Raw genomic sequence first — 72,089 nt, forward strand, 5'->3', positions numbered from 1 at the left:
TGATTTTTAAATGGAATTTTGTCCGCGGCATATCTAAAGAACGACTAAAGGTATGAATTCAAGACTTATTAGAGATTATATAACATGACTTTTAGATTCCCAGAATCATATTTTTGTGCATCGTCAATACTTCCGGTCGCTACCGGAAGCGAATTAAAAAAGTCGAATTTTTCAATTTTTATGTTTTTAAATATTTTTTAATGAAATTTTCAGGAATAATAGATATTTTTTTTAGTATGCTTAATAATTAATTTGTTTGAAAATTGATAAATATAAACTCGAGAAATTCGTCTGTTTTCAACACAGGATTGGAATGTTTTTGAAACGTAGAATTTCAATCCAAAGTTTTCAGATGTCCGCATCGAATTAATCGCGGATGTCCGAGAAAACATAAAATTGAATCGAATGTTTTCTCCGACGTCCGCCGCAGTGAGTTTATTGCGGACGCTTTAGTCAACATTGGATTGAAATTCTTCTTTGCAGTTAAATTTGAATCCACCTTGGCCATTCTCTTAGGCAAAGTATTAATTATTCATCAAAAGGATAAGAAATATTATTTTAGTTTCAGTATGATATTAAATTAATACAAATAAGACTTTTCTATCTAATTTCTAAAAAGAAATTAATGACTTTCATAGGGGTAATTTGACAATTAAGGACAGAGGAGCTGGTGTTTTTGGAAATGAATAACTCGTTTATGAAAATGTAAATACTCTGTCCTCCAAAGTCAATAAAATAAGTATTGAATTATAGGCCTTTAGTCATCTGTAAGGAATTCCAACTCTTTGCTAGCAAAGATGAAAAATCGCGTTCATGAATATCGGCAGTCCCACTCCTCCTTGTTTTGTTAAATCAATAAAATATCGCAGTATAGTTAAGGTGCGCAATGGAAATGTCGACAAATTTTTGTGATTAAAAATGTATTCATAATCAGGATGGCAATTATTTTTAGTACTTTATTAATATCGGACAAATGTGATTATGGTTTATACCTACATATTGAGGACGATTAGATTTCATATTTAGACTTGTAACGTGATGAGACAGTCACGTGATTTTAGCACATTTACTTGCAGTATTGAGATCACCTATAAATTTCACTAGTGCAATGGCATTACCAAGTTAAAATTCTAAGTTTAGTTTATAAATATTTTCAACATGCATTTTAGTTTCTGGAAAATGCTGCGATCCTATACAGATTCTGCTATTTCATTGTAAAAATCGTATTTGTATGACCGCATGCTGTATTTTTTGCTGGTCTATCGATTTAAATATAGATTTAATTTAATTATTTTCAAGATTTCACCAGGATCGCAGCACGTTTCAGATACCTTAATACTTATAGAGTTTATTTGTAAAAGCTTACTATGATCCATTGAGTGTATGCCCTTGCATAAGATCGATTTATTAAGACCCTTACATTACTCTCTGATGTACTTGCATAAAATATACGGCAGTATCAATTATATAGGAAATGTACGGAAAATATATGAATAAAATCATAAAGAAGACATTGAATCCAAGTTAATGGCCTATGAAATATCTGTAAATAATATTTTATCTAATTATAGAATACATTTTTCGTTGGGAAAATATTACTTGATCCGCCTCTCACTGCATACAAACTGCGTCAAGTTTTACGAAATGACATCGACAAGTGCATTGCGATCAGTGACTTGTTTATACCTTGTTATGTGGGAATTAACTAACGACAAAACAGCATGTTGTAGTAAGTTTTGATGTAGTTTGATGGTCTCGTACAGTTTAAAATAGCAAATCATTTCCTTTTGTGGTATTTTTAAGAATTGTTGGTTTTGTATGATATCATAGTTAATTTTTCCCGTACAAATTAGACTCCGTCCCATTTTTGTAGCCTTAACTGTGCTGCCATGTGCCTGGTCATCTCAGAAAAAAATAATCTGCCTGCAATGGCATTAAAAAAACCTTATTTCGGAAAAAATGGTTATAGCCAAAAGACATTTATTTATAACTGTAATTATAGTTGCATTTTTTTTTTATAAACATTCAATAGAAAATTCTGAAATAACTTGTCTATCATTTACATTGTGCGTATGAGAAAAGCTTTGGTGGACTAAAATGAACTTTGAACAATAATTTTGATCGAATGTTTTCTCAAACGTCTCCATTGAATTCTACCTACGTATTTCTTTGCGAAATTTTCCTCAATAAGTATTTCTTTAAAGTGCGTTTTTCCTGTGTGTGTCACTTTTATTAGCATATATAAATATGTTTACTTGCATACAATGATACAAGGATGAAGAATAGGACGGAAGACCTCTCGTTGCTCGCAACGAGTTTTTAGTACAAATTCATTTTGGTTGTAAGGAATATTAAAAATATTCAAAATTACACATAGTTTTGAAGAATTTCCTCCTTAAAATGTTAGCTATGGGTATAAGTTGGTTAACACTTGTAGAATTAAATCCCAGTTCCTCTAAAATACAATTTAAATATTGAGCCTTTAAAAGAGTTTGTAGGCATTACACATCTATAAAGATATAGGCTTTATGCATTTAGGTTTTTATAAAAGAATAATAATATGCCCCTATTCCATTGATTTACTTTAACATACAGTACTCAAGAAGTAAGATATTTTTTCGTAAAACACATTCATTTTCACGGTACACTTGTCACCTCTCTTCAGTCAATTATCTGCCGAATTCTTTTGCTATATCCTCTCCTCAGTCTTTATCTGACGATTTAATCTGTTGTCTCATCTTCTTGGTCATCTATCTGACAATTAATATTTATTCTGTTGTCTCCTCTCTTCAGTCATCTATCTGACGATTTCTTCTGTTGAATCCTCAGTAATCTATCTGACTTTTCTTTTGTTGTTTAAAAATATGTCTATATTCAAATTTCCCAAATGTTTATGAAGTATGTTAATGTCAATGTGTGCTGCAATACACTACCGATATCTAATTTTTCAACTTTTTCTAACATTTCTAGCTTTAATTCTCACACGGTAGCATAACATACTTACATACAAGTCATTACATAATCAATAAGCCAATTTGAAATCTATAAAATCTGTAATAAGCCTTGCCCAACAGAATGAGGAAAAGAAATTTGCGAGGTTAACTTAGCAATTAATTTGTAAAATCAGGAAGCAAAGGATTTTTGAATCTGCAATCTTACGGTTATATCGCACCCCATGTCTTGCATTTGGTACTGAATGTGTGTTCGCAAGTGAGTTAAGGCTAATCATATGCATTTTTATGCAAATAAACTAATTGAAATGCCTTTGGACTACATCCAGTATATAGAGAAAGTAAAACTTATTGTCTAATTTATACTTGGTACCCACGACATGATATAGCCAGTACACATTATGACGTCATATCATGACATCATTGTTCTATACTACACAAAATTATAAAGGATAAAGCAAAAATGCTTCGGCACAAATGCATGCTTTATTTTATTTAGCTAAAACAAGGTATATTTAGAAGCAAAACATTCCAAGGTTTGCTGATATTGCCGCAAAAATATCAACAGCTCAGTTGTTAAATTACTGTCTGTAAAGTTTTAAATTGAATCAGGGTAAAAATGTTCAGTCCGGTATACGTTTCCTGAAAGTCCGATCAAATGAATGAATGCCTAGGATTTGTGCAACGGTCTTATTAATCCATATAATGTTCCTCTTAGCATTCTACATTTTTATGTAAAATTAAAGAGAGTAATCCCTTGCGCCGAAGCTGTTTTGTTGATTTGTTTCATTACTTCCAGTGGTAGTGACACATTATATGACGTCATAATATGTACTGGCTATATCATATCGTGGGAACTAATTATGTATAAGAAAAAAAATCAGAACTTTCTCTGAATAATTAATATATTTCTTGTGCGTTTTCATTAGCTCATTTGCATAAAAACGCCTATGCCTAGCCTTAACTAACATGCGTTAAGATGAAAGATGTTTTTCTTTTGTAATTTTGATAAATAGCTCTTTTGAGGACTTTGTCAAAAGTATTCCGTTTTGATTATTAATTCTGAAATATGAATCAACTTAAGTTTGTACTGGAATCTAATTGGCTGTAGGATACAGGAAAGGATAGGATTATACAGGGCTGAATTAACGGTTTTTTGTCTGTACCGTGAATCCTCAATCCTGCATCCTATCGAAACCCATCCCATGTCAACTTGTAGGATAACAACATTGTAGCATGGTATATACCCTTTCATTATCATCAACAAGATTAAGATTTCATAAACTTCTACAATCTATGATGGAAAATCATTTACTTGGTATCATCAGCAGTCCTACACGTTGAACTTTTAAATCCTAAAAGCCAAGTCTTAGATAAATTCTTCATCGTGAACTGTTAATGCTTATTTACAAAGTCCAAGGATATTTCTTATATTAACATGATTAAATTGTTTCTGTTCATCCATCCGAATTAAAAAAAATAGAGTTTTCTTGTGTATATAAATATTCGACTTTTGTACAACTGATTGCCACAACTTGGAAAGTCGACGGTATATAGAATTAACAATGAAATATTTTCAAACAAATAAAAAATGAAAAAAGATCGATAGGCATCGTCATTGTTCAAACCACAGCAAACACAAAGTTCGGCATTTTTTCCAATGACTTTGCTTGACAAATATCTAAATGATGTTTGAATAATCTTACGTTTGTTTGTGATTTACAATGCTTTTGCAATAAGCAGAATGTCAAAAAGAAAATGGTATGTAATTTATAATATCACTGTATGATCTGAATTAGCGAAATGAGGGATTTTTAATTTTAAAAGAGTATGTCTAAATAAAACAATCCTTAAAGTAAATAAATAATCATGACAAGATCATCACAACTTTTGTAAAATTAATATGTTTAAGGGTTCCGTTCCGTTCAAAAAATCAGATGATTTTGCAAAAAATTGGTTTAGTACCCCGTTTAAGGCAGTCGCAGCTGAAAAGTCGAGTGAGCTATCTACACTTTTCTATCCACTTTAAAAATTATAATCATGAAATGTGTTATATTATGTGTTTTCCCAAAATCTAATTTTGAATTGTTTGCGAAGGATTTTCCCCTCTCAGATTAGTTCTTACTAACATTTATAATTTAAACTACGAGTGTGCAAAACATTTTGATACATAAGAATGGGGGGGGGGGCATTACTTTCTTGTTCTGAACAAAATATAGATCGAGTAACCAAAAGCGGATCCAGCTTTTACTGGCGCGGGTCGGCATGCCTTCCCCCTTTGAGTTTTTTCCGAGCTTTTTTTTTTTGACTTTCGTTAATTATGGTTGCTTTACTTGTTAAAGCTATAAATTTATCCACACGTAACAATAATGCACAGGGTGTCAAGGATCATTATGAACCTAGCCCCTCGAAATACGATTTTCCAGTTTCGAAATTTAAAAAAAAAAAAAAATTGTCAAAGAGAATCACTTGTAAACTCCCCCAATCCCTCTTTTCTAAAATGTTTGGATTTGCCACGGATAACTATACATTGTAAAATTCTATCCAAAATTCACCACTGATTCTGAGTTTATACAAGTAGGTCTATCATGCAATTTGAAAGACCCTTTTGTCTCTCTCACTTTTGATACCGATACAGCTTCCCATCATTGCTAATAATAAACCGTTCTGTATTATTGATTCTTTGCAGTTATTTTACAGTTTATGCTTATGTCGATAAGAAACACCCACGGAAGGTGTTCTGTATCGTAGTTATTGTAGGGTTGACTTTTTCCCGAGTATGACAAGGAACACGCGGCGGTTATAAATGGTCGGCAGGGGATGCTCACTCCTCCATGGCACCTGATCCCACTTCTGATGTTTCTGGGGGTCCGTGTTTGCACTGCTCCGATTTGTATTGTCGAAAAGGACTTTGAGGTTATCTCCATATTTCATTCGATAAAAAATTCGCCGAGTCATGTCACAAATTGGAATACTATGATTCCTAAAAAATTGATGTATCACAAAATTCGCAATAATTTTCATAATATAGAGGATAAAGTTTGAAAAAAAAACCCACACATCTTTTACCAATTTCAGGACTTGTTTAATATGTAAAAGATTCATTTAAATAAAACCTTTACTAAATGGATATGCAGTGTGATTTGGATTTGAAAACATTTAAAATGTTTTGAAAAAATAAACAAATTATCTTAAGCTTCAAACCTCTTCAGATGAAAATCTACATGTATCCAAGAATGTATGGATTATTCAAGATTTTTCACTCTTAATTGACATAAGCCCCAATTTCCTGATTGTTCTTCGTTTGACATAAATATGATTAGCTCGTTACATTCAGCATCACTTTTACAGTCACATCTGTATGTACAATGAGTTACATTTTCTTCCAAAGTTTCCCCTTCGTTCATCAAAGAACAGATCTTGAAAACTCCTTGAAAGCTTTCCATTACATTATTTGTCGGAAATGACACCTGCAAAAAATATAATAAATGCAATTGGTAACTTGATAACTTAATTTACTCTGCAATATATTAAGAAAACAACCACAGTATAAAATATGATTTAATTACCAGTAAATTCCTCTTTCCATATGAATCACAAGATATTCCTACGCCCTTTATCATCACATCGAAATTCTTTCTCTCAATACTAAGCCAAGTCGTTAATATCCTCATCAAGAACATTGGTGGCCTTTCTCCTTTCAGAGGTAACCTGAGACACGTTGTACTATTACCATCTAACATTTGACGAATGTTGGATAACGTAGTCTTGTTTCCATCATTTAAAATCTTAGGTCTATTGAGATCAACACCTCTCTCAGTTGTTTTATTCCCTGCTTGTACTGCAATCACATAGGAATCATCAAACTTCACTTTCTCATGGTTGAGCTTTATGTCAAATTGTATCTTCAGAGTTGATACTTTTTCACCATTCATATACGCTATGAATAAATATGCCGCACCCTGAGTAGACGAATGTTCTTTAGAAACAATTTCGGAATAGTTATCAAAGTGGATACAAACTAGATTCTTGTCCACGCTTGAAAGAACTATATTTTCCATTGAAAAAGGTGCTTCTCTTTCTCCCGAGATTTCTTTTGTAATAATTGTTAGATTTAAAGTTTCTGCTCTTCCACCAGGGATGGAGATTTCCAAATAAAGGCTACACGTTCTGAGGGAGATAAATCGTGAGAGGAATAGCTGTCTATGCTAACTTCACTTGAAACCTTGAGGAAAATAAATAATATTTTAAACAAGATCCATTTATGTTTATGTTTCATCTAATTTGAATTTCATATTATCGTTAATAACTGGAAAAAGTGTAAATATGGTAGAAATAAGCGTGGAATTTTCTAAATATTGCAAAATCTAAATCGTCTAGTATATGCCAAAGGAACTATTTAGTCTTTCAATTCAACATTACTGGGACATTGTTGAAGAAAACAATATAAACCTTGACACGTACGTCTGGATTTGACGCTAATGCAACAAGAGATATAGTTGAGGCCCAGACCTGTATATCATCTATAAATAGACTGATACTGATGTTGCTAACTGACCCAACAATAACCATATCCGATAGAGCCACTCTAGCTTCAAACACAATGACGTCATCGTCTGTGGTATTTTCATTGTCATAATATCCTGTGAATTTTTGCATTTATTTCTTATATCAGTATATTATGTGATATTCAACGTGAAAATAAATGAGTAGGTACATTTGGTATAAAGATACCAACCTCTATTTACCCAGTGCTGAGGGAATTGGAGAGTAGCGTTAGAAGATGTTCCGCCACATATCTTTAGAAATTGAATTTCTGCTCCCTGTCAAAACGGTAGTCAGAAGTGATGAAAACATGTATCACCGAGAAATACACACTGTGGATGAGACATTTCAAACGCATCGTGAGTTTAAAATTGGGTTTCATTTTAGAGAGAACACTTGCAAATTCAATTTTAAAAGTGCAACTTGATACCTATTTATTTTCTATATGTGAAAAACACACACACACACACACCCTTACGTGTATGACGTGCCGACTGAACACCTTAACTTCCCACATGCAAATGGACACTTCTTGTAAAAGGGAGTTAGAGGGAAGAAATGTTATCTGTTTGACTAAAAATAACAACTAAACACAGAATCAGACCTAATATGTATCGAAAAAGGTTTATTTCATTCCTTGATTTTTCACTTACCAAATGAACACTTAACTGATACACAACCAATTGAACACTTTCATTTACACACTATCAACTGAACACTTCTAAAGCACACAGTCAACTGAGCACGTCTGACACACACTGTTATCTAAACACGTATAATACACACAGCCAACTAAGCACATTTAGCACACACACAGTCAACTTATCACCACTGATACACACGATCAACTGAGCACGTCTGACACACACTGTCATCTAAACACATATAATACACACAGTCAACTAAGCACGTTCAACACACACAGCCTACTAATCACTTCTTAAAGACATGCATGGTTAGCTGTGCACCTCCAACACACAGTCAACTAACCACATGTGACACACACAATCAAATAACCATATCTGATACACGCGGTCAACTAATTAAAAATATCTTAAGTATACTATTAATAATACCATCTCCAGAGTCGCCGGCGCAGTGGTTAGAGCGTCTGCTCTAGAGTGGCGAAGTAAGGAGTTGATCCTTACGTCGCGGGTTCTAATCCCACTGTGGGACGTGGAGACCGGATCTTCGGATGAGACCGTATAAACCGAGGTCCCGTATCGCAGTAGGTGCTGGCACAAAAAGATCCCTCACTGCTCAATGACCGTAAGTGTCAAGTACAGGACAAAATTTGCAGCTCTCCACCGGCAAGTGGTGGCGTCTCCATATGAGTGAAAAAAATCTCGAGAGAGACGTTAAACAACATACAAACAAACAAACCATCTCCAGATAAAACAATTTAACAAGATAGAAATATAACGTCGATCTACCTCGTAAACATAGTCAGGTATACATATTCTTTATGGAAAAGATTTAACACATCCTGGAATTCATGATTACCGATCAACCGAATCGTACAAAAAAGTGCCCACTCATGTATTTTGGTTTCTCATGGTGAGAACACTTACAGTGGAAAACGTTTAATTTTGTCAATTGAAGCACAATGATATCAAAAGAAATAAATCTTTTTTGAGAATTTACTTTGAAAAAGTCCATTAATTTATTTTTTTCTGAATTTTAGCACAGCCAAGAAATATAAATAAACATATTTTGAAATATTTTAAGTATACAGATATATTAGGAACATTCTACTTTCCAATTTTTCCGTTTGCCACCTTTCATCATCGTGCGTTCAACGTCTGTTCACCATGAGCTCATAATGCGCTCATTGTTCACAGTTTTGCGTTCAGCGTTCACCAACCGCTCGCGTTAACTGTTCACAAAGCATTGTTTTGAATATATATTTTATTGAGTACATCAAAAGGATAGGAAACAAGTTCTTATAACTAACTAGTTCTTTTCCTTATATATTACAATATTTCATGCAAATTAAAGGAAAATAATACAATTGATACAAGTGAAAATGCTACTAAATAACATATCAACTAGAGAATCTATATGTTTCGTCAATAAATATATGAACGTTAACAGCAGCAAATATACTGCTATTTATCTGTAAAGGCAAATTAACATCATTAATAATAGATTTATATCAATAGTGACCAATTAAAGCATGAACAAGCGATTGAAAAGATTACTTCTTGCATTAGAACAATTTTTGTATGCAAAAAAGAAATGTTACACATCTTCATGTTTTTGAGCATAAAGGACTCTTAATAATTTCCTTTATTTGGATCATAGTTTAGTATACAGTAATGTCGTAGCTTAGTATGAATGATATTGGTATCTCGCTTTACCGAAAAAAAAGTAAGATGGATTTTTAATTTTTTGTTATCAAGTTTTTTTCTCGAAATGTATGTTGAAATGGCTTTTCTGACCTCTGTTTTTAATAAATACCATTGTTTTGCAACACTAGGTACGACGGAATTTCTAAATAATTCTAATCTACATCTTGGAATTAAATAATCTGGTTTGTCACGAGTATTGTATATGGATACATTATCACGCTTTTTGGGAACACTATTATGCAAATATTCAGGTACTCTTCCCCTGTGAATTTTGAAATATAGTAGTAATTTTTAAAGTTTCCCAACTATTTTCAGAATAAAGTGCTTCTCTAGACACAAAAATAGGTAGTCCTGTTACAATTCTAGCGGTGGAAAGTTGTACTTTTTCAAGGTTTAGAGTAGCCATCCCGAACAACTGAAGCACATTCAAGCATAGGTCTGATAAATTTAAATACAATTTGGTAAGATTTTCCTATCCATTTTGAACTTCAATTTTTTAGGGGCCATTTTTTTAAATTAGCACTGCATACCGTTACAACACCAATAAACATAATATTAGACCTAATATGTACAGTTTACTAATACACAACCAATTGAACACTTTCACATGAACACTTCTAGCGTACACAGTCGACTGAGCACGTCTGACACACACTGTTATCTAAACACGTATAATACACACAGTCAACTGAGCACATTTAGCATACACACAGTCAACTGAACACTACTGATACACACGATCAACTAAGCACGTCTGACACACACTGTCTTTTAAACACGTATAATACACACAGTCAACTAAGCACATTTAGCACACACACAGTCAACTTATCACTGCTGATACACACGATCAACTGAGCACGTCTGACACACACTGTCATCTAAACACATATAATAGATGTATTAGGAAACGTTTTATTTTCCCATTTTTCCGTTAGCCCACTATTCGTTCACCTTGTGTTCAACGTCCGCTCACCATGAGATCATCATGCGCTTAATATTCACAGTTTTGTGTTCAGCGTTTACCATCCGCTCGCGCTAACTGTTCACAAAGCACTGTTTTGAACATATTTTATTGAATATATCACAAGGATAGAAACAAGTTCTTATAACTTACTAGTCCCTCTCCTTATATATTACAATACAGTATGTCATGCAAATTAAGAAAAATAAAACAATTGATATAAGTGAAACTTCCAATATAACTTATTGTTATATTACTTGAATCTTCCAAGTAGGTTCTATTTTGTCGTAATAATTTGATATCGTATTCTTTTTCATATTGTTGACTAAATTTCGGACCTTTCTATATGCGGACCAATCGGAATCTTTTTTAGTTTATAGTGCTTTGTTACGAAGACGGTTTCCAATTCTTATTGTTTCACGTAGCACTGAATCAAACCATGGTTTTTAACGAGGACGAATGGTTACAGTTTGTTCATGTATACATTCATGAACACAGGAAAGGTATTCCAATGTAAAATGTTCAGCTGCAAGGTTTATTGTTTCATTTTCGTTGCTACTTTTTGTCCAATCACAATTTTCGATTAATAAGAGAATTTACTTTTTGAAATCTGAATTGTTATAAGCCCACACTTTATGCTTGTACGAACGATTATAATTTATACTGAAAGAAAGCGAAATATAAGTTGCTCTATAGTCACTGATAGAAGCGCCTATTGTTGGAGTGTCTGATTCGCATACTTGAATGTCAACAGATGTAGGAATTGGGTTAAGAAGCGTGCTCGACGTGTGTGAAGTTATAGTCGGTTCGAATTCAATGATATTGTTAACAAGTTTGTGTGTTGAAACAATTTCACGAATTATGTTCGTTTGTGGAGCATTAAGAAGATCTACATGTACATTCAAGTCACCTACTAATAATATTTGAAGTTCGCCTACTTTGTCAATTGACCATGTGAGTTTTGTCCAAAAACTTCTATCCCAGTTTAGAGGACGACATATACACTAGAGGTACTGTGGGAACTGAGCTCACAAAATTATAACACCCCCCCCCCCCCACCTCCCTCGCGACCAAGCCTCGCATATATAATAGAAAAGTCCTTTTTTAGCTGAGGGAAACCCCAAATATCTGTCAATCAGAATATGAAATAGGAGATGCACAATGGTACAGTGTAATAAAAAAGATTCTGTGAAAGTCTCATAAATTTTATTCAGTGGTATATGAGGAGTTGCAGAAAAGAGATGGGAGCCCCCAACTGATACTGACATAAAATAATACACCCCAATCACTATTAACTCTGCCCTTCAAGCGGGGGTGTAAAACTACATGTTTAATTGTTTTATCTAAATGGCAAACTTTGATATGCGCCAGATTAAATTATTGCCTAAATGCGTATTTATCTTTCTTATGAAAGGATGTGATGGAATTACTAATCAACCATTAACTGTAAGTTTTAAAGAAGATGGGCTAATAGGGCGAGCGATATTCCTTTAGTGAAACAAATATAAAGGTGAAAAATTAACCTCAATTATAACAAAATTTTCTTTGATATTTCTTCTGACATAAAAGTATACTTATAATATAAAATCTCAACAATTTGCAAAAATGTAACAAAGAGTGAAATCATTTGCCCATGGAATAGCATACATGAACACACAATGAAGAGGGCTAAAGGGATCATTTTCTCGTAATAAGGCCATTCCAAGTTTTTTCTTCCACGTTTTAGCGTCCACCCATATTTCAAAAACCTACCTACCTATTTGCAAAAAACACACAAGCCGAAAAATAAAAACACAGACTTTAAAGTCATACAAATTACATTGTCGAAGGATATAATTTCATTTAAGATTTTTTTTTTCTTGTAAAAGATTTATTCTTTTGCAAAACTAAGGTATAAATTGCTTAAAATATACCTAATACGACATATTGCAGACAAATATGTAGAAAAATTGAAAGAATTCAAAGATTTCGACCAGAATAATCAATTTTAGGACCCCTGATTTTGTTTGTTTTTCTGATATGGGGTGTCAGAAACCAAGGCGCACGCGGACGCTAAACATAGAAAAAACTTGGAATTGCCTAATTATAATTACCGATAAAACAGTCATAACCCCTCCAGTTTAATTTAAAATTTCGCCAATGACGTTTCATGTATCTACAGGTGAAATATCATAAATCTTTATAAGCTACAAATGTACAACAGTGAAATTTTAATTTAAAAAAATGACTATATACTGTAAACGAGTGAAAAAGCATCTTCGCTATCCAAGGGTTTACGATTCGCTCCACCCGAGTAGATTTCGGATCGGAAACCCTTGGCTAGCGAAGATGGCGAAAAAGTGACATTCTCCGTAAAGTATGTTTTATCTAATTATTATAGCTGTATATTTTTAAGGATCATTCGAAAACATAATCTTTGCATATTTATTGGAATATATGAAATAGTTTTTATCTGCAGAGTTTAACTGTTTTCATGCATGCAAATAGCGAGCTCACAATTAATAGAACCTGTCCGCAAACTTTTATAATAACCCTAATATATTTCTAATCAAGTGAGGAATAACGTCTATAATGAAAACACTAAATTTGAGTGACCAAAAAAGGTAGGTATACATGTTCTGTTAGAGCTCTTTATGGATATAAGGCCTCGACGGAGATTACGCAAGTTGGTAACTGGTTTGAGTTTAGAATGGGTTTTTCTGGGGCAGAATTGTCTGAATTAAAACTAATATCATTAATTACAAATTCTGATTTTATTTTTGTGAATTTTTTTTTAAATATTTTTGGCGAACAATAATTCCATCATGTACATTGTTGAGATCAACCATTGAACTGTTAAACTGATGTGCGCATCAAATAAGTTAACGAGAGCAAAAGTTAATTAAATTTGATTTTCGATTGCAAGAATGAAAATATTTTTGCAATAATTAAATTGATATCTTGAAATAATTCTTATGTATCATATTTTCATGTAAATTAGGTTAATTAGTTGAATTTGATTTGTTGAGTTACATTTGTTGAAAAACACAACAGAATTACCATCTGAATCATGAAACCACGCCCCCAGCATGGTGTAGAACAGCAACAGTCACCATTAGTTATGCACGTAGCATCGTCTTTGAAACTGGGGGACAGCCGGAGAAAAAATGACAACTTACCTGAAAATCTTTGACCAAAAAAAGGAAACTTGTCCAAACTCGATATCATCTTTCGCGCTGATGGTGGTGTGGTGGTGGGGGGGGGATTAGGGGGTAGTTTCCAAGAATTTTCTTTTAAATAACATTCGCATCGGAGGATTTGCAACAAAATGTGGGGAGTGGGCCGCTAAGTCGATGTACTTTTTTCATACTATATTAGCAGTTAAAAAAAAGCCCCCCCCCCCATGCATGCTACGTGCCTGTTACTTGACAACGGGTGATTCTATAAAAAAAATATTGAAATATTGAAATGCGTGGAATTACTACGCGTAAGGTTCACCGTTAATCGTTCACCGTTAGATGTATTTGTATAAAATATTTAGTATATAATAAATATTGTATGTAGTTGAAGGGTGACATTGAAAATTTTCACCCTACCCCCCAAGTTCAACCTCGATTGCGCCTCGGTTGACAGAGGTTTTCTTTGAGGTGAAAATTTTCAATGTTGCCCTCAGCTACATGCAATATTTATGCAATATTGCGCCAGAGACGGTTATAAGGGTTTGTACGGTTAACGCATTAGCTCGATTAGTGGAGGCCTGGACAGACAAGACATCCCAGGTTCAATCCCAAGCACAAACGGATTTCTATTACATTTGATGCCATACGTTGTGATTGGGTTTTCCTTATCGGATGAATGTGATTGCCCCCCCCCCCCCCTCCAGCCCCGACTCCGGAACTACCCTACATGTTTTAGCACTCCTTAAGAAATGAGGACACATCTATCTCTGGATGGGTACAGTTTTGTATTGTGTGATACACTGATTCCTTGGGCTAGTGGCTTAATTTCTTGGCTCGATTGATAGAGTATTGGACTGGCATGTTAGAGATTAATTCTGGGTCCAATCCCAAGTGGAGACACAAATCGTTTTGTTACAACATGTACAATATCTTCAATGAGCTCCATATTTCATCCCTGCAAACGTGCTTGGAACCTTCTATATTTCGGTGTTCAGTAAATTATAATACACGAGGAATCATCAGTACATGTCACTCTGGCAAGACTACAACGAGACTACCAATTAGATAGATTAAATAAGTCGATTAGATAAATTATTCACGGAAATAAACATGTAGCTAGAGAGTAATGTTTAATGACTAGCATGTTATGACTTGTAAACAGGAGATTATTTCGTTTCAGTTTTCACCATTTTGCAAAATCACCTGAGCATCTTTCTGGAGTACTCATGCAAACTTCTTCAATCAGTTCTTTATGTCCCAGGGGCCCGTTTCATCAAAGGTCGTAAGCCAAGTCCTAGCGCTACGCCGGCGTGAAGTCGGGACTAGCACAAAGATTTGCATTTGAACAGCGTATCCAACACCGGACTAAAGTTAGGCCAAATTTTTATGTCTACTCATGGGTAGGTGTAAGTTCGGGCGTAAACATAAAATAAAGCGACTTTACTGATCTGAAAAACAATTTAGCCGTTCCTTAAGAAGAATTACAGTAAATTCTAAGAAGTCTTTTTAATACAAACGATGCATTATTTAACTTCACAAACAATGAATATTTGGGGGAGCGGAAATTGGGGGGGGGGGGGCACCCATTTGAGGAAGTAGTTGACATGCAGTATTTACATAACTTTAATAAAGAGCCATAGCGCATTTGATAGGCATTTTCGCCTACTCTACTAGTGATTTCTTAAATTGATTGTTTAACCAAAATTTTGTCATACAATATTAGTTTATACATACGTAAAACCAAACCACACAATAATGATATTTCAATATTAATAGTTCCTTCATATGATAAATATGAAAATTATTCAGTTTGTATGGAGTGTATAGTAAATATTGAGATATCCACCTAAAGATGACAAACTGTTGCCAAAGACCACCCTCAACCAGAAAAACAACTTCTGAATAATTTTATTTGAATATGACTGCACTTCATTACATTTAGATAATTTTGGTTAAAGGTGGTCTTCGTATTGAAAATGATGAAAATATATATTCAAATTTTCTTCTCATATAATCGTAAGATTTAGCAACCTGTCTTAAATTTATATCGATTCGACGTCATTGACTTCGTTGGCGCAGTGGTATGATTGCTGGAATGTAAATATGGTGATTGCGAGTTCGACCCCCCCCCCCCATTTTTCTGTGTATCTTTTCTACGTTTTTCTTTATTACGTTTTATAATATGCATAATTTCAGAAAGTTATAATATACACATTACACTTTGAAAGTATCTCGGGAAAAGACAGTCCTAAACTATTTTATTAAAGTCATATATGGCGTATTTAACTAAAATTAAAAAGATCTTTCTATTTGTTTTATCACTTTATATAAAGATAGGACTTTCTTGTAAATTACACAAAAAATCAATCACTTTTCAAAGATATTAGAAATCTAATACAATATCCGATTTATTTAACGGCTCCGCATTGATTTAACAGACACAGTTTAAAATCAATCTAACTATGGAAACATTAGGTTATTCAAGGTAAAAATCGGTGAAAATTTTTATTTGAACGTAAAAAACATATTACGTTTTTATTACATTTTCAACAGTGAAATACTGTGATTTATTCATTGAATAAAAGTGATATTCTCTCACAGTGTGAAAGGATACCAAAAATGATATTCTCTCACAGTGTGAAAGGATATCAAAGTAAGTAAAAAAAATAATTTCTGGCCTGTCATAAGATAGAGATAGTAACTAAGCATCTTGATAGAGCTAAAACTGCAAATTTCTTCCTAAATATGTTGCTAAAATCCATGCTATGTGATGTTTTCAATCTGACACACAACTTCTAAGCTATGACGTCTCAACCGCTCAACTATCACGTCAGGCCTATGACACTGTGTTAAGAAAAGACAGAGGCAAAGGGAAAATCAAAGAAAATGTAATAAACAGACAAGAGGCCCAAGGGCCTTAACGGTCACCTGAGTACAATACAACAATTTAGAGGATCCATAGAGTATTAAAATGAAATGAAAGGTGAAGCTTTGTTGCCCAAAAGCATGAAAAATAGGGAGATCAGGATCAACAAAATAATTAGTCTACTATTCATTAACAGTTCATAAATTAGGTTCTAATCTGTTCCCCATTTATCACTATCACCATACAGTATATTAACAAACTATCAGTGCTTTTGTACTATTTTAATTCTTTGTTGACAGTTGCTATCTCTTACATTGGCCTCTCTTGGTCTTTGATGAACATTTAATAAGACAAGTTATTTTTGTCTCATTTTTATTTATCTATTACTTACAAGTCCACATGATCATTAAAACTACGAAAATACTTTTTGCATTATACAATAAAAATTCTTGCATAATTCTCTTATTCTATTAATTTTTCAAGTACATTATTTACAGTGATTAATTATCAAAAGTAAACAGCAAAGGGGAATAACTCCTCTCAGTAGAATGCAAATTAATTGAGCCCTGGCTAGGACCAGAACACTTGACCAAATGGTACAGATGTTCAAAAATCTGGTAAAAATACCCTTCCTTATTACAACTTTTACACTTTTTGCCTCTGATATGCCCAAGTGCAGAGAAAATTTTTAAAGAAATAATGCATTTTCACTACAGATTCACTATATTATCAATAGAGCCCCTCCCCCCCCCCCTCCCTTCACCACCGAGAAACACCAGAGCCTCTCACCCTGGGACCAGAAGTTTCAAGTTTGCTCATCATAAGTAATCACTTTCTTTAACTGCTTAACATTAAGGAGCAGACAGGATTATTTAATAGAATTAATGCATTTTCACTACATTATCAACAGCCCCACCCTTATACCAGCACATCTGACCCAGGGGTCATGCAATTCACTACTCCGGAAGAAGCACACTTGCTCATCATAACTATATACTTAGCTTCTTTGCTTTTTAACCAGAAGCAGAAAAGAATATTTTCAAAGAAATTTTGATTTTTCACTATATAATCAATAGAGCCCCCCCCCCCCCTTTTGACCAGAACCCTTGACCCTGGGGCCATGAAATTCACAATTTTAGAAGAGGCATCCTTGCATATCATAACAATGTACTTAGTTTGTTTAAATAGTACCCAGGGGCAGAGAAGAGAATTTTCAAAGAAATAATTCACCTTCACTGTAGGAGCTATATAGCCCCACCCTAGCAACAGAACCCCTGTCCCTGGGGCCATGAATTTCACAATTTTGGAAGAGGTGTCCTTGCTTATCATAACAATGTACTTAGTTTGTGTAAATAATACCCAGAAGCAGAGAAGAAGATTTTTAAAGCATTAATGCATTTTCACTATATAATCAATAGAGCCCTGCCCTAACATCAGAACCCCTGACCCAGGGGCCATGAAATTCACAATTTTGGTAGAGTCGCTCTTGCTTATCATAACTATGTATTTAATTTGTTTAAATAATAACCAGGAGTAGAGAAAAAGATTTTCAAAGAAATAATGTACTTTCACTATATGATCTATATAGCCCCACCCTAGCACCAGAACCCCTGACCCAGGGGCCATGAATTTCACAATTTTGGTAGAGTCACTCTTGCTTATCATAACTATGTATTCAATTTGTTTCAATAATACCAAGGAGTAGAGAAGAAGATTTTTAAAGAAATAATGCACTTTCACTATATGATCTATATACCCCCCCCCCCCCAGCACCAGAACCCCTGACCCTGGGGCCATGAATTTCACAATTTTGGTAGAGTCACCCTTGCTGATCATAACTCTGTATCTAATTTGTTTAAATAATACCCAGGAGTAGAGAAGAAGATTTTCAAAGAAATAATGCACTTTCACTATACGATCTATATAGCCCCACCCTAGCACCAGAACCCCTGACCCAGGGGCCATGAATTTCACAATTTTGGTAGAGTCACTCTTGCTTATCATAACTATGTATTCAATTTGTTTCAATAATACCAAGGAGTAGAGAAAAAGATTTTTAAAGAAATAATGCACTTTCACTATATGATCTATATACCCCCCCCCCCCCCCCCAGCACCAGAACCCCTGACCCCGGGGCCATGAATTTCACAATTTTGGTAGAGTCACCCTTGCTGATCATAACTCTGTATCTAATTTGTTTAAATAATACCCAGGAGTAGAGAAGAAGATTTTCAAAGAAATAATGCACTTTCACTATACGATCTATATAGCCCCACCCTAGCACCAGAACCCCTGACCCAGGGGCCATGAATTTCACAATTTTGGTAGAGTCACCCTTGCTGATCATAACTATGTATTCAATTTGTTTCAATAATACCCAGGAGTAGAGAAGAAGATTTTCAAAGAAATAATGCACTTTCACTATATGATCTATATAGCCCCGCCCTAGCACCAGAACCCCTGACCCTGGGGCCATGAATTTCACAATTTAGGTAGACGGCTCAATGCTTATTACAATCATTTCATCAGTTTGACTGCTTGATGTCCAGGAGTAAAGAAGAAGATTTTTAAAGATTGCATTAATTTTGATGGTTTTAGCCCCACCCTTCAGGCCCCAGGGGGGGCAGGGACCATGAAATTCACAAATTTTGTTCCCCTTTACACATAGATGCCATATGCAAAAATTGGCTGAAATTGGTTCAGCGGTTACAGAGAAGAAGCTGAAAATGTTCAAATGTTAACACACGACGCACGACGGACGACGGACGACGCACGACGACGGACGAAAACAGATAGCAATAGGTCACCTGAGTGACTCAGGTGACCTAAAAATTCAATGTTTTGTAGATGAATATGGAATTTATTTCACTCGTGAGACAGAATTTTTTATATTTTCACTCGTTCTTCGCACTCGTGAAAATATCAAAAAATCCTGTCCCACTCGTGAAATAAATTCCATATTCATCTACAAAACATTGAATATCCTCTATATCTTCACTCAATCTCGTATTTTTATTTTATTTTTTTTTTTAGCTCAGATACGCCATATATAGCTTTAAATTTTGTAAATTCATAGCTACTTGTTTTATTTTTATTGATTTTCTAAATCTTTTGTCTCAGAATTAGAATATTGAACATATTAAATGAATGTCATTTGACATACTCGCAACTATGAAAATATAATAATACTCGTCCTCAAACCATATTACATAGAACTTTTGATCTTGAATTGAAAAGGTATATCTATAAATAGAAACAGGTGACTTCCTTTTAAATTCTTGAGTCGGTTCACGGCCAGGAACACGTCCGGTGTCATGCAAAAGATACAAGAATTTATACATAATGCCTAAATTTTAACGTTTTGGACAAATTCTAAGAATAAATTTTAATTTTGGGAAACAGATACAACATTCAATATTCCATACAAAGATTTATGTATTTGATATCCTTAATACATTTTGAGGAGTTTTGGTTGGCGATCACATGCCCATGTGTGAGGGCATGGTCGTGAGCTGGAAAATTATATATTTCTTATATTTAATTCATCGAAATGGTACTTTTATTTTAAAATATGAAGAGAAACTTCATTTTAAATGTATTAGGCAACTGACAGCCTTTTGTAGCTAACATGTTTTAAGAAATCGCAATTTATAAGCAAAAAGTCCGTTGTCAGTACATGTTAAGTTTATCTGGTCCGGTGTCATTTTTCTTAATATGCAAGTAAATCAATAAAATGGAACAGAAATGATCAAATATATGCTTAATTTAAAAGAATACAAATCATATTACAGATAATATTGGATCTAGGGGTCGTATTAAAGCAGCTTTCACGAACGTGCTAACTATTCTTCGATGTTTTAATTTTCAATTCATTTTCTCTTAAGAAACCTGCATCCTAGCTAGTATGCCCGGTGCTAGGTCCGCCTTTGGTTATTGAGCAGATTTTTAAAGAATTTCTGTATACCGTATATTCCAAATGTTAAACTTTTATCATCAATTATGCCCCCACCCTACCCATGGGGGTCATGATTTGAACAAAATTGAATTTGTTTTTGTTTGTTTGTTGTTTTAATATCCCTCTAGGAAATTTTTCCTCATAAGAAGACATCACAACTTGCCGGTGGAGGGCCAAAAATTTAGACCTATTTTTGGAACTCAGGGCCATTGAGAAGTGTGGGATCTTTTTCGTGCCAGAATCTACAAAATTAAAAGTACACTATGTACTTTCACATAAGTATAATTTCTTCTGATCCAGAAGTTCTTGAGAAGAAAATTTTGAAAGAGTTATTCGTAAATATTCTATTTAAACTTTGATCACCTATTGTAGCCCCACCCTCTCCAGATATGTTCTGAATAAAAATGAATCTACACTTTATAATAAAGCTTTCACAAAAGTTTCAACTTTTCTGACACAATGATATTTGAGAATATTATTTAAAGATGTCACTAAATTTACATTAATTCTTAACTATACTTCCTTGAAAGAGGGCATGACCATAAATTGGAACAAACGTGACTCCCTCTATCCACGTTTGCTTTCTGGCAAGTTTGGTTGAAATTGGCCAGTAGTTCCTGAGAAGAAGCTGAAAATGTGAAAAGTTTACCGACAAACAGACGGACGACACAAAATGTGATCAGAAAAGTTCACTAGAGCTATCAGCTCAGGTGAGCTAAAAAGTCAACCCCTACACCAATTATATCGGTACTCGTATGAGAATTAAGCAAAAAAAAATGAATTCCAGATAACATTACTACTGAACAAATAACTTTCAATCTTATATCCATTTATACATAACGAGAAAAAAGAATAGACTGATTTTTCAGATATCTCAGGATCTACGGTATTTTAACATATCATAGTCATGTAAACCAATGCTGGACACAATTTTCTGAGCAACACCATTTCTCCCTACAGTATTGCGAGTAATGCTGAATACAACTTGTTTACTTATTTATCAGCCAAACACTTTGTCTATCCTTCTGTCTGTCTAACTGTCTATCTGTCTCTCTCTCTCTCTTTCTCTGCGTATGTGCGTCAATCTCTCTCTCTTCACGACCTTAGGCTGTCCAAAGTTAATTCTATGTTTAACGTCACCCGCGCGCGTAGGTTTCAGAGAAATTGGCACTTTGAAAAAACAAACAAATCCACATTTTTTAATGTTTCTGTTCGAGTTTGCTCTTACTTTTAGCACCTAAAAACTACATTCCATAGAGATAGACAATACTTGGGCCCTCTATGAGGTCTATCATTTAAAGATACAGGTTTACTGAAATGATTATTTAATCAAGAGTCTGTACATGATTACAAATACTTACAGTATTTTAATTCATGTAGATGAGTAACGACTCATTTGTTTGAATATTCTGTTTGTTTAATTTTTTACTCCCGCCCTCGTAGGTTTTGAAGTTTATAGGTGACGTTAAACGTAGAATTAATTTCAGCCAGCCTTAGTAAATATTCATTACAATATATCGGCGACAAAATGTGCAAATGTTCACAGTACATATTGTCGCCGACGATAAAACGTGCCCATGCTTGACTGTACATTTTGTATTTCATTACGTAGGAGGAAGAAAAGGCTCGTCTCGGTACAAATTGTCGACGGCGACAATATGTACTGATGGACGACGATAAGTGAAGTCAGGGTAGGTACATTTCGTCGCCGACGACAATATGTATAAAACGACAATATGTACCGTCACACTCCTCTTTTTGATGGCATGCTTAACAATACCTAAAACAACATAAGATCGTCCTTCGTAGTGTATAAAGTACAGTAGCGACAACGGACTGAATTTTCGTATCTTGTCATGACAACGGACAAAAAATGAAATAAATCAAAATTTTCAGTTTTAATTTGTTCTCATTTTTCTGTAAAGGCTTACAACATGTCTTGATACTGTCTGCACCAATTGGTGTGTATATTATAATTTCTATATATGAAAAATATAACATCTCAGTAGGAAAATAAATCAAATCCACAAGTGATTTCAACTGGGTTAATGTCGCCAACGCAAACTCTTCTTTTATTACTTCTTTTTAACGGCTGAAATTCATACAACACCAAAAAGGGTGTCAGCCCTGTTTCCCATTGTAATTTCAGACATTGTTATAGATAATTTAACTTGAAAAATGAAAAACTTCTCACAGTCTGCCTTCTCAAATCATGACACCGGACAGATTTTACCATAACCTCACCTGTATGTTCATGACAACGAACCAGTTTCAGTGCTTAACTTTAAAAGGTTTCTGACAACGGTACTGTCTAGGAACTTAACGTGTTCCTGGCCGTGCAGTTGTGTCGTCGGAGAGGCAGCTATGGCTCTTTCTTCGTAAAAGATTGTCTTATTAACAGGGATTCATTTTTACACCATCTCGTAAGTTTTGATAATTCTGCATTTATACACATTTGATTGTTGTATTTTGAGTACGAGGTATTGTATATACATTTTGTGTCATTCACTGAAAAGAAACCTATTAAAATGTTTATTTTGAAAAAAAAAAAAGCTATTTCCCCCAACATTTAAAAAAAAAAAAAAAAAAAAAAAGAAAGCACAGTTACAGTTGTATCTTCTTTAAGTTTGGTTAATGCCTATATTTAAAAAAATATTTTTTAACTTATCGTAAAACCATGCAAGTAGGCTTTTTAAAAACTTTATCGTGCTCAAAAACACCATTTCTTATTTACTCCCCGTCCACATGCGTGGATCTAGGGAGGTCATGGAGAGGGTCCAGTCCTCTTCGCCGCAATTTGCGGAGTTATTCAGGTATACAAATCTGAGACTAAAGAAAGTAAAAAAATGAAAATGACCTTGGACCCCTGTTAAAAAGTTAAGTTATTAGGTTGGTAAGAAGAGCCATATTTATCAAGTTTAAGAATTGAAGGGAAGGACGAAGGGACCCCCCCAACCCCCCCCCCCCCCCAACCCCCCCCCCCCGAAATAAGATTTTCAGTTTTGGGAAAGAAAATTACGATATTTAGCTTGTCAACAAGTTTTTCGGATGGAATTTTTGTTTACTGATGACCTACCCTCCCCCTCCCTTGAAAAAAAAATCACGGACCCGCCTGCGTCCAGAAAAAAGTTGTTAACGTTCAAAAGACAAAAAGATTCCGGGTGATTTCGTAAATATAATTGAAAGTCAATATATCCTGATATTGTATACAAATTAAAGAGGATTTTACCATAGGGACTAGGGGCAACAAAGTCACTCGAAAGCTTTTGAAAATCAGCTGTAAGAGAAACTTGACTCGGAAATGACTGTAATTTTACAATTATTACGCCCATGTATGACAATATATTAGTGTTTAAACAATGTATGATAGATTTCTGAAATTTTCAAAAATATCGATGGTACTTGCCTTTCTTTATCGGGAAAATTAAAAAGAATCCGCATTAAAAAAAATAAATACTACAATTTTTTTTAGGAACAAACGGAATGACATACAAGGTACTGTCATAGAAGAAATGGGAAAAAATCTTTATTTTTTCATAATAATGCATATTTTGTAATATTTTATTGATTCTTATCTATTTAGTAGTCCATCATATGCCCAGTTACAAGTACATAAAATTGTAACGGATTATCCCCCCCCCCCTACGCTCTCTAGATCTCTGTCTCTTCCTCTCTTCCTTTGTCAAAATCCAGGGGGGGGGGGGAATGTAGATACTCCAAAATGTATATGTCTATATTCCAAAATTAATACATTTGTAAGAACATTTATTTCTTTTTTCAGACCTTTAATTTTGTAGTTTAATCAGGTGGTATGTTGTAGGTAGTTAATATTTTATGATAATTAGATATAAGTTGCATGTTTTCTAGAAGGTCTCTAAAAATCCACGTAAGTTTTCATTTAAGATAATGTATATGTGTGTTGTTCTACAGACATTGTACACAATACGCATGTATGTTTTTTGCGCATGTGCAATGCAGCGTTGTAAAGGACTTAGTCCTGAGACTAAGCGTATCGTTTACGACTAGCGTAAACCCCAGAAGTACACCTAACTTAAGCCGTAAATTTACGACTTTTGATGAAACGGGCCCCTAATCAGTAATTGTTTTCACTTTCAATTATCTATCATAATGTTTTATTTATTTGTTATTTTTATTTTTATTTTTTTTTTAACTTTTTAGAAATACTTACATACGTAGTTTCAAGGAAATAAGCATTATAAATTACAAGTATAAGACCATATAGCAGTTTTCTGAAGAATGTTTTTGGAAACTGGTTATAACCTATAAGATTTAAATGGGCCAAGAGAGACCTGTAGCGGCACATATTGTTGCCTTTGCATATATTGGCGCTGGCGACAGTATATAAAGAATTGAGCTTTGGCACATATTTTCGCCCACCGGTACAAATTGTCGCCCAGGGATAAAATATACCTGCACGCACTGTCGAAGGCGACAAAGTGTGCAGAACCTTGTGACACATATTGCCGTCCTCAACATCAGAGTTTACATGATGATAATCACTGATTGCAATTAAAATTATTTTTACTATTTATCAATTAATTGATAATTTAAGGCACACATCATGGCACACATCGTAGCCTGCTGCGTCATTGTGCAAAATTGTAACTACTCACAATGTCACTCGTTCAGCAGAAGAAAAATAAGGCATAACGATTATATCGGCACATTATGTCAACGACAATATGTGCCAATGAACGACACTATGTCACTTTAAAGGATGAACCTTCATAACATTGCGATTTCGCCCGCTATCATTAGTTAATAGCTCTAAGCATGGGCTACGCAATTACGGCTATGTAGGTCATTGTTTTATTTGAATAAGACGGAGCGTCTTAGATTAGCGTGTGTTCGAGATGAACTAAGTTTTATTAACAAAATTCAGGTCATAACCTTATATTCATTTGCAACTTATTGTGTCAAAACCCTCCACTACAAATGTTTTTTTTTTTTTCACATGCAACAGTATCTTGTTCGGTCCTAGTGAATCAGTAAAACATATGGTGGAACTCTTTATCAGACTCATTCAATGTTCACCTGGAAGCTGAACTACCTGTATTCGGTCTATGCCAGAAGATGAACATACTTCTTGGACGACCAACACTTATCCTGTCTGAAGGGGAGGAGATCGAGTTTGAAAAACTCAGTTCTCAAATGTTGTCACATCCAGTGCAGTCTACAACAAGCTGCAATCGGGAATTTGTCAACGAAGAGTCCAACCACCTTGTCTAGCTAACCTTTACTGTAAAATAGTGTACTATAATAAGTGTTATTTTCTGCATATTGCATTTTTGTGTATTTTTTCTTTCGTATTTTAATTATTTAAGGGAGCCGACTGGGGTTTTATTGTGTGAAAAAAAAAAACTATTATAGAGAAACTCTTTAATTTTATTCCATATGAACCTTACATTGACTTCAGTATACATGCCAAGTTCAGTGAAAATCTACCGTCTGGTAATTTTGTAGGGACCATCTCAAAATACAGGTACATTTACTATTGGATTATATAGAGAAATACAATTTTTTCGCACTTCGGAGCAAATTATACAAATGCTACTATAGACTTTTTGCCAAATTATATTATTTGATGGGTAATACTATATTGTACATTTTATGCAAGAAACACAAAATTCTACTATCTGGTTTCCAGAGGGGGGGGGGGGGGCATCTCAAAAATCATGATATTTTCCTGTTTTTCTGGAGTACATTAAAACATGACAGATACCACAGATTCACATAAAAAATAATAAAAATGATTGTGAGATTCTCAATTTACTATGTTTAAAATTTCAAGAGCATCTATTTTATAAAGAAATACGCCTTATTTTACTATATATGCTGCGCGAAGTATTGCGCAATGAAAACCCCAGTCGGCCCCCTTAAAACACCGGGGGGGGGGGGTCTCTCTCTTTATAGCGTGATTACTTTATAATTTATTTATGATGCAATTGTCTTGCTAAAAAAATCTCTGTTACAGAGAAAATCAAAGATGAATGAAACGAGTTATATTTGAAATGATAAATTTACTGGAAATTTTAAATTAAAATGTACACATTATGAATACAGAATGGAATCTGTAAAAAATGCTCTTGGGGAACTGAAATCTTGCTGACTTCGCCTCGGGAAATAGGCTTGCCCTTAGGAGTACATGTATATCTTAGTACTATTGTCGTCTTAAATGATTGATTGTTCGGTATAAAAAAATACGAGACTGTTCAATTCGAATATAGCCTTTTACATGTATATCTACTTATTCTCGTCATACATGTAATACTTTTCATTATCATTAAGGACCGGTACACACGGTAAGACTTGCCTTATAATAATGAAATCCACTCACACAAATTTCAATCTATTTTTTTTTATCAAACACGTGGGTAGATTAAAAGGAACTTTAAGTATATTCGAATAAGATAATGCAAATATCCGCAAATGCTTTTGTTCAACCTCCTCTTTTTCAAGAAGTGTGATTGCACTAGTCTGAAAAATTATTTCCTAGCAAGTAATCTATACTTCTATTTTAATGATGTGCACTGTTTACGCCTCAAAAACACGTGGAATTTATGGAAATGCTGTTTATAATCTTGTAAGTCATGCCTTAGCGTGTGGACGCTACGTCCGTCCTGCAAAATGTAAGGTTTTAGACTTGTAAGACAAGCCTTACCGTGTGTACCGGCCCTAACATCGACTACTACCGACACACGTTCCTGGGATAATTTTTTTTTAAGAAGACAAATTTGGTGTAATATTAAAATTAATTCAAATCCGTAAATAATAACTCCAATCTTTAAATAATAAAATAAAATTAAAAGTTTTAAAACTTAAGTTGTTACAAATAAAAAAAAATATCAAAGGGGGTTTGTATTGAAATAGGTCGGCCAAATGGCCCGGGTGGAGTGGGGGGGGGGATGTAGATCGAGTCATATGTTTTGGAGGGTGCATATCATTACCGCTACATTTTCAAAATTTTCATTACTGCTACATACTCATTACCACTACAAAAAAGATTACATTACCGCTATATTACCTCTACATTGCTTCGTTCATTAGCCAGCGGCTTTTTTTATGTACATATTGATTACAAGTACAACAAACACGTGTATAAGACCTTTTTTTCTGCTCACCACGAGGGAAGTGAATATAGGACTTTGAGAAGATTTTTTCTCACTTTTTATATAAAATCTATTTTATGTAATAAAACATTTTAGAAATATTAAAACAGAGAAATTGTTCACGGATAAAACACACAGTCTTCACAGAATTGATAGATCTTTGAAGGCCATTTGCTTGACGTAGGCCTACTGCTCTCTGGAAATCTCATCATTTTCTTTGAATATTTCATTGATGAAAGGTATTAGATATTATATAAATACTGCATGTAGTTGAGTGTAACATTTCAAATTTTCACCCCAAGAAAACCAGTATTTATTATATTATACTGAATGTTTTATTCAAATACATATTACAGTGAACCTTGCGCGCATGAATTCTGCGCAGTCAATATTTTTTTTGGAATAACACCCGTCGTCAAGCAATGTTAACTGTTGCTACGCTGGAGGGCGTGGCTCCATTATTCAGCGGGTAATAGTGTTTTTTAACAAATGTTTCTCGACGAATCAGATTCAATTAATTTACATGAAAGTATAATATACATGTATGGGAAATTGTTAAAATTAAACAGCAATTCACATAACTTGTCGTGTTTACACACGCGCTTTTGAAGAACTTCTTGAGACTATTGTTAACAGATACAGTACAAAGTAAAACAGGTGCCAGGGACGAATAATTTTGATCCGTCATTATACCGCATAAACGAAAAAAGTGACATCTTTGTTTCTAGTATCCGTGGACATCATATTATATAAATACTGCATGTATATAGTTGAGGGTAACATTGTAAATTTTCAAATGTTACCCTCTACTACATGAAGTATTTATTATTTTATTCTATATTATATTATTCTGAATGTTTTATACAAATACAAATAAAGCTGAAGCGCTCGCGCATAGATTCCGGGCGGTCTTTTTTTTTTTGGAGGGGGGGGGGATGATACCATCTGTCGTCAAGCAATGATGACTGTTGTTAAATTCTATCTGGAAGGCGCGGTTTCATCATTCAGAGGGTAACGGTATTTTTTAACAAATGTTTCTCGACGAATCAAATTCCAGTAATTTACATGAAAGTATAATACACCAAAATAACGATGTTGTATTTCCGAGCCCTCAGATACTCACTCTTGCTAAAATCTATAATACATGTATATAGGACAACGCTACTGGACTGACAAGCTCATTTCATAAGGCACATTAATGCTTTGTTTTACGTCTCCGGGCGAGCAGTTTTTTTTTTCCTGAATATTAAAAAACTTCCCAGAAATACAAATAAATCGAGAAGTAATACATGTACTTCCTTTGAAGAGAAGTGACTGATGCTATCAAAACAAAGCATGCATTAATTAGTTTTAAGCTCTACTTTTCGATTTTATTTGATAAAAAGATCTTATGCAATGGTAGTGTCCGTCATTTGTAAGTCTGGACTTTCAACTGTCTGATCTACTTGTATTTTTTCAAATTGCTTCTCCTCTTACAGTTTTGTCCGATTTAAATAAAACTTGGAATACAAGTAGCGTACGCTAAGATACACTCAGTTCTTTGTTTCGCTTTTTTATTTCAGTGAATGGAGTTGCCATGGTCACAAAAAAGAGAATTTCTGTGAAGTTCAAAAATGCAACACGATATCGCCAATCTTGTAAAACATATATTATAGGTATAGACCATGATACACATTAAAATTGCACTAGTCAACGTTGTAGTGGTTATCTACATTGATAAAATTTCTTAGATACCATTATGATCTTGATGACTGCATTCTATAGAACACATTTCAAAGAGGAAGGACAACAATTTAATACCCATCTTCAGTTAATGCGTTCATTCGTTGAACTTTTTGTTTTTTAGGGGGCGGGGGGGGGGGCACTGAAACTTGTAATTATCATTTTTTTAATTTTCATTTTGAATAAATAAATGATGAATTATTAATAAGGAATAAGGAATAAAATCAAGACACTTCAACTCCTGTAGCATGAAAATTAATTTAGTGAAAAGAGGTTTTGTGGATTTATGAACTGTTCTCCACAGAAGAAAGAAATAATCAAGAAAAACTGGTTTCTTAAGTATTTCCAAAATTTCTTTAATGGGGTTTGCTCTAAAGCCCTGGTTCAATCACACCTGTATCCAACCTTATTAAATAATATATTATTTTTCTTAACCCCTTCCATCAATATCATGCAAAGCGGGAAATTTGGAAAAAAGGGGGGGAGGTGGATTCTCATATAAGTACCCAAAACGTGGAGCGGGGGAGGGGGTGCATAACATTTTCACTGATTCCTTCGTTGAACGTAGGGCGGTCGCAGGAAGAGTGTGGCAAATTTTGGTCAAAATTTGAGGCATGTTACCGGATATTGCATGTGCAAACAAAAAATTTTTTAAGCTTGGTTACAAGTTCTAAAAAACTTTTGACCGACACAATCAAACATACATAGATATTTGATAAAATGAATATGAATTTACTTTATTAATTCATTTATGTAATGAGAATATTTTAGCACATTAAAGAAGACGGGCTAGGCTAGTAGATCAAATAATAAAATAGACTGAGATTTGAAATATAAATAGTGAATAAAGCCTTATCTCTTTACATATTTTCAAATTTGATTTAAAAAAAAATGATGAAAAAGTAATTGCAAAATAAAAAACCACCTGACCAGAAGGCCCACTTTAATCTTAACAAATAATTTCATTAATAAGTCGACTAATTCTGAACAATATTTGCATATAATATACTGTAACAGTTACATAGATATGGATGTATGCCATATACAACCAAGTACAAATTCAAATTACTTCTTAAATAGGTAAAACCCCTTATAAATACTTCAAAAGGAAAACTGGACCTTTATGACTATAGGCTTAATTCATCTTTTTCCATTAAAATCATTTATTATTTAAAAAAAATCAAACTCGCTGTGTTTCTTCAAAATAGGGTGTACTTTTTAAGTTCCTAAAATTGTAAGAATGAAATCTGAAGATGCCAAAAGCCAAAATGCTTGCCTGAGTCATTTTGTGTCTATTGCTCTTAAAAAGATTGTTTTTAAAGATTTTTCCCCTCCATATTCCCATGAAAAATGTTGACACCTGTATACATGTAAAATTTAAACCCTAATTTTAGTCCTTTTCTAATCCCAATGTCCATAATTTAAACAAAATTAAATATTGACACATAGATACATGCAAAATGAAAACCCTACTTTTAGCCCTTACCTAACCCCAATGTTTATAATTTGAACAAAATTAAATCTCTATCATAATGATGTTGTAATGTTGGCATATGAATTTGCTTTATGTCACCCTGCTAGTTTTTCACTTTTACATATTTTCATGCAAAACTTTTAACCCCTCTGCAGCTCTATCCTCACCTTACGGACAATGAAAAAACTTGAACCTATGTTCATTAAGAAAACTCTTGGATAACATTTGTCTTATATGACCAAGTTGTTCTTAAGGTATTCAATGTATAATGACCATATTCTGTACCTAATAAATGAATTGTCCAGTGTTTTTAAACAAGTTAGCATTTGAAGATGTTATTAAATAAAAGTACACCACCAAAGGAATTTACAAAATTTTGATTATTGTTCAATTACATGTAATTGCTCCTTGAATTTTACAATGAAGTCTATGGGCAGCGCATGTTTTGTTTAGATATTCTAAAAAGTAATTTGAACTTCATACAAATCTCTTGTGAAAATATGCATAAACTCTCTCCTTATTAAAATATGAAATAAAATAAGTCATCTGCTACAGATATATTGACAAAATTTGAATTTTCTTCTTTGCATCAAGGGCAGATAACTCTTGAAAATGTTTACGGTACAAAATGGTCAGTTTCTAATATGTTATCAGTCATGTGAATTTGGTTCATTTTACGTTCATCATTATCTAGCAATACATATTTAACTAGTTTAAAATGATTCAAAACTGCTCAACATTCCTTCATTATACATTGAATACCTTAAAATGAAAGATTTTTAATGACATTATCCCATTTTTCATGTTTCTTCATTATCTCCCCTTGAAAAAGGATTCAGCACCTTTATTTGAATAAGCTTTATTCCTTTTAAGCAGAGATACATTGTACCAAATGTGGTTTACATTGACCAAATGTTAGAAAAAAAAAAGAAAATGTTAAAAGTTAATGGAGGACAAACGGTCAAACATATAAATGTTGCATTGTTGGATACCAGAGACTTCTTTTTATCAGAATTGTGCAATTGAGCCTTTGGATAAGGTGAGCTAAATTCCAAATCCATGTTTTTTTAGCTATGGACCTCATTGTTTAAACAGGTGTATTATATCTCCTTGAAGTAATTAATGTACACCATATACAAATGTAATTTTAAGGCAAATCACTTCAATTTATTAATACTGGTACAATTCAGATCCGAATTCCACTGGCAACTGTCAAAGGCAATCTAGTCTCACTTATAGATGAATCAGAATGTTTTTAAATGTACTTTTAAAGCTTTAATTCACAGCAGATTTTGTTTAACTTCCAAGAAATAATTTTTCACACTGGCTGGCTCTCTCAGTTGGGCATTCAAAATGGCTGCATGATGAACACTAGGAACTTTCTTTTGTCATGGTTTTCTTCTTCAGCTCACCATCATGCATGCATCTATATTGAAATTAAATTTAAATGATCATTTAATCATGCATGTTTAAAAAAAGCACTTCAAATCATCAAATGCTTCCTGCATATATATATATATATATATATATATATATATATATATATATATATATATATATATATATATATATATATATATATACATATAACAGTATATTATTTGAATTTGGAGTTATTGGCAAGTGTAATCTGGTTCCCCTTAAAAATTAAAAAGGCTATAATTCTGTCAAAAATCAACAAAGTGGAATGAAGTGCAAACTTGATCTGTAACTTAATTATCAAGGTACACTCACATATACTAACAAGAGGCCCAAGGTCCTTAACGGTCACCTGAGTATAATACAACAATTTAGAAGTTAAATACACTGAGGGATGAAGCTTTGTTGCCCTAAAGCAAGAGAAGTAGGAAAATCAGGATCAACAAAATAATAAGTCTAGTATTCAGTATCTACTCATAACTTAAGTTCTAATCTGTCCTCCACTTAATATTATCACCATGCAGACTATTAACAAACTATTAGTGCTTCTGTACTATTTTTAAACCCATATTAAGACCTCTAGCATTGACCTCTCTTATGGTCTTTGAAGAACTTTTAATAAGATAAGTTATTTTTGTCTCGTTTTTATTTATCTATTACTTACAGGTCTACCTGATTATTAAAACTAAGAAAGTACTTTTTGAATTATACAATAAACATTCTTGCATAATTATCTTATTCTATTAACCTTTCAAAAACATTATTTACAGTGATGAATGGAAAAGGGGAATAACTTCTCTCAGTAGAATAATTAATAGAGCCCTGCCCAGGACCAGAATGCTTAGACGAATTGTCCAGATGTTCAAAAATCTGGTAGAAATACGCTTACTTATATCATTTAAACTTTTACACAGTTTGCTTTCGATATGCCCAGAAGCAGAGAAGAATTTCACAGGTACAATGCATTTTCACTACAGATTCAACAAAGCCTTACCCTAACACCAGAACCCAAGACCAAAGGTCAAGAAATTTACAAATTTGGAAGAGTTACCCTCATCATCATAACTATGGACTTCAAAGAATTAACACTTTTCCACTATATTATCAAAAGCCTCCCCCCCCTTCCTCGTTATGCCAGAACCCCTGACCCTAGGACCACAAGATTTAAAAATTCTGTTCGAAGCTCCCATCTTCATCAAAGCTAAGCAATTTATTTATCAGCTCAACACTAAGGAGCAAAGAGGATTAGTTAATGATTAATTAATAGAATTAATGCATTTTCACTATATAATCAATAGAGCCCCCCTCCCCCCCCCCTCCTCAAGAACCCCAAAAACTGAGGCCATGTATTTAAAAATTTTGGAAGAGGCATCCTTGTCTATCATAATCATGCACTTAGTTTGTTTAAATAATCTCCAGAAGCAAAGAAGAAGATTTTCATAGAATCAATGCATTTTCACTATATAATCAATAGAGCCCCGCCCTAACACCGGAACCTCTAACCCTGGGGCCATGAAATTCACAATTTTTAAAAAGGCATCCTTATGCATCATAACCATGCACTTAGTTTGTTTAAATAATCTCCAGTAGCAGAGAAGAAGATTTTCAAAGAATCAATGCATTTTCACTATATAATCAATAGAGCCCCACCCTAACAGCAGAACCCCTGACCCTGGGGCCATGAAATTCACAATTTTTGACAAGGCATCCTTATGCATCATAACCATGCACTTAGTTTGTTTAAATAATACCCAGGAGCAGAGAAGAAGATTTTCAAAGAATTAATGCATTTTCACTATATAATCAATAGAGCCCTGCCCTAACACCAGAACCCCTGACCCAGGGGCCATGGCTTTCACAATTCTGGAAGGGGCCCACCTCCTCATCATAACTATGTACTTAGTTTATCACCTTAATGCCCAGGAGCAGAGGAGAAGATTTTCAAAGAATCAATGCATTTTCACTATATAGTTGATAGAGCCCCGCCCTAACACCAGAACCCCTGACCCTGGGGCCATGACATTCATAATTTTGGAAGAGGCACTCTTGCTCATTATAACTATGTACTTAGTTACTTTATTTAATACCCAGGAGCAGAGAAGAAGATTTTCAAAGAATTAATGCATTTTCACTATATAATCAAAATAGCCCCGCCCTTACACCAGAACCCCTAACCCCGGGGCCATGAATTTCACAATTTTGGAAGAGGCACTCTTGCTCATCATAACTATGTACTTAGTTACCTTATTTAATACCCAGGAGCAGAGAAGAAGATTTTCAAAGAAATAATGCACTTTCACTATATGCTCTATATAGCCCCACCCTGGGGCCAGAACCCCTGACCCTGGGGCCATGAATTTCACAATTTTGAAAGAGGCACTCTTGCTCATCATAACTATGTACTTAGTTACTCTATTTAATACCCAGGAGCAGAGAAGAAGATTTTCAAAGAATTAATGCATTTTCACTATATAATCAATAGAGCCCCGCCCTAACACCAGAACCCCTGACCCTGGGGCCATGAATTTCACAATTCTGGAAGAGGCACTCTTGCTCATCATAACTATGTACTTAGTTACCTTATTTAATACCCAGGAGCAGAGAAGAAGATTTTCAAAGAAATAATGCACTTTCACTATATGATCTATATAGCCCCACCCTGGGGCCAGAACCCTTGACCCTGGGGCCATGAATTTCACAATTTTGGTAGAGGGCTCAATGCTTATTACAATGATGCCAACAATTTGACTGCTTGATGTCCAGGAGTAAAGAAGAAGATTTTTAAAGATTGCATTATTTTTGGTGGTTTTAGCCCCACCCCTCAGGCCCCAGGGGGGCAGGGACCATGAAATTCACAATTTTTGTTCCCCTTCACCCATAGATGCTATATGCCAAATTTGGTTGAAATTGGTTAAGCGGTTTCAGAGAAGAAGCTAAAAATGTTCAAATGTTAACGCACGACCCACGCCGACGGATGAGAACGGATAGCAATAGGTCAATGAGTGACTCAGGTGACCTAAAAATCAGCTAAATGTAGTAATGGGTTATATGTTATATTTTAAACTGTAAATAAATTGAATATAAAATAGTTTAATAAATGAACGCATTGCCATAAATAAATAAATATAAACTTAAACTCCATTTGATAATTACATTTACTAACCTTACTGCACATATTGTATGGTAATACTTATTTTAGATTTAGAGTTATCTTTTCATAGTTAGAAATCTCTAGTTTATTCATTAGTATATATGAGAACCAGTTTAGAGGTTAGGAATAGTCGATTGGCTATTCTTGTTTTGCAGAGATTTTATTGGTCGGTCATTGAGGTCACATTCCTTAGTGAGTTACTCTTTGTTCTTTTAAAATTCACTTTGAATCCAGCCACAATATTATATATATATAGATATTATATATTTCTGACTGGACTATAAGACCTGATCACAGTCCAGATATGGTTTAGATAAAGTAGCGGTAACACCTATGTATGCAGCCTAGGTCCACAATTTGGGCTGAATTATATATCTATAAAATAGTATCCACATCAGAATTAAAGAACCCTAAATTACAAACTGACCAGTGTTTTCATCATTCATGGGAAAACCCAGTTACATAAATACATGTATAGATCTGCGAGTGTTTATTTGGTGGCATATTTCTGCCCCCTACATGCAAGATAAATTATGTTAACATGAAGCATAATTATGTAGACATGCGATTTATCTATGTCAACATGCAAAATAATTATGTTAACATGTGAGATAAATATGTAGACATGCGACTTATTTATCTCAACATGCAAGATAATAATGTTAACATGCAACTTATATTTGTCAACATGCGACTTATTTATGTCAACATGCGAGTTATATATTTTACACGCAAGATGATTATGTTAACATGCAACTTATTTATGTCAACATGTGACTTATTCATGTCAACATGCAACTTATTTATGTCAACATGCGAGTTATATTTAAACATGCAAAATAATTATATATGTCAACATATGCATGCAAGATAATAAGTTGCATGTCAACAAACATATCTCACATGTTGACATAATTAACTCGCATGTCAGCATAATATCTTGCATGTTGACATAAATAAGTTGCATGTTAACATAATTATCATGTATGTTGACATAAATAAGTCGCATGTCTACATAATTATCTTGCATGTAAACATAAATAAGTTGCTTGTCAACATAATTCTGTTACATCTTGCTTGCATAATGTCATATAATGGCGTGCGTGAGTAAGTTTACCAACATTAAAATTAGATTCTCTCGAGAAGTTGGTAACTTGCATGTCAACATAATTATTTTGCATGTTGGCATAAATAAAGTCGCATATCTACATAATTATGTTGCATGTTAACATAATTTATCTTGCATGTAGGGGACAGAAATATGCCACCAATGCCCATAGTTTAGAAAAAAAAAATCCAGAAAACCAAGTGACAAAGACTGACAGACAGACTGAAAGACAGATAAAGGAGAAACCTGTAGTCCCCTCTAGTTTCACTGGTAGCTAGGGGACTAAAATAATTACATAATATGGTGTACAAATATTTTGGAGACTCTGGAACAGTAGTATATTCATTAATTTTAAAATGTACATCATGAAAATATTGATCTTAGTACATGTACATGATGTGTCATAAATATATAAAATATATACACTGTTTATATTATATATACCCTGTGCTGTAGAAAGTCTGTCCATTGCTAGAATTCATTCACCATTTTTTTAAATATGTTGTCAACTTGGTGTCTTAAACATATCCCTCTTATCAGTTAAACTTACACAATTAACATGATTAAATTTACACAATTAACATGATTAACTGACATGTAAACTTGCTTTCAACAGATTTTATCTAAAAATATCTCCTGATTTTATTGCAATTATAAATTCATAAAATTTATATGTCCTTTATTTGTCGCACATAGTCTCTTAATTAGGGGTGTATTAATTGTTACACCAGTATATGGAGATACCTTTCAACTGAAGTTGGTTACCAGTTAAAGGCAATCTTAATTATCTTTACTTTTTTTGTTTTCAATTTAAATGTAATTTTTTTTTTTGAGATATAGAATTTTGGATTACTGATTCTATAAACATGATAAATTATATTTATAAACAAACCATATTTCATAATGATTGAAGAATACATTTATTCTTAACAATTTTACAGTGGAAACTTCTAGGAATTTTTTTTAATATGCTATAGAACAGGTAGAACAAAAGTAAAAATTAAGTGATATGCATCAATATATATCATAAAACACAAGTCAAAATATTGTCGTCGCCCGCGTGGCACAGTGGTTAGAGCATCTGCTCTAGAGTCGCGGAGTAAGGAGTTGATCCTTACGTTGCTGGTTCAAATCCCACTGCGGGACGTGGAGACCGGTCCTTCGGATGAGACCGTATAAACCGAGGTCCCGTGTCGCAGTAGGTGCTGGCACGGAAAAGAACCCTCACTGCTCAATGGCCCAGAGTGCCGAGTATAGGTCAAAATTTGTAGCCCTCCACCGGCAAGTGGTGGCATCTCAATATGAGTGAAAAGTTCTCGAGAGGGACGTTAAACAACAAACAATCAATTAATCAATCAAAATATTGTCATGATTAATTTTTTTTGCATTTTGATACTCATCCCTATTTTTAATTAAATGAATATTTACTCTAGACTTTGTGTAAGTTTTGAATGAGAAAGCATTTATGAGATAAGACTCAAAAAAAAGCTAGTTGCTGATAACAAAACAGGAGGCCCATGGGCAACAACACTCACCTATTAGTCACTTTGGCCTTCTGTTCTGCCACAGATTTTTTCCCCCATATACATGTACTCCTATGTAAAATTTTGTTGTCTTTTGTGGCCCAACCCTATATATAGGGGCCATCATTTAATAAAAAATGAATCTACACTACCATAGGTTGCTTCTTACATTATTATGTTTCATCGTGGCTTTGTTGTTCTTGAGAAGAATTAAGCATTTTAAAGATTTATCCAACGTAATCCCTATTGTGGCCACACCCTACCCCCAGGGGCCATGATCTGAACAATTTAAAACCTACGCTACCTAAGAAAGCTTTCATCTAATTTTGATCTTTTCTAGTACAGTATTTCTTGAGAAGAAGATATTTAAAATTTTTCCTATATACCGTATATACTCGCCTATAAGTCGGTTTTTTGGGAGTTAAACTTTGGTCCAAAACTCATTATCCGACTTATACGCAAGTTATAAAAAAAACTGGTATTTTAGTGGGTCAATCCCTCTAATTTAAGCTGAAAAAAATACAACTTATTCCAGTTATTGATACTTTACTATTCATTATTTTAAACCTACTGGTATCTGAAAAGCTTTATTCATGCTGTACTTGGGTTATTAAGTAGATGGAAAAGGTTCATGACAGTAAAAGTAATCTATCTTTAAGATTTAACAAGTTGAAATTCAACAAATCATAACTTATTTCAGTTATTTAAACTTTAACCAACCTCACTTTAGAACTCTTGCACAAAAATCTACAGCTTTGCACAAAAAATGTAAGACATACTAAGAGATTGTACAGTAATATCCAAGGATTTTAGGAAAATTAGTCTTACTTTTGGAAAAAATTGGCGGAAGTTATATATATTTTGATAAATATCATCATATCTGCTCAGGAGATATGAAGTCTGTTGAGTATATTAATAGAAGTACATATATTTACAACTTTCTCAGTCTTACATCATCTTAAATCTGCAGCAAACTCAAAAAAATTGATGTTTTTTGGCAAAATTGATAGGCATTCTATGTTTTAAGAATTAACTCAAATGAGTTATTTCTTTGTTTAGTAATAAATAAGTGAAGTAACCTAAAAAAGTTATTTTAAAAAATAACTTGATTCCATCATGCCCCTGACTGTTCTACTTTTTATATATTCCCTGCTTTTTTCAATACTTAGGGACAACCCTCTTAATAGTCCAGTAGTCTTGAGAAGAAGATTTTTAAAGATGTTTTTCCTATAATATTTTCAATGTAAAACATCCATTCCCTATTGTGGTCCCACCCTCCACCCGCGGGGCCATGATCTGAACAATTTATAATCTAATATTCTGTAGGAAGCATTTATATAAGTTTCAGCTTTTCTGCCACAGTGGTTCTTGAGAAGAAGATATCTGAGGATTTTTCCTATATATTTCATTGTAAAATTTTCATCCCCTAATTTGTGGCCCCATCATGCCCCGCAGGGGCAAGATTTGAATAATTTACAATCTACACTACCTCAGAAAGCCTACATATAAGATTCAGCTTTTCTGGCTCGTTGCTTCTTGAAAGAAGATGTTTCAATGGCCCTAACCTATTTTTGCATTTCTTGATTATCTCCCCTTGGAAGGAAACTTGGCCCTTCATTTTAAAATTTAGAATCCCCTTTACCCAGGAATGCTTTGTATCAACTTTGCTTAACATTGGCCCAGTACTTGGTTCTTGAGAAGAAGTTGAAAATGTGAAAAGTTTACAGTTGGACGGACAGACGCTGGACAATGTGTGATCAGAAAAGCTAACTTGAGCTTTCAGCTCAGGTGAGCTAAAAACTGGAAAAGGGGGGGGGGGGTGTTAAGTCACACATGCACCTTGTCCGTTAGCTTTCATGAAAATTAAAAATATATGTACATGTATTTAAAAAAAAAATCAATGTGAGAAGCTACATGTAAAAATTAGTTAAAATTAAATGGTAGTAATTAAAATTGCTAGGTCATTAACAATCAATATAACTAATTAATATAAATGTTTAATTTACTTACCAATAATGAGATCCAAGTTCAAATAGCCATATTTCCAATGGTTGATTCTTTGTCATCAAAACTCCTAAAATCCGTCTTAGTCTCAACTCGCACATCTTCCTTGAATTTTTGAGAATCATGAGTTTTGTTAATTTTGTCACTCACTCACTCATGAGTTCAACAGTATTTTTCTGACTTTGTGGAAGTCTGAAGACAGTCCTTAGGATTACACTCTACTATTCTTTTTTCTCACACTCCCATGGACTTTATTCTGAATTGTGTCATATTTGGTTTCTCACAATCCTTAAATCTTTCTATTGTGGCTATCTATGCTTCCTTTAAACTTGGTTGATATCATGTGTTCTATGATCCACCACAAGCTGTAGAACAGAGGTCCTTCTTCTTACAGGGTTTGTTGATAAGAAATGTTCATAACTGAAAAGACAAATTGTTTCCCATCTATTAGAATTTTGCAGACCTTTACTGAAATATGAAGATTACAAACAGTATTTAAGCTCAAAGGTGCATTGAAACATTACTAATTGTGAGCATAGCAAACATAGATCTTTAAAACATCAGAGGTGGGATCAGTTGCCATGGAGGAATAAGCATACCCTGTCAACTGGTTACACCTGCTGTGAGCTCCTTGTCATAATAGGGAGAATGGATAAATCTGTTGACAATTCAGTATAAAAATAATGGCCTAACACTTTCTGTATGAAAAACATCAGTAAACATTTGACTTATGTGTAAACTATATTTGTTAACAAGTTCATTGTATCAAACCAGGGTTTGACATTTTCTTTTATGACTACTATACAAGTCGGGCTACTTCCCATAATTTTGACTAGCACTGACCGTAAAAACACTTAAGCCCCGACCAAACTTAATTTTTTTTTCTTTTTATAACCTGGTATTTTAGTGAAAAAAGTTCAAAACAATACTATCTCTCGCATGTATTAAGATAATACATTTTGTCAGACTTTTCCATAGGTCGCAGCCCATTGAGTCGGGTTAAACAGAACATGCAAATATTATAGGGCTGGCTTTAAAGAACATGCAAGGAACTTTAAAAAATTATTACCGTAAATATAAATAAATTAAAGAATATATTTTTCGATATATATATCGATATATATTATTCAATAATTTTCATACCAATTGATACTGAATGAAGCTAGTTTCGATCGCAAATTGTCTATTACAGCCAGGATAAAAATAAGGATTAAGTGTGTCATGCTGTGAAGTTTTCTTTTTCAGAGCGATGGCTGTGTTTACAATCAGAAAATTAAAAAATATTGTTTAAAAAGTTTATAGAACATTTATTTGAAAGACTGAAATGTGAGATAACATTATTTTATTCACACAACTAGTCGGTCTAGATCACGAACATTTGACACAACCGGACCACTCATTTACTAGACTGGGTCAGTTGGACATGCCTTAGTGTCAAACCCTGCAAACATAGAATTTGCAAAATGTTGGCTATACCTATACCTGTATACCTTGGCTATACAACTTATTTGCCAATAGCTTGCCCCATTTTAGTAATTGTTTGTACATAGTACACATGCTCTTGCCCTTTGAATCAAATGGGAGACATAAACTCCATATGCAGGTGATAATGCTACATAAGTAAGGTAAGTTAATAATTATAGAAAAATGAAAGTTTATAATAAAGTTTAGTTGTTACTTTGCCATTAATGTCTTTATCTAGTAAAATATTCAAATATGAAACAGATGCATCAGCCTCTGTGGTGTCTTTAATTTTGAGTTCAAAGGGATATACATGTGAATAAAAAAAAGTTAAATACATGTATAATGAACAGTGATCAATCTCAAACAATCTATAAAAAATACAAATCTGTGAGAGTCTGGATAAAACAAGGACCCCCTGGAAATCCCAGAGGTGGGATCAGGTGCCTAGGAGGAGAAAGCATCCTCTGTTGACCTGTCACACCAGAATAAATTAATGTAGGAATAAAAATGAATAATTACTATCCATTGAAAAAGCATCATCAATATATTTACATGTACATAATATATCTAATCATGTACCGGTAGTATGTATAGGATAGGAAATACAAAATATAATTATTTATAAAATAGTGTATTTTCAACTTAAGGTCATAATATCATTTGTTTCATTATATTTAATCATGTAAATAATGTACCTGACCACCAACATATGGCATGTGGCTTAACTGTGCTATAGTTAAGCATGTATCAAAATTTAATTCTAATTATAGCTTTGCTTGGTGTTCACATGGAGTTAATGCAAAGAAATTTAATGTACAGTAAATTAATTTGCATTATTCGCATTAAGGGGGGACAGGACACATGTCACATGATTGAATTGACTGCATCATAGTCAAAAGGGCTGACAAATAGATTTTTTAGGCACTTGTCTGAGGGCAAGTGCACAGTCAAAATTTAATTGCCCTACCTGAATTTTTGCTTGCCCCACCATCATGACCATAATCTAATACTGTATATATTTATATATATTTCAAAAAATAGGAAGACAAATAATGAGTAGATCATGCAAGCCCCTGTGTCTAGCTCTATTTCTATGACTTACTGGTACATATGGATTTAATTTTTTAAAGTCACTTGCCCACGGGCAAGTGGTTGATAAAATTTCACTTGCCCACCCTTAAAATTCACTAGTCACGGGCATTGGGCAATGGGATTTGTCATCCCCTTAGTTACTGTTAATGTAGGTGCTAAACGTTGTTAAAATCAGCATTTTTTGTGTAATTTTTGTTCAACTTGTTAAGCTTAAACATTTAATGTAAAATAATTAAGAGTTTTAAATGATCGTGTAAATATTTAAAAATTGTGAAATTGATCGATCCACCCATCTATTTCTTTATGCTACAGTCTAACGAGTCAGTGATGTCATATATGATCTCTCAGTGCAATGAGATCATGCAGGTATATGTTGGTTACCTGGTAAGACTTAGTCAGTTTAAAAACATAGAAACCATATACCTAAAGCATTAGGTCTATGATAACAGATCACAATCAAGGCATCGTGATGTATTTTTTGAAGCAGGAACTACAAAAATAATTTTTACGTGTTTAGTAGCAAAGATTTTCTGAATTAATATTTCATTTCGGTTGTATAAGTTTTCCTGTGACGTCACAGTTGTTTTTCCCGTACTCGGAAAATGTAAAGATGAAGCGTTTTTCCCACGCTTATGTATTGTTCAATTCTGTCCACTGTGATAATGAGGTAATTATCTTCACCTTACGATATTGCTACAGTTGATTACGGTACTATGAAGAAGGACTTCAGTTCAATCGTAAATCTTCAAATATTTATTGACAGAATTATTTCCCAAATGAATTTTTCATCGTTGAAGATGTCTTGAAAAGTATTCATCCAATCCATATACATTGTAAAATAGCAAAAATGCTTAAAGAATTTTAATTCTATATATATTCTGAATACTTGAAGAGATGCATGTCCTTATACATATTTCTTGTTTGTGCTTAAAAATTTCCATTTTAGACTTAGTTATGGACCCGTAAAGACGAAGAACCAAAACTATTTACAGACACTGTGAGGAGCGATTTTTGTATGGCGATATCACTTAAATAAGTCAAGAAATCTGAACGCAGAATTACTTTTAAAATGTGTAGGACATATTAAGTTAAAAATATACAAAATATGAAAAAAATTCATTGACTAGATTTTTTTCAGCTCAAGGCCCTGTTCCTCCTTAAATTCTCCGTGTGAATGTGGTCCAAATTTAATCTGCAGTAACTTACATTTAATTGGAATAAAACCCTCCTTGTGTAGAGGACATTAAATGTACATATCTCATACTGTACATCCTCATCAAAGTTTCACAACCAGTTCATACATATTCTTGTCAGCTGTCAAAATCACATTCGCATGATTAAAATGAAAGTAAACGTTAAGTTGAATACCGATCCCGATTAGAATCAAGACCAAGGACTGTTAAGGACCCTCTATCATGATCTATACACTAAATCAAAAATGTTTTTATTCCAAGATAAATAAATTGAACACTTTATTTACATGCTTTCTCACTCAAGTAAATGTGTAGAGATTTCTGTTCATCAATACTTTAATGTCTTTGAATATTTTTCTTAGGGTGTAAATATGCCATGTACCCTAGCTATATTGAACATGTTGAAATTCAAGAAAATAAAATAGATCTGATTAGGTCATTATTTATACCTTTATACAATATGATTTTCTCATTCAATTGTTAAGAATGCTTGCATTAATTGAAATTCAGTAACAGACTGTTAGGATTTCCCAGGGCAAATAAGTCTCTATCTCCATAAAATACCATAAAATCAGAGCTCTTTTGGTGTGCAGTATATACTACAGTGTTATTAATTTGTATGTGAAAACTGAAATTAAAATAATCATGGAGGGTAAAAAATTTGGGGGGGGGTTTACAATCTTTCAGATTTCTCCTAATTCCATCACAAAATATATAAAGAAAACTTAATTTATGCAATCTAAGTAATACACACTGTCAGATGATGACATTTCTTGCTCATTTGAAATAACATATTATATTCTTGGCACACAGACTTCTTCACTATCAACAACATGTTTACCTTTTAAGTTAAATTTTAATAATCTGGTTAAGTGGTAACAGATCTAGATTCTCTTTATTAACAAACTTCTCTTAACATAATTGTTCACTCAGGTTTACAGAGTCTGCCAATCGATATCAAACATTAATTAATAGAGTCCCTCTGAAAGATTATGAGGCCCTTTATATTTTTTGTTGTATATTTAAATGTCTTGTCTTATTATTTTTGATACACTTACAAATAACTTGTTCCTAAATACTAAATAATGAGTAAACTTGAGTTTGGTCTGGAATTACTGTGCCTTTCCAGTCACTGCACTTAAAAATACTAAATGCATCTGCTGTACGTTTTACTCACATTAAAGTGTTGGTTATATACTGTAGATCGAAGCACAAATTTTCGTGGGGATAAAATTTTGTTGATTTGAATCCAAGAAGGTTTTGTGGGCATTAAATTTCTTTGTTACGAATGTAACCCGACTCATTATACATGTATTGTAAAGTAAAATTTCATGTGGGGATTTAATTCTGATGATAATGTTAACAACAAACAACTGTCGAAATAAAGGAATATAATTCAATCTGCTTTTAAAGTATATATTGTATACCGATATATATACATGTATATAAAATGTAGCTACTCTGGCCTTTCTATTGATAATGTAGATAAGTGAGCAAAGTCATCTAGTGTGATTACATTTTTTATTACTTTGAGGGGAAGAATCATAAAAACTGTTGAAGTTTTTGATTTTTTTAATTTTAATTGCCCCTAATTAATCCTATAGGAATGTGGCCTCAGACCAGTGATCGAGTTTTCATAAAGAATGAATAGATCCAGTTTTACATACTGCCAATGTTAGCTTCAGTAATTTATGCACGATTAATACCATATTCCAAAAAACAAAAATGACTTTTCCCTGCATTTTCCAGTGCCTCATGTTAGAATCACGGGAGGGAGTTAGAAAATTTGCAAGATTTCAAACAGCTACACATGCTACATAAATCTCTATTATTTATGTCTCTATGACACCCTTGATGACAGAAACATTTTGAAGGATTTATAAATATTGTAAATGTTCAATCATAATTCCATATAACATAATTGTATTCTCTGCAGTTGGAAAATCTTTTCATTTAAATCTTTTTAAAAATCCCTGAAAGGAAGTAAATCTCTTCATTTTAAATTTCAGTGGTTGAATTATACCCCAATAAAAACATGATTGTATAGTGTGTACCCCTCCTTCTTTGTCTTTTTTTTTTGTTTTGCTGAAAATAAAAGTGTGCACATCATAAAAGAGAATTTATAGTAGTTCGTATTATTTTGTTTAATATATTACATGGTATGCCCCGACCACAACAATAGCCAATGGTGTTATAGTGTTAATTATCTGTCCTGTACATGTTTATAAAAATGGAAAATAGCTAAATGATGAAAATTATCGGTATGACAGTCAGTTGCAAACATCTTTTTTTTTTTTAATCCTATTTAGATAATTTTATTTTACTTTTTATCTGGACTATTATTGGTGAAGTTCTTTGTCTTTTAAACTGAACCTTTAATTTTTTTTTTTTTTTATACTGGCACAATTAGCTGATAACATACAGACTTAATTTTGAATTCATTGATCCTCCCAAATATTTGCCGGTCTTGGACCGACAGACTGTCATTAAGGTATTACATGTAAAACAGTACTGATTCATCATGTTCATGACAGGAAAAGGTATACAGATCATGCTGATACACAAACACATCATCATGAACACAGATCATTAGAACTTCAGGTAGTGTTTGTTTTTTTCCTGACGTAGCTTTTCACTATTAAATGAATATTATATAATTGCATTCATACCATAAACTTCTCCCTGCCGTGTTCTGAGTAGCCATGAACATTAATAATTTCTCATCCAAAATCAATGTTACTACCTGAAATGTATTATAATATACATGTAAGTTTTAAAACATGCATGAATTCCATGATAAATAGGGAAAAAAAATTAATTACTGTAACTTAAATTAGTAGAAGTCGCATCATATTCATGAATCATCACAGCTATATTTACATATTCTCTCAAAATTGCCCCAATGCAATAATGAGTGCATGTCAAATAAAATGACAAGTATCAATCTTTAAATTCTCACACATTAAAATTAGGGCATGTGACATGTCACTGTCTAAATGCACAGCATGTCTTTGACATTAATATCAACTTATAAAGCTGCACTATACCCTCAGTTTGCAAGGGCTAGAAGACCACGTTGAAGCAGGGACCTCTACATGCTTAACAATTATATCATTATGTCCCTGGGAGAAGTAGACAGCCCCCCCCCCCCTTTCATCATTTAAACTTGCAGGAATTATTTCTAATGTTTACGCCTCAGTCGTACATGTGTTTTTAGTTGACAGCTTAATATGTACACAATATTAACAATGATTTTAACAGCCCACGTACCTATATATAAGCCAGGCAGACTGAACGTTTCCCCGGCCCATAACACATGGCGTGACCGACTCTACTTTCGTTTTTAATATGAAACCTTCGAACTTTGCATGACACATAAACAAGATGCGAAACACAAGAAAACATTTAAAATTTCTGACAGTATATTGTGCTACACAATGCAAAAGATCAACGTTGATTTGAAATCGGCCCATAACACATGGCGTGACCGACTCTACTTTCGTTTTTAATATGAAACCGTCGAACTTTGCATGACACATAAACAAGATGCGAAACACAAGAAAACATTTAAAATTTCTGACAGTATATTGTGCTACACAATGCAAAAGATCAACGTTGATTTGAAATATGCTATTAGATACAGATACAGAAATAATTTCTCTCCGCGGGTACAACGTACATAGGTCAATACGGAATGTATGTGTTTACCTGACATCCAGATATAGAAAAGATTTCTTTATGTTTTTACTAACATTAATAATAATAACTTTTAGTTAATTGGTTTTTACCATTTATACTGCAATTATGCAACGATGCACATTGTAACTATACAGCATATACGTGCATGTATACATACCGTAGGGAAATTCTAGAGTAGACAATTAATGTCATAATGGACACATCTTTACTATTAATTCATAGGCCATATTTAATACATTAAATTTATTTAATTTATTTACAGATTTTGTACTTACCTTTTACAAAGTTGACTTCGTCCCCATGTACATGACTAAGTGTGAAACGGGTACTTTATTATGATGTCATTTACGACGTCATTTGTGTAACGAGCATGCGCACTTGCAATGTGTGTAAGTCTCGCCGAGAAGAAAAAATGATGGATCGGTGGTCATCGTATACACACTCATTACACAGATCTCATGAATCCGGTCAAATTAACACTTCAATTTTTCGAAATCGGATGCATCCTAGGACAGTTTCTAGTTGATTTATGACAAAATCCAACTGAACACCACCATTTCGTGTTCATTTGGATTTTTCCGTGTTCATTTAAACGTGTGCAGTCTAAAGCACGTGTCCAATTGACAGGGTTTACAAACACACACACCCTCACACACACACACACACACACCCAAACACACACACACACACACACACACACACACACACACACACACACACACAGAGAGAGAGAGAGAGAGAGAGAGAGAGAGAGAGAGAGCATTGCTGTATGTCGTTCAGCGAGCAAGATGTTTGTCATATGTATACTTAAGATATATCATTTTTAGACTTTTATTGTGATATGATATAAAGTTGGTCAAATCCTAAAACCACCGAGCAGAGCAGTGACCTATAAACAATTGATTTATTACTGCAAATTCATTTCCTTTTCTAAAATGAATTGCTGCATTGGTATCGTCATAATATACTCACTGGACGGAAGTTCTTGCCGATTTTCCATACCCTAAGGTACATTGCTTCATTGTTCCAGCCTTCAAGGCGCACTTGGATTTGAGGTTTATAAAATGGTATCCATGCTTTGAAAACAATTTTTGTGATAGAGTTTACCTTTGAGCTGATATTAGATGGGGTGCCTGGATCCATGATGTAAAAAGCCGTCTTATTCATGGGCTGAATTGAATAATTATCAATCGTTTTACATAGATGGACAATAAATAATCATTATGATAGTTTGGCAAAAGAACTTTGAAAGAATAATTGTTTGAATGATGCTATACTTTTATTTCACGAGGTATGTAAAATAACAAAAAAGAGTTTTACTCAATCATACATTATGAGAAAGATTCGTCCCAAATATAACTAATAGAAATAAAATTTATTTGAATGCTTACCAGAAGGACGGTCCTCACATTAAAAGCAACATGTCCAAAAAATTCTTTTCTGTTTGGTCTCAATAGTGTCATAATATAGTAATTAGTTTTGATTTGTTGTCTATCAGTTAATCCCTCTGCGTTGTGAAAGAAAATGTAGAAGTCACGGCTAAATTGACGATGTGTCTCGTTATCTGATGCAAATACATCAGCATCAGCCCAGTGATAGCGAAAATTAAATATTTTGGAAAAGCCTGTCTGAAATTTAAAAATAAAAACAACCTCAAATAAGAAAATTGAAATAAATTGATTCATATTATCGTTAGATTTTGCATTATATTTTACCAAGAAATGTAAATCGTAAGTTTTCGGAGAAACTAAAAGAAAATGTAAGAACAACGTGAAACTATTTTTTTTTTTACGTTTTTCAAAACCATTGAAACCATAGGATATGCTCTTTTATGCTGAATTGCTTGTCCAACTTTGCACTCCTTTTTGCCTATGTCGAAGTTTTCTTCGTTTTGAGTCTGTGACAATGAAAAGACCACGGTGTCTAAATATCCGGTCGGTAAAGTAAGAATTAGCCTGACTGTCTTTTTCATGCCAATATAAAGCTCTGATATATTGTCGACTATAGATACGTCCAGTGTAGGTAAGCTTTTGATTGTGGAATAGTCTAAAACGAATTAAAATACACGTATACAAAGATTCATTTGTTTACTAACATATTCAGGCATGAATACGTGTACAATGAACATACACTGGCCATACCTTTATCAATCCGAAGTTCATAACGAAGTAAATTACGCATAAATTAATTAATAACAGGTAAAGAGAAAAGGGGGATTTCTAAGAACTCGTTGAATTAAACTTCTTTGTATTTAAAGCTAATATATCGTCTTGAGAAAGATACAAAGCCATTCGGAAAAATACCTGGCGTTGTTTGTTCGATAATAGGTGATGCTGATACACTTATATTCCTAAAAAATGACGACGGACTTTCCTCCCATACAGTACTTAAATCTACTGTTGTTGTGTCTTCATTCAATGTAGCTAATTTTCCCTGATTTGTTGTTGGCTGGAGAGATAGAAAAGTTTTTTCTTAAGTGTCCTCCTCCATATTCCCTGACGATACTTCTTCTTCTCTGGTTGTACTTTCTGGGCCACTCATTTCTGAATGTGTTATTTCTTTTTCATCATTTTCTCTCTCTGTTTCATTTGATAATGATGTTAATAAATTTTCTGTTGTAGAAGATACTTTTGTGTTTCTTGTGATTGAAAACCATTTGCCATTCGGTAAATTTGAAGAATGTACGGTCATTCCTGTTGTAGGGAATAAAGCAGATTTGTTTTGATCGTTCAATGTAGTCAATGTTGTCTCTGTTGATGAGAAAATATAATCCCCTACAATTGCCTAATTTATTTAATATATTCCGTTTTTATTGAACTATGTAGAACGTATTTATTTTCCTCCCCTAAAATATTTTTCTTTAAATAGAAAAGACATCAGTTTTCTTCTAATATTTAAAATATTTGGCAATTCTTTATATCCTTTATAGTGTTATCAGATAGAGGAGTTGCCCATGGAGTTTGAAGTGTTTTGCTTCTTATAAAATTTACAAAATACCAATCTTACTAATTCTGTAAGTTTTTAAAATCTTTTTCTTCCAAATGTGCCTTTGAGACTAATTTTCTTTATAGGAAATGTGTAGAAAACGGACAGTGTTTATGTCCTTTCTCAACAATACAAATCAAATCATAAACAGTGCAATGAAGGATCCCAGAAAACATTAGAGAATGAAATAGATGCCATGGGGGATTAAGTATCTACTGTCAACAGGTAACCCCTCCCCACCCCACTTCCACCCCCGGACCCATTTGATAAGCTCAACGGAAAACTCCGTAGTCAGTTCAGTATAAAATTAATGGCCTAACAAATGGTATAAAAATATCACATAAAAGGCAGGTATTTGTGAACTAATCTATTGCATCGACCATAAATTTTTGTGTGAATTTGGTTTAAACAAAAGAGTGTTAGTTTTAATTGTGACATTTACATATTTTAAAATAGACTGCTTTGTTAAGAAATTATTTGTTCCTAACAAATCTCTTGCGTATTAATTTGGAAACATAATCACCGGGTGAGAATTGTATATTGCTACATAAAAAAAGACATTGACGATAGGGAATTAAATCCATTTTATCACAAGGTTTACTTGCTAATTTGCCATTATTGCATTTCTATAATTAAACATCCAAATATAAAATATAAATGTTTTTTCATATTTCGAGATCAGTGTGAACATATCAAATTTAAGACTGCTTGAAAAATCACCGAAATATCTAATTGGAATTGAATTTTATACATAAATTAGAATTATTCATAATGAGAACAACCATTTAAGTTACCATACAATGCGCATATTCAGCGTTTAGCTATCTGAATTGAAACAAGAATTTTCATGTATTTTATAGGTTTCTCCCTATTTTAGATATTCTATTTATTTAATACTTATAGGAATACGCAGTACAGTTAAGGTGCCAAATAGAAATATCGGCGAAATTTTTAGATAGAAAATCTATTCTTTTTAGGACTTTACTATTATCGGACAAATGCAATGTGGTTGAAAACTAAATGTTGAGGACGATTAGACTTCTTATTAAGACTTGTCACGTGATGTGGCAGTCACGTGATTTTAGCAAATATACCTGAAGTATTGAGGTCATCTATAAATTCTAATATTGCAAAGGCATCACCAAGTTAAAAATCTAAGTTTAACATCTAATTATTTTCAACACTCTTTGTAGTGTGTGAAAAGTGCTGCGAACCTATATAGATTCTACTAGTATCTAATTGCTAAAATTACATTTGTTAGACCGTATGTTGAATATTTTGCTGGTCAAGTACATTAAATATAGATATAATTAATTCATATGCAAGATTTCAACAGGTTCCCAGCACCTTTCAAATATCTTCATACTTCTTGAGTTTATGTGTAAAAGCTTGTCATAATTCATTGAGGGTATGCCCTTGCAATATATCGATTTATTACGACCCTTCTATTATCCTTCAATGAATCTGCATACAAATATACGACAGTATCGCTTGTCTAGGAAATGTACCGGAAGTATATGAATAAAATCATAAAATAAAACAGACATCGCATCCAAGTTAATGGCCTCTGATATATCTACAATTTATATTTCATTTAATTACAAAATACATTTTTCATTGAATAAATATAACTTGATCCGCCTCTCACTGTATACAAACTGCGTCAAATTTTCCGATATGACGTCACATTGACAAGTGCATTGCGATCAGTGAATTGTTTATATATTGCTGTGTGGGATTTCACCAACGACAATAATGCATGCACTGGTTAGTATTGATGTAGTTTAAAGCTATTCATAAGTTTAAAATAGCAAATCATTTCATTTTGTGGTAATTTGAAGAACTCATATTTTTGTGTGATGTCATAGTAAGCATTTCCCGTATAAAGTAGGCCCCGCCTCCTTACTGCAGCCTTAACTGTGCTGCGTATTGTGAAAACGAACATATTTCCTGAAATAAATAAATTGTTAATTTCCTATCACAAAAATTAAAATCATAGTCTATGTATAAATGGTAATAAGAAATTCATGGATATAATAAATTACTTTTATCGATATCGCCTGCAAAAAGGGAAATAAATTTAGTACTATTTTAATTATTAAACTCTTACTCTCATTAGATTGCAAAACATATAAATGAAAAAAATAATTATAGGACAAATAATACCATGTGTATTCATGGGATTGTCCAACTGTTGGCTAGGATAAGGAGATTCTTTTTAAAAATTCAAAAAAGCAATCAAACAAATCTATTTTTGATGAAATATGTCTCAAAGCGGAGTTATTTAATGATGCCAGATGCTAATGTTTAAATATTTTTCTTAAAAAATGACCCCCTAATGAAATCTATTTAGTTTCCAACTTTAAAAAAAACGTTGAATATGATCTATTTATATAACATTAATAAAAACAATTGGTCGTAATACAAGCAAATAAGTGTATAATCTTGATATTTACTTCTTTGTCGAAATCGAGATTACTTTTAAATATTTCTTTTAATCAAATTAAATTTTCGCGGTTTACATGCATTTAAATGAAATTAAAAAAATGCTTTGTCTTTTGAGAATGAATTAATTGATAAATATATTATAGGATAGAAAGCTAAATCTTATACCCAAATTCTACTTACCGGCAATTGCAAACAATAGGGACTCGAAGCTGGATAGATAGATATAAACCTTAATAATTTCCATGTCAGTCATATACAGGTCAATATCTCATAAGCTTCACAATTGTCGAAATAACAGGGAAAAATCTATAATATCTTTTTAAGACATTGAAAATAAGAAATTAATTCAGTAGTTCCTTTTTCGTATTGATTTGTGGCTAATAACTATCAGGATAGATAAATTATTCATCATTCTGTTTTTATGTATCATGTATAATTAGGGTTGGACAATAAAAACGAGTTCGATGTATTGCAGTTTTTGATGATAAAAATATCGTGTCGCAGTACATTTTGCAGTATCAATATACCTTCTAAATGCTCTGCTAAGGACATAAGAATTACAATGTATATCGTTTATAATCCCAGAAACATTTGCAATCGTGCACGAGAGTAAGTTTATTGTATTAAGAATTGCTTAATGGCCCAACTTCATTTTCTTTACTTTCAATTAAAATTAAGTAAACGTTATTTGATTCTTTATTTTAACACATATACATTATATACATTTTTAATAGAACTTAAAAAAACTTAACAACGACTATATTTAATTAGACTTTAGATATTACAATACACATTACAATACTTTTCAAATTATGGCTGTGTGGTGATAAACAAACTGACTGATGTGTTCACCTTATATTGAAGAAAAAAAAATATTTTATGAATTATGGAGATCACGAACAGTATTTAAGCTCAAAGTTCATTAAAACAATACAAATCGGGAGCATAGCAAACACGGACCTCCAAAAACATCAGAGGTGGGATCAGGTGCCATGGAGGAGTGAGCATTCCCTGCCGACCGGTCACACCCGCTGTGTGCTCCTTGTCCTGATCGGGAAATTCAGTGTGTAAATAATGGCCTAACAATTAGTATGAAAAACATCAGTCAGCATATGACTTAATGATAGATTGTATTTGCTGAAAAGGTCATTATATCGACCATAGAACTTACAAAATGATGACTTTAAACGAGACATTTGATATTCTTGTTTCATCAACTTGTTTGTCAATAACTTACCTAGTTTTAGAAATTGTTCATACATAGATCATGCTCTTGCGTATCGAATCAACTGAGAAATATACACCCCATATGCAGGTGATGAGGGTAAACTGCTGCATAAGTAAGGGAAGTTGACGATTGAAAAGTTAAAGCCATCACGTTTACCATAAAGCTTTGCTGTTAGATTATCATTAAGGTCTTTCTCTAGTAAAATATTCAAGTATGAAACAGATGTGTCAGACTCCGTGGAAACTTTGATTTCAAGCACACTGGGATATATCTTGTCGATATATGAATAGAAATAACTATTGTTAATTGATAATACGTGGTCGATATATCTAAATATCGAGTTGAAGACCACAGCAAGAGATTTTTTCTCATGTATAAGGTTTTGAAAAAATTCTGCTTTATATGAATACAAAAATAGGTCTGCTTTCAACGGTGTGCAAATGGTACCCATGGAAATTCCAAGAGTTATTGGAAGACCTGGTCCCCAAAAATCACATAGATATTGTCAATCAGAAACTCAAGCATCTTTTTAATGTCAGCTTCAGAGTGCAGTGTACAATCAGAATGTTTTTTGACAAAATAATTTTGCAAATGACCAATGACAAGGTAAGTAAATTTACGAGTTCCATTTTTATTGAGCAGTTGTCAATGATATCAAAAAGCCTGGACTTTAATTTATCGTGGGGAATGGTTGTATACAGAGCTGAAAAGTAGCAAGTTTATATGTTATTGAATTTGGTAAAATTACACCATGAAATCATAAAATTAAATGTATATTAAACAATTAAATGATTTTCAAAGGTAAAAATCAAAATCAGTAGGGCAATTATAATGTAAAATTGTAAAAGTTGTTGATGACATTATAAAAAAAATATAGTAATTCAGATATTACCTTTAGACCAACCCTCGTATACTATATTTATCGATATGCCTAGTATTTTGCCACCGAAATATTGATGAAGGCTTATCAACATGGAATTTAGTACATTGGAATGAAACTATGAAGTTGATTTCAAAGAACTCCACATGTTTAACTGTCATTTTCAGTAACAGTAAGTTACATAGTTTGCTATTTTTAAAATAAAAAATCCTATTTAATTTATTTTAATTATAAGCATAAAAAAGCATGGAAAAGAAGGCTTTCACAAGCTAGAATTGCTCAATAAAAATTTCTACTATTTGTAAAGGAGCTCACGGTATGACAGTACTTTGTGGTACCTGATCTTACCCCCTGATGACATAAAACATATCGGCATACATGAAAATCTGACACATGACGCAGTGGTTGTGTTTTTTAAATCTCGAAATCTTTCAAAATTAAATTAAAAAACTTTTTTTTTATAAATAACTCTTTATTGAATTTGTTATATAAAAAAATCAATGTATCAAGTTTTGGTCAAACGAATTTTTTTTTTAAACCAAGAAGAAGAACAAGGGTACCGCAAGGCGGAGCATCCCGTCAAAAAGGAGCATATCTATAAATCAAGGCAGCATTCGACATCGAACACGATGCAAATTACGTCACTTCCGTTTCACACAGGACATAACACATCCACAAACAAACACACATATACACGATTGCGTTACTATACCCCCTCCAACTCTGTTGGGAGGGGATTACTAGTGCTAAATGTAATTGGACCATCCAAAGGGCTCTCCTACTCCCTTATGGTGCTCCTTTAGCTACAATTTTCAAGAAATTAGACAATAATTATGAATAAACTTCTCTTCTTTACTAAAGAACTCTTTTTGGATAAAAACATAGATAAATTATAACCATGTAAGTTTCACATGAATGTGCATGTTTTCAAGAATTGCCGTAGTTATCAACTTAAAGTATCTCATAGCACATACACATATCAAAATTAAAAAAAAAGATATTGAAAAGTTTAAATGTTACAGCAATCCACTTTATTGATAGTAGGTAATACAATCAACATAGATAATGAATATAGTGACTGTACTGAAGCTGTTCAGAAGTAAATGTTATATGGTCGAAAAGTACCGAGAATAATCATTGAGACGTAGATTTATGTCAATGGTTTTCTACTGGTGAGAGGTAAATTTTTACGTGATTCAATAAATTTCTAATTTCCGTTATACCTAGGCAAGCATGCCACAAAACTCTATTTTTTCTTCTTACCGCCTCCATTTTTCACTTTTCGGAACTTTCGAGATGAAGTGAATTTCGAACCAGATTGCAGAAAACTCTATAGTAGATTTATACTTGAAAAAAGCAAAATACTGCATATTTTATGTTTTGTTATCCCCTCGTTCAGTTTTATTTATGTGTTTGGAATACGAGATCACCCAATATAGATGAATAAATAAAAAAAAATGTATGTGTATATAAATCAAGAGAGCATTCAATATCGATCCCGTTGCAAATTACGTCACTTCCGTTTCGCACAGGACATAACCCACAAAGGAACACACACACACGGTTGCGTTACTATATCCCCTCCAACTCCGTTGCGAGAGAATAATAATTTCTGAGCTTTTTTGACGGTATGTCGTAGTGAATTTGTCAAAGGACTGGTTACTGGGCTGGGATTCATAAAAATACTTAAGATTTGTGCTAAGAATCACACTTTAGTATTAAAAAAATTCTAAGTTAAGAAAAAAATCTTATGTCATATTCATATAAATTCTAAGTGCAATTCTTAATTAAGATTAATTCTGAGAAAATTAAAACACTTTATAAGTTAAGTCACCCTAGCAACGCATATTAATTCCAGAACATAAAGCACATTCTTTTGTGATGGAGGTATTTAGTTCCATGTGTATTACTTCAGAACTGATGTTATCATCATTGTACATTTGCATCTAGCCAGTTGAAAAATATCTCAAAGTCAAAAAGAGTTTCTTGGTAGATGTTATTACATGGTTCTTAATGAGAGATTAAAATTTCTTCTGTGCATAATTATTTTTATTTAGATAAGAAAACTTAAGTATTTTTTTTATCTACTTAAGACACCTCGTGAAGACACTTAACTTTCAGTCAATACTTTAGGACTAAATATGTTTATGAATCACACTACATGCTCCACGTATGAACAATTTCTAAAACGAGGTATGTTATTGACAAACAAATTGATGAAACAAGAATATCAAAAGTCTCGTTTAAAGTCATAATTTTATAAGTTTTATGGTCGATACAATGACCTTGTCAGCAGATTGTATCATGCTAATTGACGTTTTTCATACTAATTGTTAGGCCATTACTTACACACTTGACGACGGATTTTTCCGTTATTTCCCGATCATGACAAGGGGCACACGGCGGATGTGACCGGTCGGTAGGGGATGCTCACTCCTCCATGGCACCTGATCCCACCTCTGATGTTTTTGGAGGTCCGTGTTTGCTCTGCTTCCGATTTGTATTGTTTTAATGGACTTTGAGCTTGAATACTGTTCGTTATCTCCATATTTCATTACACTTAAAAATTTCTACCAAAATTTAAGTAATACTTAAGGAACGTAAGTAAAAAAAATATATAACTTAAGTGACTTTTTAAACTTAGGAATATACTAAGAAGTTTAATGAATCCCGGCCCTGGTGTTTACAAATTTTCGTTGTTTGATTTCCTTTGAATGATAGGAAAAATCGAAGAATTTTTTATATTGTTTTATTCAAGACTTCTGTAGACTTGCAATCTTGGTAACAAATTTATAAAGAATTAACAAATTAACAGACTGAAATTGCAAATGATCGATTAAACCCGAATTATCAGCTACATGGTCCTTTTCTTTGCTACCATATGTATAAATATTTAATGAAGCGATATGAGGATTTCATCACATTACAATGTGTAAATGTTTTTATCAAACTAAAATCTTAAACTTCTTTTGTTTTATATCTTCATGAAAAAATGAAAGGAGAAGAAAAAGCTGACAACAGGAACAAGATGGCATATTCTCAATAATAAATTTGCAACTAGTTATTTTGTGATAGAATTTAAAAGTAGTCAATTCCATAATACGTTCTCTCAATAAAAATGGTAAATATGTGTACATTAATTAATAAAAATGTTCGAATACGCTGTAACTCTTTTACCATGATGCTACCTAAACTCGTTCATGTATGAGTATATGTCTTATACATTTATAGAAAGATAAAGGCCCATGGCTTAATACATTTAAGTTTTATGCGATTATAACAACATGCCCCTACTCCATAGATTTACCTTGACATACAGTACTGAAAAGAAAAAAAAAATGTACAAAAAAGTTCATTTTCACGTCATACCTGTCGCCTCTCCTCCAAATGATTTACTGACGATTTCTTCTGTTTATCAAAAGGTTAAGTTTCCAACATGTCCATTATTCATATTAAGGTATATGCTGCAATACTGTACTGATATCCATTTTATCTCTATTTTTCCCGAATTTTTCTAGCTTTATTTTTTTTATTCTTTACATGTTATTATGATGCTAAGACCAAATCACCACGGAATCAGCAAAACAAGCAATGAAATTATAAAAATCTACCACCTAAGCCTTGTACATCAACAAAAATAAGACATAAAATTAACGTAGCATTAATTAAATGTAAATCAGCAAGCAAAGGAGCGTTTTGAATGTGATAGACATGGTATTTACACTTTCTTCACCATTAACAAAATACTGCACTATATGAAGAATGAGCATTTATTGTCATCAGCATGCATACATGTGGGACTTTTTTAAAACCCTTTAAGCTAATTTTAATATTCAGTCTTTATTCAGAAAGTACAAACATTATTTACAAAGTACAAATGCTAGGGTATTTCTTATATAAGTATGATATTTTTTTTTCTGTTCACCCATTCGAACTTTAAATAATTAGAGAGTTTCTTAGTGTATATAAATATTTGACCATTGTACAATTCATTGTCACAACATAGGAAATCGACGCTAATTGGAATTTTCAACAATTATATATTTTCAATCAAATAAAAAAGAAAAAAAGATCGATATTTACATCGTCGTTGTTTTAAACAAACCAAACACAAACTTCTCCATTTCACCTCTGATTCTGGTCGACGCTTACTTAAAGTTTATTTGAATAATTATGCAATTTTGGTGATTTACAATGTTTTTGAAGTCAGAGAGATGTCAGAAACAGAACCGGTATGTAATTTACAATGACACTCTATAATTTAAACGGGCAAGATAAGAGAATTGCAATTTATAATGGGTATGTGTGTACCAAAAGGTAACTTGAATTCCTTAGAGAGGAATTTTCAAAGTACGATAAAATCAAATGTAATAGAAATTAGTAAAATTAAGATTATTTAATTCTATGGAAAAATGGACCTGTTTCCTTGAATTCATTCTGCAAAGTCAGACATGGACAAAGCATTAAAATCAACTATACTTTACTTTTATACGGTAAATTCAGTCGGGCATCAATAACAATAATAAAAATTCAAGATACATGTACATTTCAGTTGAACATAAAGGCTTTTGAACATTACGGGTTTTAAGAGACTGGACATTTCAGCATTTAACACATTGCAAATTTAAAACATTAAACACAATGGACATAACAGCTGAAAAGTCATTAAACATTTTAACTAAACGCATTTTTCCCAGTATATTTTCTTAGACTCATGCCTCAATACAATCATCTAGATCAAACTGTAATCATTATGCCTCACGAAAGGGATATTTTATTAAATCTGAGAAACTTGTCCTTTTCATTTACAAGATCTCTCTGAAACAGTTTTCCGTTTTCAGCGTATTTTACGCACTTTCTCATTTCACAGTTTGTCCATAAATTGTGGAGAGTCGTGTCCATTGTTTAAATTTTTTGTTTGGCATTATCACAAAATACCACGGATATAGTAATGAGAATGTTAAACTATTGATTAGTTTTATTTGTAAATACAGCTGACAAGCATACAATGTTAAGTCTTTAGAATCATTAATCACTGAATCATTTAAGAAATGTACTATACATTTAAAGGAATTGTTTAAATTGAATAGTATTGGGTCAAAATCAATGATGGCAAATTCCGTAATGTGACAGAATTTCTTAAATTTGTATTAGGAAATCTATTTATTGCTTTTCTAACCTTAAGGTAAAAGGTATTTTTTTATTCTTGAAATATTTCAATCTTAGATTTAAAATCATTTCTCAGAAAAAAAGAACAATAAGCATGCGTATATTAAAGTTTATCTTTATTTTTCTCTTACAGTGACTTTATTTAAATTTATTGGAGAAACCTTTACGGCCTTTATGGAGGGAATATACAGGACAATTCTTTTCATTGTAGGAGGTTTTTCAGGTTTGTAGTGCAACTTTAAGAAAACGTTTATTTTGAGAACTCGCAAATAGCCTCAAAATTATGGTCAACGTGAAATATTTTGCTTTGAGTCAACATTTACACGTGAATAAAAACCCAACAATTTTTTTCCATAAGCATAAGGTATGATATAAGAGATAGTATGTTTTTTAATCGGTATTTGGTATTCTAAATAGAATTAGAATTCAACTGGTCTGTAAAATGAGGATAACAATTATTGAAATTTTCCACGGTAATGTCGAAAAAGTAAATTAAATGTAAAAAAGGGTGTTCGCTGACTTTTTTTTTTGTTCAGTATTCGTGTATATACATTTTAATTTCCCTCGGTTTGAAATGTTGATATTCATTGGTTTTGATGCGAGATGTAACTGCCAGCTGTATTTCTATGTCCAGCAAGTGCGAAGAATATCTGGCAACATGGATAACGTTATTTTTAAAAAAGTGATGCTAGATTTATTGTGACCGCATCACTAGTGAGAGAAGCATCTACGAGAGAGAGAGAGAGAGAGAGAGAGAGAGAGAGAGAGAGAGAGAGAAACCGTTTTAATAGGAAATTTAATTGGAAACAAATTATTAAAAGGAAATAAATGTACCCCAAAAATTCACCAGGATTACTTGACTGTAAAAGGTAAAATTGGTAATTTTGAAGTGTTTGACTTTATAGAATTAGACGAAACATCATGCACATACTGACGATAATCGAGATGTTGGAAAGGTCATATTTTGAATTACAGCATGTTGTTTTGGGATTCAATCATCAAGAACGTCAATTCTTGCAGGCCCATTGTACTCAGAGGGTCGAAGGGGGACAGTTTTTAAGAAAAACGTGCCCCTCCATAAACACCCTCTAATTTAAAGAGGAGAGGGAAAGTGTGTCATTTTATTGCATTTGAAATTCCCCGACAATTTTGAGGAATATTCTAATTCCTCCCGAAAAAAGAAGTTTTTTTGTAATTACTATTCATCTTTTATTGGTCCCACCTTGAAAAACCTTGCTTAAGAACTCACTTTTGTTTATATCTCTCATCTCTCACACTATACTCGAGAAAACAAATCACTTATTATGTTTTTTACTGACGGTCTACAGACAGTTGGATAAGTGTTATAAACGGCGATGCAAAGCCTCACCGTCAATGAAATGAATCAACCGATATATTTCTCTAGACGGTCAGTAACAAACGTGATAAGAAATAGTGGATGTCATGAGTATACTCAGCTGATATGTCGCTTAACCCCTCCTCGCTGTTTATGAGTTTGATGAACCCAGTGTATTTCTGTAGACAGTGTTATGTTTTCCGTAGATGGATACCGGGTTTTCTTTCTTATACTATATACATGTCTATGTGCATGAATATCAAAATGTAGTTCCATTAATGGCGTTCTTCTAGAAACACGTGTTGCTCTTGTCTACTTTACAACAGACAGTCAGTAACAAACCTAATTTGACGGTTTCTTGAGAGTGTTATTTCTGACTATAAAGAGATCTAATGACAAGGATTAATATTGTATATTCCTTGATAACTTTCAAAGCTTCAAAGCTTATTACCTTGAAAGTCCACTTTGGCCAGCGCTATCTGGACATGCATCAGATGTAATAATTGTGTTACAAATATTGAAAATATGAAGCCCATTACACATCTTCCTTGTCTGTTGTATAAAATCAAAAAGTCATGAGTCGTTTAGATGTGGTTATTGGGCGTTTCAGTTCTGCCTTTGAGATGTCAAGAGCCAACGGAGTCCCCACACCAGTGTCTGACCACATATGAAAGTCACGGCCCAGGACGTGAAACTGATTATTATGAAACACATGATTATAATTCCATGGTGACGACTCTTGAGGATTGCATATCATTATGCGACAAGGATCCACATTGTAAGGGAATCGGATTCCTAGAAGATGCACTGGGAGTCAAGTGTGGGCTATCGGAATTTGAATATATGAGAACAGCCGCTAACTGTACATCTTGTTTTGTTCATTTAAAGAAATGCTCAGCAGGTAAACATGTTTTTTATTCTCTTTATTATCTCAGATACACTGTATTCAGCATATGGAATAAATTAAGAAAGTGTTAGAAAGAGAATATTTGTGCTTGTTACCTACATCGCTTAAAAACATTTTCCCTACATTTATCCAACTTCTTCCACAAAATTATTTATCTTTGATTTTTTTTCAGAATGCATTACATACACAACATACAGTGCTGGTTATATTGGAGAAAAACAGTACGCTAATTACGATCCTTCCTCCTTTAAAATGTGTCGGGATCGGTGTTCCAATGACCCGGCGTGTAATGGTTTCATTCATAACAATGTGACCTTGGCCTGTAGATTGGTCGACTCAAGTGTTTCTATAGAATATGCCGAGGACAGGAACTTCTCCTTCAGTCGTAAAGAATGTTATTTTGGTATATTCTACATATTATGACTTTAATTCATCAAAAAGTTTCTTTTTGCATCAACTTCCATTGGCCAGACGTACTTAAAAGATTGAGTACTTTATTATTAATCGTCATTAATCGTCCTTTAATCAATTAACCAGATACCATTCATTCTCCACCATTGTTGTTTGTGTCGCAATTAACTCTGACAGAACGAAAGTTGTTCCAATATGGATATTTTTTCATTATCTATGCTGATTTATCTAAATATCAAAACAGATTTATGTAAACAAAAAACTTCAATTATCTTCTTAAGCGAAAATTAATCGTTATTTTATTTATTTCTTAAGGTTGCTCCACATATTTGAACTATGGATTTGAAAACATCTTAGAAGTAAATACATATTATGAAATATATTATTCCAACACTTCTGCCGTGGAATGTGAAGTCAAATGCAGCAATGAATCCGACTGTCGAGGATATTCGGTACGAGAAGATTGGCAAAGCTGTGGATTGTCATATTCAGCAAGAAAATATAAATGGAACGGTTGCACAACGTGTGCTGCTTATGCAAAACAGTGTCCTTCTGGTATGGCCTAGTTTTGTGTCAGTCAATCATTACGGTAGGATATAATCCAAAATAATAATAAATAAGAATTCTCGCCATTAAAGATCACTAACATTTTTCCATTTACATATACAAAATACATATTATTTGACATATTCGCATATTCTCAGAATTTTACCAAACTCTCTATGATAAAAGTATTTGATACAGTAAACTCAAATCAGGCAAAAACTGGTTGCTACGTGTCATGGTTACCATAGCAACTTGTCCTAAAATTTGAAAAATGGCATTTTTTAACATGTTCAGAGTCCCACAGTTAATGTTTGTAGCAAAGCAAACAAGTGGCAATGACTGTTTCTGAAAGTTGAAGGACTGATGTCTTAAATGCATGATAAGCATATTTGGTAAATCAACTATTACATACGTTACTATGGAAGCAAAGTATTCAAAAGTAATAATTTTGTTCATTTAATTTTATAAAGTCATACACGTAAGAATAAAAAACAATTATAGGTTGGAATGCAAGCAAATAATAGAAAAGAAATCCCTGTAACATATACCAAGAACAAAATATGATATTTCTTATAGGGTGACAATGGTTGCCATGGTTTTAATACCACAAAGGGATTTTAAATTTACTCTCTTAGTGTTTTAATCTTATACTATCTTTTTAAAAAGCATATTTCTATATGACTGATGATCAATTTCTAAAGGCGTTGGTGTGGCCCTATTTTTCACATTTCAAAAAATTCAAATTCAATTCTTTAAATAGAGCGTTGCTATGGAAATAAGCCGAAAACATATGCATAAAAATCTGAAAAATATTCTGTTTCCTTGGATACGTACCCTTGTATATAGATTCCCAAAACTTTTATGATTGATATATATGAACAACTAAACTGACTTTCAATTTTGACTACCATCCAATCTCTAACTGTATGCAAAAAGCTGGCACACAGGGTTTAAAATTGATATAAAATTAACAAAATCTAACATTTTCCCTTCTTGGTAACCATAGCAACAGTGTTGTATTTTTGAACAAACTTTATCAATATATTATAATCTACTTTAGTTCTACCAAATAAGTACTATTCAAGGTGAGTCAAATAATATGTTTCTTGATTAAAAAGTAAGTAAATTCCTAAAGCAGCAAAAAAAAAAAAAAAAAAAAAAAAAAAAAAAATATCCCTTTAATCAACTGTTTCCATGGTTACACTGCAAAGTAATAAATTTTTCTTATGTTGTCGGTGCTGCAAGGTCCTAAGGATGTATATGTGCCAATCATGAATTTTATCGTTTTTCCTCAAAATAGTAGCATTAACCCAATCTTAGCAACAGATTTTGCATGGTTACACTGTGTTACCATGGGAACCATGAAAGTTATTTTTAGAATAATATTGCGAATACCTACCTTATTAAGGTCAAATATTTTTTTGTTTTTCTTTGGTTGTTGATTGAGTTTGATCATGTAACATCTATGATAAGTGAATATTGAGCGTTTTTCAGCATTTTTCAGCATCTAATATGTATTCCAAATGTACCCATGGTTACCACTTACTAAGAGATAAATTCTAAAAAGTTTCTTTATAGCATAAGTGGCAACAAGGTGTCATATTTTTGTGAGAATGGTTTGTTTGTTTTTCTTAGTCTTAATTAAGGCTTAATAAAGATTCCAATAAGCTGAAAATCTCATTTTTTTTTCAACTTTTCTGGCTGTTACCATGGCAACCAAGACACATAGCATCGAAATTTTATTTGATATATGTTTCTGGTGTCAAGTTGTAATAATGGACAAAGTTTTATCAAAATCGTTGACCATGCGGATCAAAGAAGTTTAAGTGAGTTACAGAGAATTGCTATTAAAATTCATTTTCTCAAAAATCCTTTCCTTGGCAACTTTCCACTACACACCACATATAAATTAAAGTTGTCCCCCACCAAAAACATTACAAAATATGAAAATAATCCATTTAGCTCTGAAACGTAATAATTGCCTCTTGAGCTCTTTTGAAGCGCTAAGTTTAAACTTCCCAGGTAAAAGTAACTGGCGACTTCATCCATTTTTTAAAAGATACTCTAGATGTGATGTAAGTTATAAATCTAGAAAAAAAATGTATTTCAGACAATTTAGATAATTCGAAGCCTTTTTAGATATTATAGAAAAAATATAAAAATCATATATATATATATATATATATATATATATATATATATATATATATATATATATATATATATATATATATATATATATATGTCAACTCTGCAATGTATCCTTTTGAAGGAAACTATTCTATTGCCAATACGGCCTGCACTGCGTCGACGTACATCACGTATGATCAAAACTCTGAGGCCTCATCCACCTACAGCATCCTTTACGCCACCTCGTATGCGACATGCCAGGTCTTGTGTACCAGTGATCAATTCTGCCAGGGATTTGCTTTCAACTCTGTCACCGGGGTCTGTAGTTTGTCTGAAAACATGCTTCCCAAGCACATTAGGTGTGCGGAGTGTTCTTTTTCTGCAAAGGAGTGTTCGAGTAAGAAAACACAACAATCTACTTTAAATAACCTATCTTACCTATCTTTCCTAATCTTTCCTTGCCAAAATATAGCAGAAATATTGGCGACTCAGCGTAAAACAATAATAATCAATCATAATCAATCCAAATCTTTCCTATATAAATGATTTATGGTCTGTAGTTTCACTCCGAGTCGACAGTATTTCAGCCTTATTTTTACTTGATTTTTAATATCTTGCAGGTACAAGCGATGGATACTTTATGCAATGTTTATCAACTTTTACAAGTATGGGACCTAACATGACAGTAACGACAAAATATGCGATGCATAATGAATCAGATTTCACAACGTGTCAGGAGCTCTGTGTGAACTCTTGAGAATGTCTGTCGTTTAATTACCGATCAGACAGCCTTCAATGTTACCTATCCAAATCTAGCTCACATGTATTATCTACCTGTGAAACCTGTATATATCAAACAAGGAACTGTTTACCAGGTAAAAACAAGCGGTATAGAGCTGAAGAAAGTGGTTTAGGTAGAATAGATTATTTTTTTTATCCTAAGGAAATCAAGAAAAATAATATTTATAGTATAATTCACCTGAGTTGTGCAAGACCATGAATAAGAGAAAAAAAGGAAGCATTTTGTATTTTTGTTACTTAAAAAATACATTTTCCCTCCAACTCCTGAATCAAACACGGAAGACGTTTTCCCTAAGATAATCTAGAGAACTTGTGTTATCACCTTACCACTATATTCTATGTAAACTTTCTAATGTTGCTACGAATTGCTTTAAACAAACAGTGTTTAAAATCGTCATACTCATTTTTGACAAAATATGGTTTTAGAAATAACCATCTGCATTTCTTAGATAATTTGATCAAAGTTAATTTTTCTGGGTATACTTATTATTATATAATATGTTACTCATTATTTGATAAAACACATACAAAACCATAGGAATATTCATTGCATGTGACCTTGTTTGCAAATACATGTACAACCTATCATTTCGTCATATTTTGAGCGACATAATCTTAAAAATATGATTTCCCAGAACATATCAAAAAGATTCAAAATGCTATAAAAAGTTTTTAATTTATTTTCAGGATGTACATCCGTGACTTATATTTCATACGAACTCGGTTACATAGTTGCCTCCATTAAAAAGGACTTTAAAAATCAGAATTTTACATTTCAAGAATGCCAGCAGTTGTGTGATAAAGATACTTTCTGCTTTGGATTTGCTTATCAGTCAACGTCAGCTCGATGCGTTCTATCAGATTCCATTGATCCTGTATGGTACAATGTTGACGTGTCTGTCTCCTTTTCCAAAAAAATCTGCTTACCAGGTAAAATAAACGCTTCATTATTTGAATTAATTGTACCTAAATGTAATAACTAATTTTGGTAATAACAGTTCAATACAATACAATATTATACAATTCAATAAAATACTATTTCATACTCCGTCTTTGAAATACATGTATGTAATGAAATATTTAATTCTCAGCATCCAATGAACATTTTGTATTTTGTTTTATAATAGAGTCTTCTACTGATATAACAACTGTGCAGTCAAAAACGCTAGTAACAACTGCTGCAGCTGAACGCGTAACAACTGTGGAAAAAGAAACAACCGAAAAACAACTATTGACAGAAACAACCATCTCACAACAAAAACCAGAAACAACAATACATCAACAAACAACAATAAATCAGCAAACCATTATAGCTAGCACATTGAATGAAACAGTAGAATCTACTGGAGAACAAAAGACAGCTGCACAACTAATATCAACAGAATCTATGGAGCAGTCTCAAACAACTTTACAAACAACAGTTACAACCGAAAAACAACAACCGGCTATACACGCAGAACAAATATTTTTCAGCAATGGTTCAGCAAAATGTGTCTGTTTTTGCAAAGAATCGAATCAAAGTCTGGAAGAAATAATGCAACAAAGAAAAAACGAATTAGCAATAAACTCTGAAATTCTATCTTCGACCACACGGAAGTCAACCAGCGCTTCAGACTTCCGGCCGACCTCTAAGGCTCTCGGTTCTTTCGGAATCATATTACTTGTAGGTGTTGTGGCAGCGATTGTAATACCAGATATTCACTGTGCAATCTCATTTGTGTTTAATACATTTTACGCAAAGTATTACACAGAGATATAAGAAACGGATGCTACAATAATTTAATATTATATGTTTTGATGGTATATTTATAACTCTTGTTGTCCTATTAATTTCTTTAAGTTTTATTGGGAGATAATTTTTGTTGGTGTAATGCGAGTTTTTCGTTTTATTAAGTTTTTTTTGGGCAAAACCAGTCTTAAACAACAAATTTACTTGCTATTGCTTTTATCAAGCGTCACTAAATAATCTTAATTACTATTGATATTCCGTCATATTTTATCCCCAAGAATAAATATCTTCATCGCAATTTTTGACAAAAAAAAATGGTGGTGGAAACAGATTTGTTCTGAATAACTATTATTCCTATTCAAAGATTGTGTGCACTTAATTCACATAAACCCCAGCTTCCTGTCTTTTCTTCGTTTGTAAAAAGTAAGATCAGCTCGCTGCATTCAGGTACACTTCTACAATCACATCTGTATGTACACTGTGTTAAGTTTTCTTTTAAAGTTTCGTTTTTATTCTTCAAACCACAAATCTTAAAGGATCCTTGGAAACTTTCTACTGTACCACTTGTCGGATATGACACCTGCAATGAAATTTTTGAGTGTTTGGCCCGTCATCACATTTTTTTATTCTGAATAATACTATATATATATATATATATATATATATATATATATATATATATATATATATATATATATATATATATATATATATATATATCCCACCAAATATATTTGGAAAGTGTTTTTTACCTGAAGATTCTGCGTTTTGTGTGAGGCACAGGATATTTTATCGCCTATGATTATCACATCAAATGCCCTGGTCTCAATACTTAGCCAAGACGTAAGTATTTTCATTAAAAGAATTGGCGGCCTTTCTCCTTTCAGAGGTAATCTCAGACATGTTCTATCATTACCATCTAACATTTGATGAATTTGGGATAAAGTAGTCTTGTTCTTGTCGTCAAAAATGTCAGGTTTATTGATGTTGACAGTTTCCCCGGTTGTTTTCATCCCTGCATGCACTGCTATTACATAAGATTCATCAAAGCTTACCTTCTCATGGTCAAGTTTAACGTCAAATTGCATCATAAGATTTGACTCTTCATCGTCATTTATATATTCTATATCTACATTTGTAGCACTCTGGTTGTAGGATACTTCGTTGGACATTTTTTTGGAATATTCATTGACTAAGACACATTTCAATCTGTCCAAACTTAAAATAGCAATATTTTCTATAAAAAGAGGTGAATCTTTTCCTTTCCTGCTTTCTTTTGTCAAAAGAGTAAGATTTAATATGTCTGCACTTCCATCAGGGATGGAGATTTCCAGAGAGTAGGTCACGTGACCTGAGGGAGATAACTCTTGAAAGGAATCGCTTTTTATGTATACTCCATTCGGCACCTTTAAGATAAGATATTGATTTACCACTATATCAATGTTTAATACATGTATGAGAATATTTCATTTGGTATAGAATAAAAAAAAATATATTGATAGAATAATGGTATGATAGCATTGAACGAATGCGAGGGATATATAAATTGGCTATGGTCTAGATAAATAAATAAAAGCACAAAGTATCCTAGATTTTTCTAAATGGTAAGCAAATTGTTTGGAAATTTAATCAACCACGAGACTTACGTTTTGATTTGATGATAATGCGACTAGCGTTACAATGGAGGTCCAAACCTGTATATCATCTATATATATACTGATACTGATGTTGTTGTCTGTCCCAACAATAGCCATCTCCGATAGGGCCACTTTGGCTGCGAACACAATGACGTCATCATCCGTGGTATTTTCATTGTCATAATACCCTATGAATTTCCACTTTCAATGCTCAGAATGTCTTTAAAAGTGTGTTATATTTAACGTTAACACTTTTAGAATGAATTTAAGTTTGCTTGATACATGCTTAGAACAGTCTAATATACTTTTTGACTTATTATGTATTTTACAGTTACGATTTCATACCAACCTCTATTTACCCAGTGGGTAGGGAGTCGAAGGATAGCGTCAGCATATCTTTCACTACAACTTTCTAAAAACTTAATTTCTGCACCCTGTAAAAAAAAGTGGTAATCAAAGTTTTGGTTTCTTCAAACAATGGAGAGAATTGAAAAAATGTTCAGACTCTAAATCGCTTTCTGTTTGTGTTTATGTTACTTTTTAAAAATAATTAGAAGTACTTAAAATTGTCTGCTTAAAAGAATTCATTGTACACTAAAAGAGTTTACATTTTTAATTAAAGATTATGATTTTTTTATGATTAAAGATTATACATATTTGTATTTTTTGAGGAGATGCATCTTCGTACATACATAAAGTCAACATTTCGCAAATTCAAATGTCAAGAAAATAATTTTTTTCTGTTAAAACAATCAATCGTAAAGTCGAAAGTTTTCTGACATTTTTCATATTTTTTTTAACTATTATTTACACGCTGAATTGACTACTGTTTTTAACCGCTCGCCCGCTCATGAGAAGAAGCACAAGGTGGATGGGTCCGTTCGACGGGGAATGCTTGCTCCTTCATTGGACCTGAACCCACCTTTGAAGTTTCAAGAAGGCCATATTTTCACTGCTCCAATTTGTATTGTTTTAATGGATTTATGAGCTTGATTACTGTTCGATATCTATTCTCAAATGCATGTTCTTTGTATGGACAATTTCTAAATCAGGGCAATCAACTGACAAATAATTTGATAAAAAAACGACATCAACAGCCTCCTTTTCGGTCAATATGTCGTATATTCTATTTATATGATCGATACAATGAACTTGTCATCAAATACAATCTATCTTTAAGTTGGACGTTAACTGACGATTTTTTAAACAAATTTTTATGCCGATTTTGCCAGTGCTCGATTATGTCAAGGAGTTTACAACAGGTGTGACTAATCGGCAGGGGGTACTTAGTCCTCCATGACACCATTGATGTTTTCAGAGGTCTGTATTTGCTCTGTTCCTAACAGTATAGTTTTGAAGGTCTTTTGAGCTTGATTACTGTTCGTTGTTTTCATCATTATTTTGCTCTATATGACAACGAGAGAAGAAGCAAAGAATGATCCCACACTATTCAGTCACAATTCAGTAAACTTTCAGTTAACTTTCATTTGACTTTCAGCCATTTTTTGTAAACTGAATGGTATAGTTTTATTTTCTTAAATAAGTTGCAGGAATTTAAGCTTACTTTTAAGACCGTTTTAATGTTTTCTATCGGGATTTTGTATATGAAAGAGAAGTGCTTTCAAGTATCATAAACAGTGTCGTCACAGGATGAAACGGCCATTTCAAATGAATGGTCACTGAGAGGTCTGGAAAGACGAATAAAAGGCAGAATTCTGCTTTTCTATCGGCTTTTTGTACACTTTCGTCACCTTTCTGTTAACTAAATGACATTAAATCCGGTGCGTCGTATTTCGGCTTATGTTTCTCCCCTCATAATTTTATGTTCTCACAAAGGTTAACACTTCCTGAGGTTAGCTTACTGGATAATAATTCTTGCCGAGTTCCATCACATTTACGTATATTGCTTCAATATTTTTCCCACTAAGGCGGACTTTGATTTCAGGATTATAAAAAGGAATCCATGCTTTGAAGATAATTTTCGAGACATACTTTATCCTAGAGGTTATGTTTGTAGATGTATCTGCATCCATTGCGTAAGAACCTGTTTTATTCATTTTCTGAAATTGAATAAACAAAGAAGTTTTAGAACAAAATTTTAGAAGAAGCTTAA

The 72,089-nt window shown here is 33.0% G+C and overlaps 1 long non-coding RNA gene across 2 annotated transcripts; it reads right to left on the reverse strand.

Annotated features, from left to right (window-relative positions):
* Positions 1 to 31,959: 31,959 nt before the first annotated feature.
* Positions 31,960 to 46,800, reverse strand: LOC133180862 (uncharacterized). 2 transcript variants are annotated; one of them, XR_009720405.1, is made up of 3 exons: positions 46,740 to 46,800; positions 40,328 to 40,741; positions 31,960 to 32,542 (listed from the first exon to the last, which is right to left on the reverse strand). It is a non-coding gene; the product is annotated as an uncharacterized LOC133180862 (long non-coding RNA). The 2 variants fall into 2 exon arrangements; XR_009720404.1 differs by lacking the exon at positions 46,740 to 46,800 and adding an exon at positions 44,084 to 44,245.
* Positions 46,801 to 72,089: the final 25,289 nt, after the last annotated feature.

This window comes from Saccostrea echinata, unplaced genomic scaffold, assembly GCF_033153115.1.
Source record: "Saccostrea echinata isolate AGI-Se365-2 ecotype Australia unplaced genomic scaffold, CSIRO_AGI_Sech_v1 ptg000007l, whole genome shotgun sequence".
Taxonomy (NCBI): domain Eukaryota; kingdom Metazoa; phylum Mollusca; class Bivalvia; order Ostreida; family Ostreidae; genus Saccostrea; species Saccostrea echinata.